This window comes from Rhinoraja longicauda, chromosome 5, assembly GCF_053455715.1.
Source record: "Rhinoraja longicauda isolate Sanriku21f chromosome 5, sRhiLon1.1, whole genome shotgun sequence".
In the NCBI taxonomy this organism is placed as follows: domain Eukaryota; kingdom Metazoa; phylum Chordata; class Chondrichthyes; order Rajiformes; family Arhynchobatidae; genus Rhinoraja; species Rhinoraja longicauda.
The window spans coordinates 78250754-78322842 of record NC_135957.1 but is presented as its reverse complement, the minus strand read 5'-3'; the positions used below and the strand labels follow the sequence as shown (position 1 = coordinate 78322842).

The 72089-nt window shown below is 44.3% G+C and overlaps 1 protein-coding gene across 1 annotated transcript; it reads right to left on the bottom strand.

Annotated features, from left to right (window-relative positions):
• Positions 1 to 27586: 27586 nt before the first annotated feature.
• Positions 27587 to 66300, bottom strand: LOC144594065 (hormonally up-regulated neu tumor-associated kinase homolog A). Its single transcript, XM_078400245.1, has 10 exons — positions 66046 to 66300; positions 60055 to 60347; positions 57062 to 57117; positions 54048 to 54180; positions 41131 to 41258; positions 39009 to 39144; positions 34564 to 34741; positions 34325 to 34417; positions 31908 to 32142; positions 27587 to 28335 (listed from the first exon to the last, which is right to left on the bottom strand). Exons 1-10 carry the CDS (start codon positions 66298 to 66300, stop codon positions 27587 to 27589), a joined length of 2256 nt encoding a protein of 751 aa, XP_078256371.1.
• Positions 66301 to 72089: the final 5789 nt, after the last annotated feature.

The window sequence follows — 72089 nt, the reverse complement described above, 5'->3', positions numbered from 1 at the left end:
ATCACTTTGACTTTGCTCATGGTTGAGAATGGACTGGGAAGTAATTAGCTTTTCGTGGACAGAATTAAAAGTTAGCAAACAAGGTACAATGTGGTTAAAAGTGAAGTGCTTCACATTTACCCACAATATATCCTGTTTGCCAACCCGTGAACTCATCAGCTTCTCAATAGAATGTTTGTATCCTGATCACCCCTTTCCTTCCCCCCACCCCCATTCTGCATCAAATGCAAATTTTTCTGTAGTACATTCAGGTCTTCCTATCCTGAATATGGGTGCTTTTTGTACGGAGTTTGTGCGTTCTCCCTGTAACCGCGTGGGCTTTCTCCGGGTGTCCCAGTTTCCTTCCACACTCCAAAGACATGCAGATTTGTGGGTTGATTGACCTGTGTAAATTGTCCCTAGTGTGCAGGATAGAACTAGTGCACATGTGATTGTTGGTCAGTGCAAACTCTGGGTTGAAGAGCCTGTTTCCACATTGCATTTCTCAACTAAACTAAACTTATTTGGTCTCTTCTCCGTAGGTTTTCAGTTCTGGGATGCTGTCAGATCATACATCCTTTGCTCTGTTAAGTGTTCTCAGTCTTTTCTTGACACCAAGTGGGCTGCATCAACTGTGCTCTGAGATAGTGTGGATTTCACACCATGTATTATGTGCTTGACACTTCTGGTTGAATGTGGCTGATATAGCTTCAGGCACGATATTAACATTCATATTCTGGGTCCCACCATCATTGAGGATCCTCCACCTATTAGGTTTTTTTGTTTAGTTTAGAGACACAGCACGGAAACAGGCCCTTCGGCCCATCGAGTCCACTCCAACCAGCGATCCCCGTTCACTCATACTATCCTACACACTGTAAGGACAATTTACACTTATACCAAGCCAATTAACCTACAAACCTGTACGCAGTTGGAATGTGGGAGGAAACTGGAGCTTTCTTTCAGGAGTAAACCCTCGTGATCACGGGGAGAACGTACAAACTCCGTACAGAGAGCATCCGTGGTCAGGATCAAACCCGGGTATCTGGCACTCTAAGGCAGCAACTCTACCGATGCGCCACTGTGCCGCTGAGTGGATGCAAGGATATTGAAATAGTACTGTGACATTTTACAGATGCTCATAGACTTGACCAATTTTTGTAGCATTTTCTTTTCTTTAATATTTATTTTATTTAATCTATTTTGCATTTTTTAATGTATAAATTTCCATATTACATCAAACATTTGCCAGAAATGGAGATACAAGGAACTGCAGGTGCTGGTTTACCAAAAAAGACACAAAGTGCAGGAGTCATCCAGCGGGTCAGACAACATCTCTGGAGAACATGGATAAGTGATGTTTCGGGTCAGGACCCTTCTTCAGTGTCTAATTTTCCATTACCATGCACAACTGGATATGGCAGGGGTGCAGATTTTTGATCTGATGTTCATCATCTAACCCTGCGTGTTGTATGGCGTTCATTATTATTTGGCTGAGTTGTTGTCCCATGCAGCACATAGGGGCCTTGATGTAATAGAAAGGTAACAGACAGCATCATCAAGCCCCTACACCACCCTGGCCACACTCTCATTTCACTCCTGACATCGAGAAGAAGGTATAGAGTTTGACAATCGTGACCTCCTGGTTCAGGAACAGCTTCTTCTCAACAACCATCAGGCGCTTGAATACTACAAACACCAATTAAACTATCTTGGTTGCACTAAGGACTTTGCTTATTTGCACAAATAGTGGGTTTTTTCATTTAACGATATTTTTTGTTTATTATCTATGAGCATTGTGTTTACAGACCTGTTGTGCTGCTGCAAGTAAGAATGTCATTGTTCAATTTTTGGTACAGTAGCCAATTAAACACACTGACTCTTGACGATGGAATCAACTTCTATTTTTTTCTGATTGCACGCGCAACTAAAAAAATATGTTATTGCCAATAAAGTACCGCAAGAGGACAAGATGATTTAATCAATAAATGCTGATTCTTCTCCTGCTATTCTTCTAAAACATTTAAAGAGGTCTGTTTTATGTTTCAAGTTATTTTTCCTTGCAAAGACATTGTCTGGCCCACTCCCTCTATTCATTACCTGAGAAGATAAATGGCCTCACGCTTAAACTGTCTGCACTCCCTTCATGTGTCCTGCAGAGAAAGCAATGAATTATCAATGAGTGTTGTGAATATCAGAAACTTGATGAACGACATTAGTCTGCAGTTATTATTAAACTGTGAAATATGAGTCAGGCTTGTTTTTGAATTTGTGACGGATTCCTCGTCAGTAAGTGTCAAGTTGCTCACTGAGACCTGGTCAGCCTAAACACACAGAGAGTTCATGTGCCTGCTTCTGTTACAGGTGATGTTGACAGATCAATGAACAGACATAGATGCACGCTTAACCAATTAGTGTTTAGGAGGCAGTGTTAATAACAAGCAGCCTGAATTATTTATACATTAAATAGCTGCGAGATAATTATTTATCATTAATAATCATTTATAATGCCAATGAGATGGATGTGGTATCACGTTTGGATTGGTTTGTTTGGAGATACGACATGGAAACAGGCCCTTCGGTCCATCAAGTCCATGCCGACCAACGATCACCCTTACTCTCAAACATTAATTCTTAAACACTAAGAAGTGCTAGCACACCTAAACACTGGGGACAATTTACAAAAGCCAATTCACCTCTTTAAACCTGATTCAATGATTCAATAATACTTTATTCACGTGTATCTAGGTACAGTGAAATGCTTTGAAATGCAGTAAAATCCGCTAAAATCATGTAGCAGACCTCACCTAGGCAGTACACAAGTGTCACCACGGTCCTGACACTGACAAAGTTACAAACCTGCATGTCTTTGGGATGTGGGAGGAAACCGGACCACCCGGAGAAATCCCATATGGTCACAGGGAGAATGTACAAACTCCATACAGACAGCACCCGCAGTCTGGATCGAACCTGGGTCTCCGGTGTTAAAAAAGGAACAACCATATTAGATGTAGACAGCAATTGCTGAAAGCATTCTACTTTCTAAGGAAACCAGCATCTGTGGAAAGAGAAGTAAGGTTATTATTTCAGTGAGGATTTCATGGAAATGTTCCGTTTTTATCTCAGACTTCGAGCATCTGCACATTTTCTTTGTTCTTTTTTTGATTGGTTGATAAATGCAGCATGGAAACAGGCCCTGCAGTCCAATCATCAATCACCCAATTCACACTAGTTCTAGGCTATCCAACTTTAGCGCTCACTTCTCTACACAATTTACAGACGTCGATTAACCTGCAAGCCCTTACGTCTTTGGAATGTGGGAGAAAACCTGAGCACCCGGAGGAAACCCACGCGATTACAATGGACAATAGACAATAGGTGCAGGAGTAGGCCATTCGGCCCTTCGAGCCAGCACCGCCATTCAATGTGATCATGGCTGATCATTCACAATCAGTACCCCGTTCCTGCCTTCTCCCCATACCCCCATACAGGGAGAACCTACAAACTTCACGCAGGCAGCACCTGAGGTTAGGATTGAACTTGGACCTCTGGTGCTGTAAGGCTGCAGCTCTACCAGCTAAGCACTTAAGGGTTTTTTGTACTCTTATTATGGTTGTTGATTTAATTAATTTTTGTTAATTATATATTATCTGAGTGTATGGTGTTTTCAGGCCAGTTATACTGCTGCAAGTAACAATTTCATTGTTCTGTTACTGGTACATATGCCAATTAAACCCTCCGGTGTCTTGACTTGATCTTTGCTGATCTTTTCTACAGGTCTCCAATTCATACTGAACTCATCTGAACTCCTCTTATTCTAAACATCTCTCTCTGAACTTGCAGCTCTCAATTCTCTTTGCTCTACCTTGACTTTGTCGACAAACCTCCCAGTAGGGTAAGATTCTGGACATATTCGTTGTGTCATTATCTTCTGTTAATATTCTGCTAATGTCATTTTTATCATTTAATCACAAGTTCCATTTTCTCTGTGCCAGAATCCTTTGTTTTCTTTGCCACCTGCATACTTTAATCATGGCTCTACAGTTGTTTATGAATAATTACATTTCTAAATACTTGCAATCTTGTTGCATAGAATTTCTGGTCAGATTGGCTGCACATTAGGTTCAGGGCTACTACCCAGTGTTCGTTAAAATGCATGAGAAGTTGGTACTGCAGAAGGCAGCCAACAATACTAGATTGCTGCATCCATTAAAATACTTAATCGCATCACACAAAACCTACTGTGCTCCCATCTTGTTCCATAACTGGATACGTATCCACTTCCTTCTTGTTGAGAGACAATGGGACAACCTCTATGCTAATTTACACCTTTCAATTTGCAAGACGCACATACAACCAGATCATGAAAATGAAATCAGATTCTATTTAATAGTGTTGATGTACAGAGTGAGGCCATGCACAAATAAGAGGAACAGCCCTTTATATTCCAACTTGGTACCTTACATTCCAACAGTAGGGTGAATTTGTGGAATTCTCTGCCTCAGAAGGAAGTGGATGCCGATTCACTGGATGCATTCAAAAGAGAGTTAGATAGAACTCTTAGGTCCAGTGGGGGGGAGTGGGGGGGGGGGGGGGGAAGGGGGGAGGAGAGGGTGCTGCACCAATGCAGGAGAGGTTTGGACCCAACGGGTCCACTTGGTCTATTGTGATTAATTCTCTGATGTGCAAAATAATGACTGGATATTTGTCACATTGTGGAATCTCAGTGAAAATAAAATTAAACAATGGATTAATATTAGTTCAAATAAAATAAAAGGAGAAAATGCTGGAAAAAAAAAGAGATGTTGAAAATAGTCATAGTACAGATACTTTGGAGAGAGGAACAGAATTAATTTTACATGTCAATGAATTTTCTGTTTGTATTTGACACTTCCAGTATCTGGATTGTTCTCATTTTGTTTCTCATCCTTATCTTTAGACTTAAGACTTTAGAGATACAAAGCGGTAACAGGCCATTCGGCCCACCGAGTTCGCGCTGACCTGCGATCACATTGTAGATTAACACTATCCCACAGACTAGAGACAATTTACTATTTTACCAAAGCTACAAAATTAACTTACAAACCTGCATGTCTTTGGAGTGCGGGAGGAAACCGGACCATGAGGAGAAAACCAAGGTGGACACAGGGAGAATGTACAGATCCCATATAGACAGCACACCTTGGTCAGGATCAAACCTGAGTCCCTGATCTTGTAAGGCAGCAACTGTACCGCTGCGCCACCGTGCTGCCCTGTGTCTATTCTGCATACATGTGGGAACTGTTTGGCATCAAAACCATTGTTTTCCTGCACAATAAAGAGTAAGACTTGATACTTTTTACAATGTAATATTTGTTTGTGAGCAAAGTGGTGAAATCACAATGTGTCGGAAGGAACTACAGAATACTCGATTGCAATCATTTTACAATCTTTCCAGTCTTTCCGCTGACTGGTTAGCACGCAGCAAAAGCTTTTCACTGTACCTCAATACACGTGACAATAAACTAAACTCAACTCAAATGCTGGTTTTTACCGAAGAAAGACACAAAGTGCTGGAGTAACTCGGTGGGTCAAACAGCATCTCTGGAGATAAAGGATGGGCAATGTTTTGGGTTGGATCCCTTCTTCAGACTCCTTCATTCTGAAGAAGGGGTACGATTGGAAATATCACCCATCCTTTCTTTCCCCAGAGATGCTGCCAGACCTGCTGAGTTACTCCAGCACTATGAGTCTTTCTTCAGAGAAATCACAATTTGGGGCTAACTGATTTTGACTTAGATGTCATAACAGTAGTCAGTGGAGAGCATATTATTGTCTATCTGCAGATTAATGTGATGCTTTCTCTTTTGTTTCTCTTCTTCCAGCCTTATGGCCATGATGGTGTTGACCGGTTCTTGAAAGTCTTAACTAAATTGATCTCTATTCATAAATATTTAAAGGCGGCTTTAGTCGGTGATGCTAGCTGCCACTATTCAGGTTTGTTTGAAAATTAGCCCAAGGGCAGGTGGATCTCCAGCGACAGGTTCACAGTTATTTCCTCACAATTTTCATTTCACAATCCCAATGGAATGAGAAATAGCAAGAATATAATCTGCCCCTTGCTACTCCCAAAACTTGGAATCACTCCCTTTAATGACAAGGCCATAAAAGATCAAGAAATACCAAATTCTACAAATGTAATTTAAATTGCCATCTTTTGGAGAATGGTTCAATATTCATCATTGTGAAAGTTAAAGTCACAACTAGGGGAGGCACAGTGGTGCAGTGGTAAAATTACTGCCTGACAGCGCCAGAGGCCCGGGTTTGATCGTGACAATGGGTGATGTCTGTACGGAGTCTGTATGTTCTCCCTGTGACCGCCTGGGTTTTCTCCGAGTGCTCTGGTTTCCTCCCACACTCCAAAGATGTACAGGTTTGTAAGTTAATTGGCTTCAGTAAGAAGTGTAAATTGTCCCCAGTGTGTATGACAATGATAGTATACGGGGGGTCACTGGTTGGCGCAGATTCGGTGGGTTGAAGGGCCTGTTTTCGTGCTCTATCTCTAAACCAAACAAGTCTAGTTTAATTTCCCACAGCATGTAGCAGGGTCCTGACCTGAGAGGTCGCTTGTCGTTCTTCCCCCAAATGCTGTCTCACCCGCTGAGTTCCTTCAGCACTTTGTGTTTTTGCTCTATATTCCAGTGACTGTGGTCTCTTGTGTCTTTAGTTTAATTTCCAACTTTTGTTTTTGAGTAATATTTAATCTGGAGCTAACTTAATGGTCACACATTTACTTCTATCATGTCAAGACTTGTTGAGTAGATTAACTTGTGTAGCGTAAGGTTGCCTCAAAAGAATGGAAAGCCTTGAACTTGCCCTTATTTCTAAATCGTCACTTTGATTTGATTGTCGTACAATTTAGAGTTATGCTATTAATAGTGAAAACGTTCTAATTCTGTCATTTATAGTATTTCACTGCAACTTTAAAGCAATGTGAAGAATGCCCAATGTGGGAAGCTAAAGAGATTTCTGAGTACACTTCGCTAATGTTTGCATGTTAATAGGCTGGCATCAAATCAGCATTATAAAAGGACAGATGCAAAGTTCTGGATTAACTCAACGGGTCAGACAGCATCTCTGGAGAAAACAGATGGGTGACATTTTGGGTCGGGACAACTGGTTGACATTGTATAAAGCAGGGATCGGGACTTGAACTCAAAATTCTGGACTGGCACTGCAGTGAATTCTGTTCACTGACTGTTGACTGTTGTCAGTGCTGTTCTTCAGATGAGATATTAAATTGTCTCCGGGTGTTCCGATTTCCTCCCACACTCCAAAGACCTACAGGTTTGTAGGTTTCGGTAAAGATTGTAAATCGTCCCTGGTGTGTGTAGGATAGTGCTAGTGTACGGAGTGATCACTAGTTGGCGCGGACTCGGTGGGCCAAAGGGCCTGTTTCCACGCTGTATCTCTAAACTAAAGTAAAACAGCTTTCTATTTCTTTAAGGATGTTTCCTGACATAAAGCAAAGTTTTAGATGCAGAAAATTGTGAAACTCAAACCAATAAAGAACGCAGACCCAAGAGGCCGCAGATGCTGAACTCTTGAGAAAACATAAAATGTTGGAGGAACTCAGTGGGTTGGGTAGCATCTGGGGAGGGTATAGACAGGTGACATTCTGGGTTCCTTCGTAAGACTGAAGAAGGGTCCTGACCTGAAACTTCACCTATCTATCCCTCCCCAGTTGCTACCTGACCCATTGAGTTCCTCTGTCACTGTGTGCTTTGAATAATGAATGCAGTACAGTTTTTCAGACTGTTACACTCCACTGATTTACTTTAATGGCAAATGACACAGTCATTAATCTTTCCTCACCATTTCACGCCATTTCTATACCTCAGCTAAACTTTGTGTGGCATAGGAATTGTTTCCATTCATAAACTATCATTAGGATATGCCTGTAGTAGATTTACTTTATACCTGGAACGATCATCGATCAACAAGTATGTTTCCCGAGGGTGTAACACGAAAAATAAATTTGAATAGATCATGAACATATTTTAATTTTGTTAATTCTTCAGATTATATGGAAAACAATACCAGTTATAAATTGGATGCAAGAATAATATCCTTACTGGTGTATCTTGTACTTTTTTTCCATATCTCCCTTTTCTTTGTTAACATAAGGAGATGGTTTTGCTGGACTGTTGGAATATTTTACCTATTCCTAAATACCCTCTGAAATGAGCAGCTGGTCATTGAGTCATGGAGTAATACAGCGTGGAAACAGGCCCTTCAGCCCAACACCGACCAACATGTCCCAGCTACACTAGTCCCACCTGCCTGCGTTTGGCCCATATCCCTCCAAACCTGTGAAAAAGGTACCCCTCAAATTCCTATTAAATCTTTCCCCCCTCACCTTAAACCTATGTCCTCTGGTCCTCAATTCCCCTACTCTGGGGAAGAGACTCTGTGTGTCTCCCCTTATCTGTAAAAAACCCCACCTGATTTCCTATCAAGTCAGGTTGGACAATTAAATCATTGTGCATTGTAATGAAGCAACCCGATTTATTTCTCGCATGTAGGAAAGAACTGCAGATGCTGGTTTAAATCAAAGGTAGACCCAAAATGCTGGAGTAACTCAGCAGGCCGGCAGCATCTCTGGAGAGAATGAACGGGTGACGTTTCGAGTCAAGACCCTTATTCCTCACGTGATTTTATACACCTCGATACGATCATTCCTCATCCTCCTGCGCTCCAAGGAGTAGAGTCCTAGCCTGCTCAGCCTCTCCCTGTAGCTCAGACCCTCAGGTACTGGCATCATACTTGTAAATCTTCTCTGTACCCTTGCATGGAGCTGAACTATGAGTGTACTGTATTAGATGATCTGATTGCATGTTGGCTATGCCAAGTAAAGATGGTAGATTACCTTTCTAAAGGGCACTATAGAAACTGCTGAGTTCTTCTGGCAGTTTGGCAGTTTCACAGACACCAATACTAATACTAGTTTACTTTATTCCAGATTAATTCAGTTCAATAAATTCAAATTCCCTTGTTGCCGTGGTGTGACTGAAACTCATATTTCCAGATCTATAGTCCACGTCTCCAAAGAATAAAGTCCTAACCTGCCCAACCTCTTCCACTAACTCAGGCCCTTGAGTCCTGGCAACATTCTGTGCACCCTGTCCAGCTTAATGCCATTGTTTCTTCGACAGCGTGACCAAAACGGAACACAATACTGCAAAGTGCGGCCTCACCAATGTCTTATACGACTGTAACATAATGACCCAACTTCTAACATAACCTATACTCGAGATAGACTCCTACAATCATGCAGCACAGAAACAGACCCTTTGGCCCAGTCTCGTCCATGCGAACCAAAACGCCCGTCTAAACTTGGCCCACTACCTGCGTTTCTCCATATTTCTCATAATTCTCTAAATGTCTCCTATCCTAGACCTGTCCAAATGACTTTTAAATTTTGTTATTGTACCTGCCTGTACTACTTGCTCTGGCATATACCCAACACCCTCTGTCTGAAAAAGTTCCTATTTCTAAGTTCCTCAGGGTGGCACGGTGGTGCAGCGGTAGAGTTACTGCCTTACAGCGCTTGCAGCGCTAGAGACCTGGTTCGATCCCGACTACAGGTGATGTCTGCACGGAGTTTGTATGTTCTCCCCATGACCTGCGTGTGTTTTCACCAAGATCTTCGGTTTCCTCCCACATTCCAAAGAAGTACAGGTTTGTAGGTTAATTGGCTTGATCTAAATGTAAATTGTCCCTAGGGTGTGTCAATGTGCGGAGATCATTGGTCGGCACGGACTCAGTGGGCCGAAGGACCTGTTTCCACGCTGTATCTCTAAACCAAAATAAACTAAACTATTAAATCTTTCTATTGAACCCTCCAGTTCCTATTAAATCTTTCCCTCCTCACCTTAAACTCTTCTTCTTGATACTCTTTCTTGGGCTAAAGAATCTGTGCATTGACCCTATCTATTCTTATGATTTTATACACCTCTATAAGAGCACCCTTCAACCTCCTGCACTCCTAGAAATAAAGTCCTAACCTGCTCAGCCTCTCCCTATACCCCAGGCCCTCGTGTCATGGCAAATCCTCGTAAATCTTCTCTGCATTCTTCCCAGCTACATGAAATTCTTCCAATGGCAGGGTGACCAAAACTGAACACAATACCCCAGGTGTGGCATCACCAATATCTTGTACAACGGCAACACAACTTCTCAACTTCCATACTCAATACTCTATCTAATGAAGGCCACTATGACAGAGTCTGAAGAAGGGTCTCGACCTGAAACGTCACCCATTCCTTCTATCCTGAGCTGCCGCCTGTCCCGCTGAGTTACTCCAGCATTTTGTGTCTGTCTTCGGTTTAAACCAGCACCTGCAGTTCCTTCCTACACATCTCTAGCTGTCTATCCTATTTATTGTCCTGAGATTGAGCTCGATTCCAACTCGCTCAGACTTCTTCACCTGTGCCTGCTGCCAGAAAAAAAAAAAATTGCAAAGGTCAACATTAATATTTTAGTTGCAGGATAAAGCCATAATAGTGAGATTGATTGTTTGATCAGCTAATGCAGTGCAGCAGTAAATAGTTCCCTGTGCGAGTTGATGAAAACACTGACAAGATTGAACGGTCGACTAACTTGTAAAAAGCATTAACGTTTTTGCCCTGAAATGCAGGGGATTGGTGCTGGTATTAATTAACGTTAAACTAAGATTCCTTCTGAAAAAATGTTTCAGTGCATCCGGCTGAGTTGCAGAAAGTGGTCCATTGATGAAGAAGGACGTCAATTTGTTGCTTTAGCGTGTGTGGGGTGGGTTTGTGTATTTAGATAGTGTGTGTGTGGTCAGGTTTGCTTGTGGAGGAATATGATGGGACCTCAGGGACTCCCTTTAATGCTCCTGGCATGAGACTCCCCTGGGTGCCACACATAATATTCTAATTGAAAACACTGCTGTTTGAAAGCAATGGTGGACAAGCAGAGGTTGCTAATCCTTTGTTAATATTCCAAGGAAACAGGAGCCAAACATGTTTTATTACATTATAGAAGCTCGAGCGTAACATTTCATTTCTTTCTTAAAAATAAATTTTAATGAGTGCCTGCCCCTAATTAAGCGATGCGCATGCGAGCGTGTGTGCCAGAAGAATATATGACCATCACACTCAGGATAGAGTTATTTATGACCCACCCTAACAAATGCCTTAACTCCATGACAACCGCACGCCTTGGCTGCACTTTATTGATTTTACTTCCCCATTTCTCACTCTAAGTGTATTTTCAAATTCATTGAGTGAAAATTAAAATTTAGTGCCATTTGACAGGGAATTATGAGCAGATCGGCAATGGAATTTTCCTTTTAACCACCTCTAAGGTGTCTGGGGGCACAAAGGCATAACTAGTAGAGACACTATTGTGCAGTGCCGGAGACTTGGGTTCAATACTCACCTCGGGTGCTGTCTGCGTGGAGTTTTCACATAGAAACATAGAAACTAGGTGCAGGAATAGGCCATTCGGCCCTTTGAGCCAGCACCGCCATTCAATATGATCATGGCGGATCATCCAGAATCAGTACCCCGTTCCTACTTTCTCCCCATATCCCTTGATTCTGTTAGCCCTAAGAGCTAAATCTAACTCTCTCTTGAATTCACTTTGTCACAGTGACCCCGTGGGTTTCCTCTGGGTGCCCCAGTTTCTTCCCACATCCCAAAGACATGTAGGTTGGTAGGATAATTGGCCTCTGTAAATTGCCCTTAGTGTGTATGTGAATGGTAGAATATCTCTCTCTCTCTCTCTCTCTCTCTCTCTCTCTCTCTCTCTCTCTCTCTCTCTCTCTCTCTCTCTCTCTCTCTCTCTCTCCTCCTCCTCCTCCTCCTCCTCCTCCTCCTCCTCCTCCTCCTCCTCCTCCTCCTCCTCCTCCTCCTCCTCCTCCTCCTCCTCCTCCTCCTCCTCCTCCTCCTCCTCCTCCTCCTCCTCCTCCTCCTCCTCCTCCTCCTCCTCCTCCTCCTCCTCCTCCTCCTCCTCCTCCTCCCCCTCCTCCCCTCCTCCCCCTCCTCCCCCTCCTCCTCCTCCTCCTCCTCCCCCCCCCCCTCTCTCCCCCCCTGGGTAAGGTTCTCCCTCTCCCCAAAGGTGAAGTTCACTCTCTCCACAAAGGAGAAGTTCCACTCTTATGGTGGAAGCGTACACTATTTCACAACTCCATCTCCGAGAACAACAGGAGAATATGTGTCAAAACAATCTATCCTCCTTGGTACCATAATGGCAAGGGTTATGTGTCCCGTTAGACGCCAAGCTAGTCTCGGATGTCTCCAGGAAGGCAAAGCTTATCTTAGTTTCCGTTTCAGTTTAGCTTATTGTCACGTGTACAATGAAAACCTTTTGTTGCGTGCTAACCAGTCAGCGGAAAGACAATACATGATTACAATCAATCCGTCCACAGTCACCTCGCAGGTGGTCTCATAGTTTGCAGGTCCCTTCAATTTAGCCTAAGCATTCTTCGAAAACATCTACTTGTTCTTCCAAGCAGAGTTTGAAATGTGATGCTGCTAATTTAGCTGACAACTCCATTTTAGCTGACATAGTCTGTTTAACCCTTTCATTATAACAGGTCCTACGGCCCAACTCGGACTTGTCGATCAAGACGCCTATGTAAGCTAATCCAAATTGCCCCTGTACTTGGCCCATAAACTTAGAAACATAGAAACATAGAAAATATGATCATGGCTGATCATCCAGCTCAGTAACCTGTACCGGCCTTCTCTCCATACCCCCTGATCCCTTTAGCCACAAGGGCCACATCTAACTCCCTCTTAAATATAGCCAATGAACTGGCCTCAACTACCTTCTTTGGCAGAGAATTCCACAGACTCACCACTCTCTGTGTGAAGAAATGTTTTCTCATCTCGGTCCTAAAAGACTTCCCCCTTATCCTTAAGCTGTGACCCCAGTTCTGGACTTCCCCAACATCGGGAACAATCTTCCCGCATCTAGCCTCTCCAAACCCTTAAGAATTTTATATGTTTCTATAAGATCCCCCCTCAGTCTTCTAAATTCCAGCGAGTATAAGCCTAGTCTATCCAGTCTTTCTTCATATGAAAGTCCTGCCATCCCAGGGATCAATCTGGTGAACCTTCTCTGTACTCCCTCTAAGGCTAGAATGTCTTTCCTCAGATTAGGAGACCAAAACTGTACACAATACTCCAGGTGCGGTCTCACCAAGGCCCTGTACAACTGCAGCAGAACCTCCCTGCTTCTATACTCAAATCCTCTTGCTATGAACTTCTCGATCTTTCCTATCCATGTGCCTGTCCGATTTAAATGTTGTAAATGTTATTGCTTCTAGTATCTCCTCAGCAGCTCTTTCCATATATGCACCGCCCTCTTTGTGAACAGCTTGCCCTTCAGATCCCCTTTAACTCTTTCTCCTCTTGACATACACCTGTACTCTCTAGTTTTAGATCCCCCTACCCTGGTGAAAGAACTGTGCCTATCTCCCTTACCTATGCCCTCTTAATTTTTATTGTCGTAAACACTCTACAATGAGCTGATGCAGTTAATGGGTGCACATAATGGGAGTTACTCTTGTGCAGTGCCGGAGATCCGGTTCAATACCGACCTCGGTTGTTTGTGTGGAGTTTTCATGTTGTCACAGTGACCCTGTGCATCTCTGCCGGGTGCTCCGGTTTCAAAGACGTGTAGGTCTTTGGGATGCGGGAAGAAATATGGATAATCGGCCTCTGTAAATTGCTCTCAGTGTGTCTGTGAGTGGCGATTTTAGGGGTCGTTGATGAAAACGCAGGGTGATTAAAACCAGGCATTAATGTAGGATCAGTGTAAATGGATGCTCGATGGTCAGCATGAATACGATGGGCTGAACGGCCTGCCTCCTTGCAGTATCACTCCGTGACCTACCACATGTAGTAACATTGAAATTGATCTCACAGGCACATGGAAAATTTCAATGGTCCCATGGCATGTGGTAAAAAAGTATGTTTGAACATTTATCCTTCAGCCAACGCCACCTGTCGAAGTACAGGAAACCTTTCTACATGTAAACAGATTTCTATGCTTGTCCATGATAATAATAGTGTGTTGAAGGCACCTGATTATTGGAGTATGAAAGGCACCGTAGAAACATATTATCTTTCTTTTATTCAAATGGGCCAATAATTTTAGTTCCAAATCAAAACATTTAATGAACGATAGCAATGTCAACCATGTAACCAGTAAATTATTAATGTAATGTACCTAGTACTTAATAATAATAATAAAAAAAGATTTAATCATCTGACAAAGCGCAGTCTACATTGAACACAAAATATAATGTAGATGCCAGTTTGCTCAATTGTTTCAGCATTAGACTCTGAAGTGGATGTTAAATGGCCAAACAATGCAGTGAGAGGTCAATTCTTCCAAAGAGTTGTCCTCACCTCTGGTTAGGCTCTATAGTATAGTACAGCTTTCGGTTGTTATGTAGCTAGAGGGCGGCACAGTGGGGCAAAGGTAGAGTTGCTGCCTTACAGTGCCAGAGACCCGGGTTTGATCCTGACGACGGGCGCAGTCTGACCTGCGTGGGTTTTCTCCGGATGCTCTGGTTTCCTCCCACACCTCAAAGACGTACAGGTTTGTAGATTAATTGGCTTCGGAAAAAATTGTAAATTGTCCCTAGTGTGCAGGATAGTGGTCGTGTCTGGGGATTGCTGGTCGGCGCGGACTCGGTGGGCGGTAGGGCCTGTTTACACGCTGTATCTCTAAACTAAACAAATGTAGGAAGGAACTGCAGATGCTGGTTTACACCGAAGATAGACATAAAATGCTGGAGTAACTCAGCGGGACAGGCAGCATCTCTGGAGAGCAGGAATAGGTGACATCTGAAAAAGGGTCTCAACCCGAAATGTCACCCATTCCTTCAACCCCGAGATGCCGCCTGTCCTGCAGAGTTACTCCAGCATTCGTATCTATCTTCAGTGTTAGTGCATCTCAGTTCAATAGTTCCAAATACATAGCTTTGTCCTACATTTCTAGAGATCTACAGGGTATCTCAATCTTCTCTATGATTGATGCTCCATCAAGGTCACATTTACTTCATAATTTTCAGTCACTGTTTGATGTTTGAGGATGATTTTGTTCACCACTGTAACATGAAGCTACTGCATACAAGCACTCTTTAGTTCAATCTCTTTTCATCAGTCTATCAGGCTCAGATACCTCCAGAGGAACGGTTATCCAATACGATAGTTTGGTGTTAATTATTTACAGGGCTTTCTGCATTTCTGCCAAGCTCTATTTTGCTTTTAAAATATTCATACAAATGGTCTTTATTGTGTTGAAAGAACAAATGCACGATATAAATCTGAGACAACATTACAATGCCTTCTATCTTTGGCATGTTTTTCATTTTCCATTTTGTGTGACCACATCAACTGAACACCTTGTGAAGTCATTCAGTGGATGTTACTGCACAAACAAGCAAATATTTTTGTTACTTCCTCATGCTATTTTGAAGCACTAAATTCCTCTCTTCTTTCTGTCTCCCAAAACGATCTTCTCTTGTTTGTATTTTTATGAATGAAAAAAAAATAAAAAAATAAAAAAATATATATATATATATGTGATTTATTTTTCTAATTTCAAGTTCCTACATCCACACCATGGGCAGCACAGTTGTGCAGTGGTAGAGTTGCTGCCTTACAACGCCAGAGATCCAGGTTTGATCCGGGCAATGGGTGCTGTCTGTATGGAGTTTCGGTTCTTCCTGTGACCGCGTGGCGCTTTTTTCTGGGTGCTCCGGTTTCCTCCCACATCCCAAAGATGTGCAGATTTGCACGTTAATTGGCTTCTGTAAGATTGTCCCTGTGTGTGTGTATGATAAAACTAGTGTACAGGGTGATCGCTGATCGGCGTGGACTCGGTGGGCCGAAGGACAATGTATCTTTAAACTAAGCTAAACTAAACTAAACTAATCAATTACAAATTTTAAAATATGTATATGAAACTTATTTTTCCAATTTCAAGTTCCTACATCCACACTTGTTCTGAATTTTGGCAAGGCTAACTCAATATTCTGGAGGCTTATTTTTGGAAACTACTCAGTTCATTAGGTACTAAAATTTATGATAACTAAATAAAGCTTCAAGGAAAATTACAGCAAAACAGAAAACACGTGTTGGCATAGTGTAGCACTTACAACTGGAGCTGGTTTTAATCAAAGCTTTGGGCAAACCATACTCCACAATGCTACACAATGTGCAAGACATTGTCTGGATTTGAATCTCCGGGCATGAGCTATGCTTCAGTAATATTTTCACATACTATGCAGTAAAACTAAGGATGTCTATGAAACATATCCTTGAATTCATAGAGAACCAAGGAGCTGCAGAAGCTGGAATCTTGAGCATAACAGAAAGTGCTGGAGTAACTTAGAAGGGTCTTGATCTGAAACATCACCTATCCATGTCCACCAGAAATGCTGCCTGACCCATTGAGTTACTCCAGCACTTTGCGTTTTCCTCTTTCAGTCCACAGATGTCAGGACTTTATTGGACACCTGTTGGGTGTGATGTTAACTACTGTTTACCCCTCTGTTTGTTTGACTGTTTAGTTTAGTTTAGCTTAGTATAGTTTAGTTTAGAGAAACAGCGTGGAAACAGGCCCATTGGCCCACCGAGTCCACGCCGACCAGCGATCACCCCATACATTAACACAATCCTACTCACCAGGGCCATTGGCAGAAGCCAATTAACCTACAAACCTGCATGTCTTTGGAACGTGGGAGGAAACCGGAGAGCCCAGAGAAAACTCACATGGTCACGGGGAGAGCATGCAAACTCCGTACAGACAGCACCCGTAGTCAGGATCAAACCCAGATCTCTAGCGTTCCTCTATGGCAACAACTTCAATGGAAAGTAACCATTGCTGGGGTTGTTACCACTGAAAGAATTCTGGGACAGGAAGAACAGTGCAGGCAAACAAAGAGAGAGCGAGACAGCTGCTCCCATCACGAAAACAGGAGATGATGAGGGAAACGCTGTTTGATTCAAGCATTCTGTCAACGTGCCACCGTTCCCCGATAATGCCTCATCTGATTGCCACATCACAGTGCTGAGCAGTTGCACCACTTTTCCCGACCCATTCAACACTGGCCCTGCAGGCAGCCTTTCCACTCCGAGCTCTGGGGTATTTTGGAAAGCTTAGCATCCGGGCTGATGAGTCTGCATTGAAAAAAATCAGAACAAGCGTATCTTTGGGAAGTTACAGTGGGAAAAAAAAATGATACCAAAATGTTCACAAAAAAACGAAAACAAGTAGATCAGTTTTGGTAGACAGGGAGAACAGCAGAATTTAGTTCTTCAGTACATTGAGCAAGATACAGTGGCACAGAGGTAGAGTCGGTGCCTGACATCGACAGAGACCCGGGTTCCACCCTGACTACGTGTGCTGTCTGTACGAAGTTTACACGTTTAGATTTTTTTTAGATTTAGGTTTAGAGATACAGCGCAGAAACAGGCCCTTCGGCCCACCGAGTCCGTGCCGCCCAGCGATCCCCGCACATTAACACTATCCTACACACACTAGGGACAATTTTTACATATTACCAGTCAATTAACCTACTTGCCTATACGTCTTTGGAGTGTGGGAGGAAACCGAAGATCTCGGAGAAAACCCACGCAGGTCACGGGGAGAACGTACAAACTCCGTACAGACGGCGCCCGTAGTCAGGATCGAACCTGAGTCTCCGGCGCTGCATTCGCTGTAAGGCAGCGACTCTACCGCTGCGCCACCGTGCCACCCCTTGACCCTTGACTGCGTGGGTTTTCTCTGGGTGCTCCAGTTTCCTCCCACATCCCAAAGATGTGTAGGCTTGTAGGTTAATGTGGTTCTGTAAATTGTTCTGAACTTGTTCTGGTCAAGATAAGTGGGCAAGCGTATCAGGGAGAATCTCTGGCCTATTCTGTGTCACTGACCATAATTTGACCCCAAAGTCATTGAACAATATGACTAGAATCCACTAAAATAGATGAATAATCTCAGCCTTTTTGTAGTTTATTATAAGCATATTTGCATACCTAAATATCACTTAAGGGTGTGTCTGAGTGAGCTATATCCCTTTGAACCTTTGCTGCTTTCAATCAGGTTTGGATTCCTTATTCAACAAGGAACACTTGCTTCAATTGAATGTCTTTTATTATGTCAATGTATTTCAGATTATATATGGCTTTATATCCATGACGGAGTCCTTTACACATTATTGCAGGTCAATTTTCTCAGTGATGACTTGTTGCAGGATTTTTTTGATGAAATGTTGATAAATTTTGTGATGAGGAAAGTGTGGAGAGTATTAAAATAGTTTTCTATGATCTAGCATTAAAGACTTGCGTAAAAGTCAGTGGTTGTAGTGTGACATATTGCCCCATGTTTCATTCATCTTATTTGACCTCGTTGAAGAATTGCTCCCATATTGCTCAATGTCTCTCAATGGCTCTACGGTTCTCCATTGTCACGGATGCACAGCACAGTGAAATTCTTTTGCACAATCACAGTTGCACAGTAACACAGCGGTAGAGTTGCTGCCTTGTAGTGCCAGAGACCCGGGTTCGATCCTGACCACGGGTGCTGTCTGGGCAGAGTTTGTACGTTCTCCCTGTGACAGCGCGGGTTTTCTCCGGGAAGCTCCAGTTCCCTCCCACACTCCAAAGACGTACAGGTTTGTTGGCAAATTGGCTTTTGTAAAATTGTAAATTGTCCCTCGTGTGTAGGACAGTGTTAGTGTGAGGGGATCGCCGGTCGGCGCGGACTCGGTGGGCCGAAGGACTTGTTTCCGCGCTGTATCTCTAAACTAAACTGAACCACAAAATGCAGTCACCACAATTATGGCGCCGTTTAAAAAAATAAATAAAATAACAGGAAGCTTGGGGAGCACTAGCACTGCACCTGTGCAGAAGGGGAGCTACCTGTGACCAGCGATCCCCATACACCAACACGATCCGACACAAACTAGGGAGAATTTACAATCTTTACCAGAGCCAATCAACCTACTAACCTGTACGTCTTTGGAGTGTGGGAGGAAACCGGAGCACCCGGTACTGGTGTGGACTTGCATGTAGGGCACCATGTAAACCAGCATCTGTAGTTCCTTGTTTCTACTTTCTAAAATAATCTTTTACTTGTGAGCTCCATTGTGATATAATTGTTTCCCTCTATTTATTTCCTTCCAACCTCGGATCATTCAAATGTCAATGATATTTTCAAGCAAACTCAATAACCTTGAACAATCAACTGACTGGTAACAAGAGAATGAATCATGCAATTGTCATAACAATTGCATATTGGATTGAAAGATTTATGTTCCAGAGTTAACAAAGGTAAGTTCAGGTGGCTGTTAATAGTTATCTGTTTGCACAATAACTTAATGGGGTCTTAGTGGTTGTTTCCATTGTAGTTCATTGATTTTCGGTGGAATGAATTGGATGGAGTTTAATCTGAGCCAATGTGTGGTGTTGAATGTAAGGGGGTAAATGTACAACTAATAACGTGATACTTCGCATCATTGATTTACAGAGCAGTTTAGCAGCATTGATATACAGAGGGATCTTGGAGACCAAGTCCATAACTCCCTGCAACACAAGTAGATAGAATGATAAACAAGTATATGGTATGCTTGTCTTTATTTGGTTGTTGAATGTTGAGGCATTGGGGAAGGTGGGACATCTACAGGCCCCAACAGGACAAGAACCGATGTGCTTGCGGGGAAATTTGTTGATGGGAGTGATAATATTTATTAAAGAAATACATATATCTACAAGAAGGGATTGTATCTTAGAAGGATCAATAAATGACGCTCTAGGGATTGAAGTCAACAAATAAATCGGGGGATATCGCCATTGGAAGTGCATTATAAACCTCCAAACTGCCCAAAAAGAGTCAGAAGAGCAAATGTATAGGTCAGTTCAGTTTAGTTTATTGTCACGTGTACCAAGCTAAAGTGAAAAGCTTTTGTTGCGTGCTAACCAGTCAGCGGAAAGACAATACATGATTACAATCGATTCATTTGCAGTGTATAGATACATGATAAAGGAATAACCCTTAGTGCAAGGTAAAGCCAGCAAAGTCCGATCACGAATAGTCAGAGGGTCATCAAAGAGGTAGACAGTAGTTCAGCACTGCTCTCTGGTTGTGGTAGGATGATTCAGTTCCCTGATAACAGCTGGGAAGAAACTGTGCCTGAATCTGGTGGTGTGCGTTTTCACACTTCTGTACCTTTAGCCCGATGGGAGAGGGGAAAAGAGAGAGTGGCCAGGGTGCGACTTCTCCTTGACTATGCTGCTGGCCTTGCCGAGGCAGCATGAGGTATAAATGGAGTCAATAGAAGGGAGGTTGGTTTGTGTGATGGTACATTCTTTATAAATGCAAAACATGGATCAGCGATGAAGGTGATTTCAATTGACCTGATATTAACGGCAAAACAGTCAGTGGTAAAAATATGCACGGGTCAGAATTCCTGATGTAGACTTAGGAAAACTGTTTCAAACCAGTTGTGAAGCAAGCCCAATAAATAAGAAAGGTGGTGGGGGTGTAAGAGGGGTGAAAAATCAAGATTGAGGCAATAGGGGCAGTTTTGAACTTAGTTGCAAGAAATAAAGCTGCACAGATAATCAAGGTTTCATTGGGAGAGTAGTTTTATGGAATAAATGACAGTGCAGTTATATTTGGGAATGTTATAGAAAGGGAGAAAGATAATCTGAGAGTAATTGGAGTCATAGGATCGTACAGCGTGGAAACAGGCCTTTCGGCCCAACATACCCATACTGACCAACATGTCCCATCTATACTAATCCCATCTCTCTGATTTTGGCCCATATCTCTCTAAACCTGTCCCATCCATATACCTGTCTAATTCTTAAACGTTGCGACAGTCTCTACCTCAACTACCTCCTCTGGCAGCTCGTTCCATACACCCACTGCCCTTTGGGTGAAAAAGTTACTCCTCAGATTCCTATTAAATCTTTCACCCCTCACCTTAAACCTATGTCCTCTGGTTCTTGATTTCCCTACTCTGAGCATAAGACTCTGTGCGTCTACCCAATCTATTCATCTCATGATTTTATACACCTCTAAAAGTTGGCGGCACGGTAGCGCAGCAGTAGAGTTGCTGCTTTACAGCGAATGCAGCGCCGGAGACTCAGGTTCGATCCTGACTACGGGTGCTGCACTGTAAGGAGTTTGTACGTTCTCCCCGTGACCTGCGTGGGTTTTCTCCGAGATCTTCGGTTTCCTCCTACACTCCAAAGACGTACGGGTATGTAGGTTAATTGGCTGGGTAAATGTAAAATGTAAAAATTGTCCCTAGTGGGTGTAGGATAGTGTTAATGTACGGGGATCACTGGGCGGCACGGACTTGGAGGGCCGAAAAGGCCTGTTTCCGGCTGTATATATATGATATGATATGATATGAAGATCACCCCCTCATCCTCCTGTGCTCCAAGGAATAGAGCTTATACATAGGAATCTCTGTATGCACACAGCACAGTGAAATTCTTTTGCACAACCTTTCCCCAGAGATCTGGCCCTCGAGACCTGGCAACATCATTATAAAAAAAAATGTTTTGACCACCCTATCTACCTGTAATGCCACCTTCAAGGAACTATGAACCTGTACTCCTAGATCCCCTCTGTTGTACAACACTCCCCAGAGCCCCACCATTCACTGTGTGGGGCCTGCCAATGTTAGACTCCCCAAACCCCAACACCTCACATTTCTCTGTATTAAATTCCATCAACTAACCGATCAAGATCCTGCTGCAATTTTTGACAACCATCTTCACTATCTGCAAAACCACCTACTTTTGTATCATCTGCAAACTTGCTAATCTTGCCATGTACGTTCTCATCCAAATCATTGATATAGATGACAAACAGTAACAGGCCCAGCACCGAACCCTGAGGCACATCAATAGTGGCAACACATGTAGATGGAGTGATAAAGAAGGCATGTGGTATGCTTGCCTCCATTGGTCAGGGCATTGAGTATTAGAATCAGGAAGGCATAATGCAGCTTTATAGGATTTTGGTTAAGCTGTATTTTGAGCACTGCGTTAATTCTGGCACCCCATTACAATACAATACAATACAATATATCTTTATTGTCATTGTACAGGAGATTGTACAATGAGATTGGGAATGCGCCTTCCATATGATGCAATAAATTAATTAACTAAATTTATACAACCCAGTGAAACAAAATTAGAAACAGTTTTAAAACAGTATAAAGTTCAAGTAGGTCTGTGCCGGTTCACTGTGCGATGTGACCATCCGGCTCAGCAGGACCGGTTCATAGCAGCTATGGCCCTGGGGATGAAGCTGTTCCTGAGTCTGGAGGTGCGGGCGTAGAAGGCCTTGTATCGTCTGCCCGATGGTAGAAGTTCGAACAGACTGTTGCTGGGGTGTGAGGAGTCTTTGTGGATGCTGGTGGCTTTTCTGAGGCATTGTGTGTTGTAGATGCCCTCCAAGGTTGGTAGCTGTGTTCCGATAGTCTTCTGAGCTCTATGGACTGTGGCAGGGCGTGGAGGAGATGTACCAGAATGCTGCCTGGATGCGGGGGTATTAGCTAAAAGAAGAGGTTGGATAGGCTTGGATTATTTTCCCTGGAATGCTGGAGGTTGTAGGGAGACTTGATGTGGTAGTGAGTGCCTGGAACTCGCACTGCCAAGGGTGGTGATTGGCACAATAGTGGCATTAAAGAGACTTTTGGATATGTGCAGGCAGATAAGAGTTGATCTTGGCATCATGTTTGGCACAGACATTGTGGGCCGAAGAGCCTGTTCCTGTGTTGTACTGTTCTATGTTCTCTGCTCTATGTCCTATGATTTATTTAAACTTTATATTTAAAAAAACTTCCAAAATGTATTGTCATGATTAGAAATGTAATTTAACTTAGGACAGGAATACATGGCATTTTCTTACCATTTTTATTACAAAATTACTAAACAGTGGAGATAGGAGCAATTCATGATATCTTTACATGTTTAGTCTGCAAAGTATACTCTGCATTTTTTTTAACCTGAGATAAACACTGCAATAGATCAAAAAAATTAATACAAATATCTGAACCATTTGGAGGAATAGAAAAATGTTCCATCAAATACTGAGCAAACAGGAAAGGAATTATATTAAGTACATAGAAAACTCCACTCAGTATTGCAAAATACTTTTAACACTGTTTACAGATTGCAGAACAAAGAATTAATTTTGCTAAAATATACACAGATTGATTTATTAAAAAAGCTATATTTATTATACTTGTAAAAGGCCAAAAATAGATATGTTTCTTTGGCACCCTGTTGAGTGATTAAATCATAGCAGAATATAGACGATAATAAATATTCATGACTACAAAAAGTGCTTGAGTATAATAATAGTCATGTCACAGTGGAGCAGTAATCTAATAGTTCAATCGAATGACCTTGACATAAAAGCATTTTTCTGTATGGTTAGCCTTTCTTGCATAACGATTTTTCTAATCTCTATCAGTCTCTCAACTAATGAGACTGGTACTTCTTATAATGGTACCTCTGCCATTTGTGAGTTTATATCGTATAACATCTTTAGACTTTAGATACAGCACAGAAACAGGCCCTTCGGCCCAGTGTGCCTGTGCCGACCAGCAATCACCCCGTACACTAATACGATCATAGAGTCATAGATAGAGTCATAGAGTGATACAGTGTGGAAACAGGCCCTTCGGCCCAACTTGCCCACACCAGCCAACAATGTCCCAGCTACACCAGTCTCACTTGCCTGCGCTTGGCCCATATCCCTCCAAACCTGTCCTATCCATATACCTGTCCAACTATTTCTTAAACAATGGGATAGTCCCAGCCTCAACCACCCCCTCTGGCAGCTTGTTCCATGCACCCAACACCCTTTGTGTGAAAAAGTTACCCCTCGGATTCTTATTAAACCTACACACTAGGGACAATTTACAATTTTACCAAAGCCAATTAGCCTGCAAACCTGTACGCCTTTGGAGTGTGGGAGGAAACCTTGTGAGAAAACCCACACGGTCACAGGGAGAACGTACAAACTCCGTACAGATAAGCACCCACAGCCAGGATCGAACCCAGGTCTCTGGCACTGTGAGGCAGCAGGTCAACCGCTGCACCACTGAGCCGCCTGAATAGTTGACATTTGAAATGCAAACCAGCTATGTATTGGTCTGATATCTAGCACACTTTACACCATGACTTAGAGGGGAAAATATACCAGCACCAAAAATATCTGATGGGTGACATTGGGCTGCAAAGTCCAAGGATACTGGCTTTTACTGAGATTCATTGGAATAGGTCCCATGAGTAAATGGTTTTTGGTTACTCAACAAGAAGGCTTGTAATTAAAAGCTGCCCAGGTTGAGGTTATGCAGTGAAGATTCACTTGGTTCCAGCAATGGCACGTTTCCTGAATTGAGTAGGCTGGGATTGTACAGAAGGCTCTGGAGGCCAAGTCAATGGATAATTTTAAGGCAGAGAAAGATAGATTCTTGATTAGTACGGGTGTCAGGGGTTATGGGGAGGAGAATGGGGATAAGAGGGAAAGATAGATGAGCCATGATTGAAAGGCGGAGTAGCATTGATGGGCCGAATGGCCTAATACTACTCCTATAGAAACATAGAAACATAGAAAATAGGTGCAGGAGGAGGCCATTCAGCCCTTCGAGCCAGCACCGCCATTCATTGTGATAATGGCTAATCGTCCACAGTCAATAACCCATGCCTGCCTTCTCCCCATATCCCTTGATTCCACTAGCCCCTAGAGCTCTACCCAACTCTCTCTTAAATCCATCCAGTGATTTGGCCTCCACTGCCCTCTGTGGCAGAGAATTCCACAAATTCACAACTCTGGGTGAAAAAGTTCTTTCTCACCTCAGTTTTAAATGGCCTCCCCTTTATTCTAAGACTGTGGCCCCTGGTTCTGGACTTGCCCAACATTGGGAACATTTTTCCTACATCTAGCTTGTCCAGTCCTTTTATAATTTTATATGTTTCTATAAGATCCCCTCTCATCCTTCTAAACTCCAGTGAATACAAGCCTAGTCTTTCCTCATATGACAGTCCCGCATCCCCAGGGATCAATCTCGTGAACCTACGCTGCACTGCCTCAATTACAAGGATGTCCTTCCTCAAATTAGGAGACCAAAACTGTACACAATACTCCAGATGTGGTATTACCAGGGCCCTATACAACTGCAAAAGAACCTATACTGAAATCCTCTCGTTATGAAGGCCAACATGCCAACTATCATTTATGAACTTATTCTCTAGAGTTTTAAAGAATGAAGGAGATTTTATCAACACTTACAAAATTCTTAAAGGCTTCTCAGGCTAAATGCAGGGAAGGATAGTTCCCCAAACAGAGGAGTCTCGTGCCAAGGGGCACTGTTTGAGGATAACGAATAGTCAGCGTGTTCTGCCAAGGCTTGGTGGAAAACTTGACATCTTGTCTCTGTTTACAAGGCTGTTTGGGACCGAGATAAGAAAAATGTTGCACAAGGAACTGCAGATGCAAGTTTACCGAGGAAAGGCTGGAATAAATCAGCGGGTCAAATAGCATTCGTGGAGAACATGGATAGGTGAAGTATCAGTTCGGGATCATTCTTTAAACTCCTCAAATGAAGGAAATTTTCAGTACAAATTCCTTTTTTTTAAAAAGGACTGTATTTCAATGGCCATTATTTTATGTTCATAAGTTCATAAGCCATTCGGCCCATCAAGTCTACTCTGCCACACAATCATGGCTGATTTATGTTTCCCCAGTGTTGCACTGCTAATTGTTTAGGTGCCGGAGCTGTCACTGGTGCCAGAGAGGCCGCTGTTAAATTCCTCGCTAGTTAAAGTTCCCTGCTGTTTATTTTGGCTTTTTTTTACAGAGGTGCCGGAGCGGCGCTCCGGTGAGCGGCGCTCCGGCGAGCGGCGCTCCGGCGAGCGGCGCTCCGGCGAGCGGCGCTCCGGCGAGCGGCGCTCCGGTGAGCGGCGCTCCGGTGAGCTCCGCCAGCTCTGCACCCCTGTCTTTCCCTCTTAAATACATTCTCCTGCCTTTTCCCCATAACCCCTGACAAATATGCTTAGAATGACCATTGTAGAAAGTCTGAAGTAAGCTATTGACCTGAAACGTTACCTGGCCATGTTCTCAATAGACAATAGGTGCAGGAGGAGGCCATTCGGCCCTTCGAGCCAGCACCACCATTCAATGTGATCATGGCTGATCATTCTCAATCAGTACCCCGTTCCTGTCTTCTCCCCATACCCCCTGACTCCGCTATCCTTAAGAGCTCTATCTAGCTCTCGAATGCATTCAGATAATTGGCCTGCACTGCCTTCTGAGGCAGAGAATTCCACAGATTTACAACTCTCTGACTGAGAAAGTTTTTCCTCATCTCCGTTCTAAATGGCCTACCCCTTATTCTTAAACTATGGCCCCTGGTTCTGGACTCCCCCAACATTGGGAACATGTTTCCTGCCTCTAACGTGTCCAACGTCTCCAGGGATGCTGCCTGACTGGCTGAGTTATTCCAGCACTTTGTGTCTTTCCAATGTTCTTCACTCAAAGAGCTTTGGATCTTTCAACCCCAGATGTCTGTGGTAGCTCAGTCGTGTTCATACAAACAGACATTAATGTAGGTCTGCATATTAAGAGAATCAAATGATATAGTGAAGGATGATGGCACTGAGGTGGAAAATGAGCCATAATCGATGGATAGCAGAGCAGAGCATGCACACAGGGATGGATAGTCTACTCTTATTTCTTGTGTTCTTATGTTTCAGTAAGGGAGGTACGGCAAGATCCCTGATTTCTGCAGCACTGTTTAGAGTCATAGAGTCATACACATGGAAACAGGCCCTTCAGCCCAACTAGCCACTCCAAAGACGTACAGGTATATAGGTTAATTGACTGGGTAAAATGTAAAAATTGTCCCTAGTGTGTGTAGGATAGTGTTAATGTGCGGGGATCGCTGGGCGGCGTGGACTCGATGGGCCGAAGGGCCTGTTTCCGCGCTGTATCTCTAAATCTAAATCTAGCCCACACCAGCCAACATGTCCCAGCTACACTAGTCCCACATGCCTGTGTTTGGCCCACATCTCTCCATGTGAATGGCTTGAATACAGTCAGGACAGTAGTTTAGTTTAGTTTAGCTTAATTTAGTTTAGTTTAGTAGTGCTTTAGTTCAATTTTCTTTCACCTTTTCAGACTCCCAATAGTCCGATGTAGACCCACCTGCAGATAGCCGCGCCAAGTTTACTTTTATCAGTCAGTGTCTTAAGACATTTAAATCAATATTTCCTCAATGTAGCATCTTAATTACTGGATCATCTTTATCCCTAAGTACCAGGAAACAGAGTTATGGTCCGCATTTCTAAAATAGATGTACGTGGAAGGGGTCAGGGGAGGGGGGGTGGAAGAGGAAAAGAGTGGTGGGATTGAGAAATAGAAATGCCATGAGTAGACTCGATGGACCGAATGGCCTAATTCTGCTCCTCCATCTTATGAGCTTGCGAACATTTACGATTTTATTACCATTAGCCAACAATGGAAATCTTCCCCCCCTATTTATCTTCCTGTATCACACAAAGTCCAGCTTTATAATTTCACCTTTTTTGTCTGACTTCGACTGAAACGCTGACGGCAGAACTAGTAGATTTAAGTCTGTGCGTTTGTGCGCCGCTTTGAGCTGAATGCAGTTCCTTCTGAACAGGTTGTTGGAAAGAGAGGTTTTTGTTTTCTCCTTTGACTGACGCAAGCTCTTGGCCACCAAGGCCTGCTGGCGTGAAGGTGTGAATAGTGGCTGCCTGGCGCCATTGACCAAGAAAGGTGAGGATCGATTTGTCCTGTGGCAGGGTGACGGGACCCAGCTGGTTTTGTTGCCAAAGGCATCTTTGAAAATGCCATGCTTGAGTTTTGGCAATTGGGAAGGCTGAGGAGATTTAATCACCACAAAGTTGTTCCCATCTTTCTCCTGACACCTCCAATGTGCTGGCGCTGATTGGTCTTCCATAGCTTGAAGAAGGTCTTTAAACTTGGTTTCATGATGGGCTGGTGGACTTTTGAAATATCCTTTGTTGTCCAACAAAAGTCTGGGTGTAGCTTTATCAGGGCTGACTAATGGTGATTTGCGATTCCTTTCAACCTCCTGTGGAGTTATTGGTTGCAAATGAGTCTCTTGTATATGTTCCTTCTGGTCTTGTCTCTTTGCAGCAACTGTCCATTGGGTGGCCTCTGGTTTATGTTGACTATCTGAACCATCCAGGTCGGATGGATGTCTCGATGGAGGAAGTTCCAAGTGCACGAGTTCCCTGTTTGCAAATTTAGAAACTGCAAATGACACAACATAATTTTTGTACTTAGATAGTAGTCAACTGAATCGATGTAGAGAGGTTAATCATCAGCTGAGCAACACACATCCCAGCGAGCAGCGAGTGAGGTGGGAGTATCCCGGGGAGCCGCGGCCCGTAGAACGAGGACCTGCCCGGAAGGTCCAGCTCACCCAGCGGAGACCGGGGACTTGGCCGGTAGGCCCAACACGCCCGCCGCCGCAGAGGACCCGCGTCGCAGATCGGAACCCGCCCGGAAGACCCGCGCCATGGACAGGAACCTAACCTGAAAGCCTCGCTCACACACTGCGGATCGAGGACCCACGGGAGCCTGCCTAGAGGGCCGGTAAGCAGGCCGGCTGTGGGAGGGAGTGCACGGCCTCGATGGGGGAGTGGGCCGCTGCAGGCCCCGCAACAGCCTGGGGCTCGGCCGGACCGGGCGCTGCTCCAGGACGCCGAACACGTGGACTGTACACACCCTACAGCGGTGGAGTAGCAGTGGAGGACACCACGGCTACGCTGGGCCACGCCCACCCTGCAACACTACCAGGACAACGGACCTTCATGGTCAGATCAAGATCCCTGCACTTACAACAACTGGGAGATGAAAATTGTGCCAAATTAGCAACTCTGTATACTGTCACTGTGTACTACTGCTAGACACTTGTACTGTATCTGAGATGCTTATTTAACATGTATCTAAGTGCTTATGTATAATGATACTTGTACTGAACTGCACACAAAAATGAAATTCACTGTACCTCGGTACATGTGACAAATAAAGTACCATACCATACTATATTTGTCACATGTGCCGAGGTACATGTACCATACCATAAAATGCCATACCGTACCATACCACGCCAATTAGTCGTGCAGACACAATATAAAATTCAACGACTAAAATAATGGCAAAATGGCTTGTGAGAATTGCGGCCCAACAGACGTCGGTGGAGCGTGTAGATCGGGCATGGCCTGTAGAAACTGCATGGGGCAGTGGCAGTGGATGGTACTGCCAACACTGTTCAGGCCTGATCGACCCCTTCATCACGACCCAGTATCGCTGCCAGCACAACAGGCCTTTGGATCGACTGGGCTTATATTCACTGGAATTTCGAAGGATGAGAGGGGATCTAATAGAAACATATGCAATTCTAAAGGGATTGGACAGGCTAGATGTAGGAAAAACGTACCTGATGTTGGGAGAGTCCAGAACCAGGGGTCAATAGACAATAGACAATAGGTGCAGGAGTAGGCCATTCAGCCCTTCGAGCCAGCACCACCATGCAATGCGATCATGGCTGATCACTCTCAATCATTACCCCGTTCCTGCCTTCTCCCCATACCCCCTCACTCCGCTATCCTTAAGAGCTCTATCCAGCTCTCTCTTGAAAGCATCCAACGAACTGGCCTCCACTGCCTTCTGAGGCAGAGAATTCCACACCTTCACCACTCTCTGACTGAAAAAGGTTCTTCCTCATCGCCGTTCTAAATGGCCTACCCCTTATTCTTAAACTGTGGCCCCTTGTTCTGGACTCCCCCAACATTGGGAACATGTTTCCTGCCTCTAATGTGTCCAATCCCCTAATTATCTTATATGTTTCAATAAGATCCCCCCTCATCCTTCTAAATTCCAGTGTATACAAGCCTAATTGCTCCAGCCTTTCAACATACGACAGTCACAGTTTAAGAATAAGAGGTAGGCCATTTAGGACTGAGATGCGGAAAAACTTTTTCACCCAGAGAGTTGTGAATCTGTGGAATTCTCTGCCACAGAAGGTAGTGGAGGCCAATGCACTGGATGTATTCAAGACAGAGTTGGATATTGCTGTTAGGGCTAAAGGAATCAAGGGATATGGGGAGAAAGCAGGAACGGGGTACTGATTCCAGATTATCAGCTATGATCATATTGAATGGCCTACTCTTGCACCTATTTTCTATGCTTTTATATTTCTATGTTTTTAAGGCCAAGATAAGACTCAATATTTTTAAGGACTTGATAGTTGAAAGCTACAAGTTGGCACAGGAGCTCATTGTGTACTGCCTCATAGAAACATAGAAAATAGGTGGTGGAAGAGGCCATTCGGCCCTTCGAGCCAGCACCGCCATTCATTGTGATCATGGCTGATCATCCACAATCAGTAACCCGTGCCTGCCTTCTTCCCATACCCCTTGATTCTGCTAGCCTCAAAAGAAATCTACCATTTATTTACACCACAATCATAGCACTCTTTTACATTATGCATCATTTTACTTGATTGTATGCAAAACAAAGTATTTCACTGCATCTAAGTACATGATTATAAAGTAACTATTGGACTACTGTTGAACTATTGATTGGGTCAGGAATGGATTATCCTTGTTCCAGGCCCTGATTGATTGATAATCTCATTGATAAATCCAGGTCCCCTTTTACTCGTAATAACAATTTAAGCAATAAGAATTAAAAACTACCGATGCTGAAATAATAACAGAAAATGTTGGAAATAGCTGGTCTGCAGTATCTTAGAGAAACAAGAGTTAATATTTCAGGTCATAGACTTCTCATCAGTTAGTGGTGCAGAATTAGGACATTCGGCCCATCAAGTCTACTCTGCCATTCAATCATGGCTGATCTATCTTTCCCTCTCAACCCCATTCTCCTGCCCGTAACCCCTGACACCCGGACTAATCGAGAATCCTGTCAATCTCCACCTTAAAAATATCCATTGACTTGGTCTCCACAGCCTTCTGTGGCAGTGAATTCCACAGAATCACCACCCTCTGACGAAAGAAAGTCCTTCTCACCTCCTTTCAAACAATTAACAATTGAAACAAACTATTTTGATTCATTCCTTGATTTAAAAATATAACCTTGCCAGCACTGGATGTGCAATTGTTATTTGATAAATGCTTCGCCACCTCAATCGCAATTCGAGCCAGAGAGTCACACAGCACGGCATCAAGCCTTTCAGCCCACTTAGTCCTCTCAAGCATCCATTTACACTAAATCTACACTAACCCCATGTTGGTAGGATGGTTCCGTTGCCTGTAAACAATTGGGAAGAACCTATCCTTGAATTTGGAGGTGTGCGTTTTCGCACTTCTATTCCTTTTGCCCGGTCGGAGAGGGGAGACGAGGGAGTGACCGAGGTGAGACTCCTGTCATTCCTACCAGGGGAATATATTTAGCTGCATTCTGCCTGCCTTCAATGTTCAACATCTTTGGATTGTTCGTACGTCACTAACTCAAATGTTATTCAAAATGTTGATGAGAAACACAATACGCATTCAAATAAAAATACTGAATTACCTGAAGATAGACACAAAATGCTGGAGTAACTCAGCGGGACAGGCAGCATCTCTGGATAGAAGGAATGGGTGACATTTCGGGTCGAGATACTACTTCAGACTGAGAGTCGGGGGAAAGGGAGACAGAGAGACTCTCAGTCCGAAGAAGGGTGTCGACCCAAAATGTCACCCATTCCTCCTCTCCAGAGATGCTGCCTGTCCCGCTGAGTTACTCCAGCACATTTTTGTCTATCTTCAGTGTAAACCAGCATCTGCAGTTCCTTCCTACAAGTACTGAGTTACCTTCTGGGAAACAGTTGACAGGTTTTTCTAAAGAAATTGCAATCTCCTCTTCTTTAATAATGTCTTTTGCTGTGGGGCTGTGCATCCACTGCCTCTTGCTTGTCTCCATGGTCCTCTGATTCTCCTGAAGGAAATGTTCAGTAGTTTTCCTACTTTCCAGGGAGTCAGACGGTAGGTTTTCATCTGGAATTCTTCCCTCCATCTCTTTGCTTTGTTTTGCTGTTTCATTTTCTCTCTATGAATTACCAAAGGGACATTTTTGTCAGGCAATATTCTAAATGTTCTAGTGTAGGAAGGAACTGCATATGCTGGTTTAAACCAGATAGAAACAAAAAGCTGGTCAGGCAACATCTCTGGAGAAAAGAAATAGGTGACGCTTTGGGTCGAGACCCTTCTTCAGACTGAGTAAGGGAAAGGAAAAAGAGAGATATAGACGATGATATAGAGAGATAGAGAACAAATTAATGAAAGTTAAGCAAAAAAGTAACAATGATAAAGGAAACAGGCCATTGTTAGCTGTGGGCTAGGTGAAAACGAGTTACAGACAATGAGACTCAACAAGATGCCTTTGAAACTGGTACAATGACTTGGGTGGGGGAGGAACGGAGCAAGAGGGGATGGAAGGGTTACTTAAGGTTCGAGAAATCAATATTCATGCCGCTGGGTTGTAAGCTGTCCAAGCGCTTACTTATGCTCCGATACCAAACATTCTTATTGGAAATAACAAACGTCTACAGATGCACCATAGAAAGCATACTGTCGGCTTGCATCACAGCTTGGTTTGGGAACAGCTCTGGCCAAGACCGCAATAAATTGCAAAGTTGTAGATCTAGACCAGAATTCCCACCATTGACTCCATCTACACTTCACACTGCCTTTGAAAGGCATCCAAAACAAACTCTTCTTACACTCTGGTCATCCCTTCTTCTCCCTGCCCCCATCCAGAAGCCGGGTCAGAAGACTGAAACACGCACCGCCAGTCTCAGGAAAAGCTTTCTCCCCTCTGTTATCAATCTTCTGAACGGTCCTTCTGAACAGTACTGTCCAATTCATCTCTGCCCCATTGCGGATATTGAACTTTGTCCATGGAACTGATGCAATACAATGCTGAGAATGATATTCTGCACTCTATATCTTCCACTTCGCTCTATCTATTGCACTTGGGTTTCACTTGATTGTTTTTACGTATAGTATTTTCTGATCTGAATGAGTCTAAAGAAAGGTCCTGTCCCGAGTTGTCACCTATCCATTTTCTCCAGAGATGCTGCCTGACCTGCTGAGTTACTCCAGCACTTTGTGTCTATCTTTGATCGACTATGGACTTTGTTTTGCTTGCACAACGTACTTTGGTTTTATACTATTATGGTCTGGTTACCAAATGTTCCTGGCTGTTAATTTGTTATATTATTGTTTATTGTATATTTATGTGTTGGGTTATTCCATTAATGAGCCTGTAAATCCGCAGCAAGTAAAATTTTCATTGTTCTGTTCCTGCTATGTAGGCCAATTGAACATTCCTGACTCTATTATCATCATATCATATCATATACATACAGCCGGAAACAGGCCTTTTCGGCCCTCCAAGTCCGTGCCGCCCAGTGATCCCCGTACATTAACACTATCCTACACCCACTAGGGACAATTTTTACATTTACCCAGCCAATTAACCTACATACCTGTACGTCTTTGGAGTGTGGGAGGAAACCGAAGATCTCGGAGTAAACCCACGCAGGTCACGGGGAGAACGTACAAACTCCTTACAGTGCAGCACCCGTAGTCAGGATCGAACCTGAGTCTCCGGCGCTGCATTCGCTGTAAAGCAGCAACTCTACCGCTGCGCTACCGTGCCGCCCTTATTCTTACCTGATAGACCAGATGAAGAGATTTAAAAGGCCTTGAGTCAATATATCACTCACTTTTGGAATAATACGTTCATGTGATAGGAGCAGAATTAAGCCATCAAGTCTACTCCACCATTCAATTATGGCTGATCTATCTTTCCCTCTCAACCCCATTCTCCTGCTTTCTCCCCATAACCCCTATATCCACACTAATCAAGAATTTGTCAATCTCCACCTTAAAAATATCCCATTGACTTGGCCTCCACAATTGACTGTGACAATGAATTCTACAGATTCACCACCCTCTGACTAAAGAAATTCCTCCTCATCTTTCTAAAGGTACGTCCTTTTGTTCTGAGGCTATGACCTCTAGTCCTAGACTCTGCCTCTAGTGGAAACATTCTCTCCACATCCACTCCATCCAGGCCTTTCACTATTCGGTATTCTGTGTAGTAGATGTTCTACCTCACACCTGCTGCCCAGGAATTAAAATTGATCTATAGAAATGTTGTAATGATACTGCATAGATCAGGACACCAAACCTATCGATTTAGAAGGTAACTAATATTGAAGTACCTGCTGTATTGGCCTTTTATTAAGGCAGTTGTTTTCTACTTGGTGAATTTGCAGACCCTCAGATGATAAGTTCCATTCACTTGGCTCAATTTTCTGGGTGATAAACCAAACAATATGGTTAAAAAAATTATATCCAGATTGGGGCGGAAAAAAATAATCAAATACTGTCTTTTAATAATACAGAGCAGATTAAAATTTTGGAAACAGCCATAAAATATCGAAGAACTAATATGAAGTACCTTCTTGTTTTTTATTTCTTTTTGGTACCGTGCCAATTTCTGCACTAATAAATAGTAAGTTGACATGCTTGGAGATGGCCTGTTATTGATTAATGTGTTAACAATCTCCGTCAACCCGAAACCTTTCTTCTCGGTCATAAAGTTCAAAACCACCGAGTTCAGTTCATCAGAACGAAGTCTACAAAATAAAGAAGTTATTATACGCGTTATTCCCACCATATCATTAAACGCAGTTCCTGGGAATCAAAGGCAAGTATTATCAGAAACAGGAAACCGTATGCATGCCTGCGCTGTTACCGGGTAAAGAAAATTAAACATTGAAACTATTTCCTTAAATTCATTAAGAAAGAAAATCTGACCGATTTGCCTGTCATTAAAATGCTGCATTTACAACGCGGAAATAACATTCATAACAGTATTCCTCGGAGAAAACAGAATATAGAAATTGGATACATATAAAATATATTCTGCTGGGACAAAGTAAGTCCAAAGGTTAAAAAAAAAACATCATGTAAGAAAAGACCTACACATATAATGACTTTCATAAACTCTCATAAAAGCTAAGGGATAAATATTGACTAGAGAATTGAGGATAACTCTCCAGGCCCCTCTTTGAAATAGCCCTTTAGAATATTTCACTTATTTTCCCTTTCCCCACCCCCTCCCCCGAGGATGGAAAAGCATAGTTTAGTTTAGTATAGAGATACAGCACAGAAACAGGCACTTCGGCCCATCGAGTCCACGATGACCAGCAATCCCTGTACAGTAACACTATCCTACACGCGAAGAAACAATTTACAATCTTTACTGCAGTCAATTAACCTACAAACCTGTACGTCTTTGGAGTGTGGAAGAAAACCGGAGCACCCGAAGAAAACCCTCGTGGTCACGGGGAGAACATAAAACTTTGTACAAACAGCATCCTTAAACAGGATTGAACCCGAATCTCTGGAACTGTAAGGCGGCACGGTGGCACAGCGGTACAGTTGCTGCCTTACAGCGAATGCAGCGCCGGAGACTCAGGTTCGATCCTGACTACGGGCGCCGTCTGTACGGAGTTTGTACGTTCTCCCCGTGACCTGCGTGGGTTTTCGCCGAGATCTTAGGTTTCCTCCCAAAGACGTACAGGTATGTAGGTTAATTGACTGGGTAAAAATGTGAAAATTGTCCCTAGTGTGTGTAGGATAGTGTTAGTGTGCGGGGATTGCTGGGCGGCGCTGACCCGGTGGGCCGAAGGGCCTGTTTCCGCACTGTATCTCTAAATCTAAATCTAAAATCTACTGCTGAGCCACTGTGCCACCCTTTTAAGATGAGAGTACCTTTTTCACCATTAAACATTTCAACATATAAAATTCTTAAAGGATTGGACAGGCTAGAAACAGGAAAAATGTTCCCGATGTTGGTGGAGTCCAGAACCAGGGGTCACAGATTAAGAATAAGGGGTAGGCCATTTAGGACGGAGATGAGGAAAAACATCTTCACCCAGAGAGTTGTGAATCTGTGGAATTATTTGCCACAGAAGGCAGTGGAGTCCAATTCATTGGATGTTTTCAAGAGAGAGTTACTGTAGATTTAGCTCTTAGGGCTAATGGAATCAAGGGATATGGGGAAAAAGCAGGAACAGGGTAGTGACTTTAGATGAACAGCCATGATCATATTGAATGGTGGTGCTGGCTTGAAGAGCTGAATGGACTACTCCTGCACTTACCTTTCTATGTTTCTATGTTACAATGAAACCTTAGCTTTGAGGTGAGAGGTGCAAAATGTGTGAGGCGAGTTTTTTTACAAACAATGCCTGGAACATGCGGCCTGGCTGGGGTAGTTGTCCCGGAATGGCGGGACTGTCATATGTTGAACGACTGGAGCGACTAGGCTTGTATACACTGGAATTTAGAAGGATGAGAGGGGATCTTATCGAAACGTATAAGATTATTAAGGGGCTGGACACGTTAGAGGCAGGAAACATGTTCCCAATCGATTTATTCACAAAATGCTGGAGTAACTCAGCAGATCAGGCAGCATCTCGGGAGAAAAGGAATGGGTGACGTTTCGGGTCGAGACCCTCTGAAGAAGGGTCTCGACCCGAAACGTCACCCATTCCTTCTCTCCCGAGATGCTGCCTGACCTGCTGAGTTACTCCAGCATTTTGTGAATAAATCGATTTGTACCAGCATCTGCAGTTATTTTCTTATACAACATGTTCCCAATGTTGGGGGAGTCCAGAACAAGGGACCACAGTTTAAGAATAAGGGGTAGGCCATTTAGAACTGAGATGAGGAAAAACTTTTTCAGTCAGAGAGTTGTGAACCTGTGGAATTCTCTGCCTCAGAAGGCAGTGGAGGCCAATTCTCTGAATGCATTCAAGAGAGAGCTAGATAGAGCTCTTAAGGATAGCAGAGTCAGGGGGTATGGGGAGAAGGCAGGAACGGGGTACTGATTGAGAATGATCAGCCATGATCACATTGAATGGCGGTGCTGGCTCGAAGGGCCGAATGGCCTCCTCCTGCACCTATTGTCTATTGTTGTGGAGGCAGATATGATATTGGCATTCAAGAGGCTTTTAGATGGGCACAGGGACATGCAGGGATTCAAAGGATGTGGATATAATGCAGGCAAGAGGGGATTTGTTCAACTTGCCATTATGCATTGTGGGCCAGAGGGCCTGTTTCTGTGGTGCACATTTCTATATACTTTGTTATGCAGTATAATCATTTATGAATCATATTTGGGGATTGGGACTTGGAGAATGTAGAGCGGCTGCAAGAAGATTAAAACGGGCTAAGTGGATGAGCAAGGGCATGGTCGATGGAATATGTGGGCAAGAATATGGGAGCATCTACTTTGGTCAGCAAAAATAGAAAGAGGGAGTATTTGTTAAATTGATAAAATGGTGTTTCACGGATCTGGGTGACTGTACACAAATCACTGAAATTTAATATTCACATTCAGCAGCCACTTGCTTTAGGCAGAATGAATCAGGACAATTAGCTGCCATTTTGCCTGCAAACATGGAACGATTGCCTCACCAAAGTCCTACCCAATTATTTGGGAGTACTAAACTTCCTTGACAGAGCAATAATTGAATTGTCCCTCCCTGATGCTTGTAGACACAAATCGAAATGAGCTCTTCAGCTGAATAAGAAAGTGAGAAATGGAAGCAGCAGTTTCCAAATGACTCCTTGAAGATACTCAATGAGATCTTGACTCAAAGTGGTCTGAAGAAGAAGGATCTCGACCCAAAAAGTCACCTGTTCCTTTTCTCCAAAGATGCTGCCTGACCCGCTGAGTTACTCCAGCATTTTATGTCTATCTTTGATGTAAACTAGCACCTGCAGATCCTTCCTACACTCAATGAGATCTTGGTTGACTTTTGACCTCATCCACTTCCTTCATCTGTTGAGATCGGGACCACTTTGAAAATTATCCAACCATCGCCCTACATAAATTTATTTCTAACACATTCTGAAACATTCCTTTTACAACATTTAAAAACAGATACCTATTTGATAATGTTAAATGTGCAATGTATGTGGGACACTGCCTCTGAAATGTATCCTATTGGTCTGTAGTGAACTTCCACAAAGCTCCAAGAATTGCCTTTCTACCGCTTGTTTTATGCTACTGACTAGGGATGAAGTTTTATGCAAATAGGTTTTACCTGACAGTCTGAAAAGATGTCCACAGTACACTAAAGTCCACAAAATGAGGAAGGGTCCCAACCCGAAACATCACCTATCCATATCCTCCAGAGAGGCAAGAGTCAAGAGTGTTCTCGAGCCTTCTCCCCATAACCTCTGACACCCGTACTAATCATGAATCTATCTTTCACTGCCTTAAAAATATCCATTGACTTGGCCTCCACAGCCTTCTGTGGCAATGAATTCCACAGATTCACCACCCTCTGACTAAAGAAATTCCTCCTCTTTCCTAAAGGAAGGTCCTTTTATTCTGAGGCTTGGTCGCGGGGCCTTTCATCGCCCGGCTCGGCCGCGAGACGTTTCAGCGCCCGGTGCGATTCGGACGCGGGGACTTCCATCCCCTTGCGGGGACTGTGCGGGTCGGTCGGGGACGAGCTGTCTGTCCGTGGGCGTGGGGAAGAGAGTGGAAGTTTTGTTGCCTCCATCACAGTGAGGAGGTGTTTGGAGTCACTGTGATGGACGTTTGTGTTGGGGTCATGTGTCTTGTGTTCTTTTTTTTATGACTGCTATGTAGTTTCGTTCGGTACCTCGGTACCGAATGACAAATAAAGCTCTGTTATACTGTTATACTGTTATCACCACTAGCCCTAGACTCTCCCACTGGTGGAAACATCCTCTCCACAGCCACTCTATCCAAGCCTTTCACTATCCAGTAAGTTTTAATGGGGTCCCCGCTCATCCTTCTAAACTCTTAGTGCGCCTATCCACAGTTTTATGTCTGTCGGCAGTTCACTATTAGTTGGGTACCTATTTTTGTAGACAACTGAATTCAGCGGTTTTCGAACAAACCCTTCGTTTAACCATTTCGCCTCCATTGCTTCTCTGATGGAGGGTCGCTTGGCTGGGTCGGGTTCGAGTAAAGAAAGCATGAAGTGCACAGCTCCTGAGGAATAAACATATTCTTATCAGCATGGCTTTAGTTTAAGGATCTCAACCCGAAACGTCACCTCTTCATAGAAACATAGAAACATAGAAACATAGAAAATAGGTGCAGGAGTAGGCCATTCGGCCCTTCGAGCCTGCACCGCCATTCAATATGATCATGGCTGATCATCCAGCTCAGTAACCTGTACCTGCCTTCTCTCCATACCCCCTGATCCCTTTAGCAAAAAGGGCCACATCTAACTCCCTCTTAAATATAGCCAATGAACTGGCCTCAACTACCTTCTGTGGCAGAGAATTCCACAGACTCACCACTCTCTGTGTGAAGAAATGTTTTCTCATCTCGGTCCTAAAAGACTTCCCCCTTATCCTTAAGCTGTGACCCCTGGTTCTGGACTCCCCCAACATCGGGAACAATCTTCCCGCATCTAGCCTCTCCAACCCCTTAAGAATTTTATATGTTTCTATAAGATCCCCCCTCAGTCTTCTAAATTCCAGCGAGTACAAGCCCAGTCTATCTAGTCTTTCCTCCTATGTAAGTCCCGCCATCCCAGGGATCAATCTGGTGAACCTTCTCTGTACTCCCTCTAAGGCAAGAACGTCTTTCCTCAGGTTAGGAGACCAAAACTGCACACAATACTCCAGGTGCGGTCTCACCAAGGCCCTGTACAACTGCAGCAGAACCTCCCTGCTCCTAAACTCAAATCCTCTTGCTATGAATGTCAACATACCATTCGCTTTCTTCACTGCCTGCTGCACCTGCACGCTTGCTTTCAATGACTGGTGCACCATGACACCCAGGTCACGTTGCATCTCCCCTTCTCCCAATCGGTCACCATTCAGGTAATACTCATTTTCACCAGAGATGCTGTCTGACCCGCTGAGTTATTCCGGCACTTTGTGTCTATGTTCGGTTTATTTGATCGGGGACAGTCAGACTGGTTGGACAGCTAGGAAGGGGGAGGGGATGAAATGAAAGGGAAAGCAAAGGTTACTTGAAGTTTGAGAAGTCAATGTTCATACCGCTGGGGTGTAAGCTGCCCAAGCGGAATATGAGGTGCTGTTCCTCCAATTTGTGCTGGGCCTCACTCTGACAATGGAGGAGGCCCAGGACAGAAAAGCCAGTGTGGGAATGGGAGGGGGAGTTAAAGTATTTAGCAACAGGGAGATCAGGTAAGCTTAGGCGGACTGAGCAGAGGTGTTCATAGCTCTCTAGAGATGAAAGCACAAGTACATAGGCAGGTAAAGAAGACGTATGGTCTGCTAGCCTTCATTGCTAGGGGCATTGAGTACAAGAGTCAGAAATTCATGACGCAGGACTTTGGTTCGGCCACATTTGGAATATTGCGAGCAGTTCTGGTCGCCCCGTTACAATAGGAGAGATGTTGAAGCTTTGGAGAGGTTTACCAGAATGCTGCCTAGATTTGAGGGTTTCAGCTACAGGCACAGGTTGGATAGACTTGGATGGTTTTCTCTAGAACATCGGAGGTTAACGGGAGACTTGATGGAAGTAGATAGAATTATGAGAGGCATAGATAGGGTAGACAGTCAGAACCTTTTTCCCAGGGTAGAAATGTCCAACACTCGAGGGCATAGCTATAATGCCGGAGGGGGAAATTTAATGGAGATGTGCAGGGAAAGTTTTTTACACAGATTTGTGGGGGTCAGGGACACATTGCCACTGTGTGGTGGAGAGTGATACGATTGTGGTGTTTAAGAGGATTTTGGACAGGCAAAGTCCTAGCCTGCCCAACCTCAAGGCCTCGTCATGGCAACATCCTCCTAAATCCTCTCTGCACTCTTTCCAGCTTAACAACATCCCTCCCATACTCGTGTGACCAAACAATACTCCAAAGGACATAAAGTGCCGTAGTAACACAGCAGTTCCGGCAGAAACTCTGGAGAACATGGATTGGTGACGTTCTGGGTCGAGACTTTCTTGCAGTACGTTTCAAACGATCAATTCAATTCAATAAATATCTGGTACCTGAGGAGATTTCCAATGGGATGGAACTCATGTCTCCGTTTACCATCTTCTGATGCAGTTGTTTGATGTTGAAGGGCTCGACGGTGAATGGTAATGTGCCAGTGAACATTGCAAACATACTGACCCCACTGTGAAGACAAGCCACGGAGACTGTGAGAAACATTGCATTCAGAAACACTGGATCCAGCTCTGCATGACAATAAAATATCAGCAAAGAAACATGATCTAAACTGCCTCAGGGTTAGGAAATATCAGTGGCAACCTTTTGGACTTCATGTGGAACTGCTCAAGATCAGAGAGAATTCCACAAACTGCTCAATCAGAAATATCAAACAAAAACGTAAAAAGCTTTGGCAACACTTTAGATTTAGGTTTATTAGAGTAGAATAGTTAGGGTGGAAGCTTTTTTTGAGGTGCAAATTTTCACAGCAGAACAATATTTAGAAAGGAAAAAAAGACAGAATAAAAGACACAAACGCATACATGCATGCCTGCGCATGTACATGTATAATGCATGCATGCACACACATGCATGCACGCACGCACATGTATTCACAAACACACACATACGCATGAATGTACGCGCACGCACACACACACATGCATGCATACATGCACACATATTCACACACACATACATACATACATACATACATACATATGCATGCACGCACACACACATATTCACAAACAGACATAAATGCAGACACACATACACACACTGACAAACATGCATGCACAACACAGACACACGCACACACACATGCATGCACGCACACACACATATATACAGACATACATAAATAGACACGCACACATAAAACCACGCACACACACACACACATCCAAAGAATGATCTGTAAAGGTAGCGATGTTAAAACAGACAGATGAGTGTAAAAGGTGATGTGGGCAGATGATGCATAGTTGAAAGTATAGAAAATAAAATAGTGTGTGAATGGACTGAACCCTGAATAAATAGAAAGGGAAGATTAAAGCAAACTCATAAACAAGCAGGGTCTGGAAAGCTGAGGTAAGAACATGTGCAGGTTGACATGCCGGATACATACAGCTGGTTCTCAGATGTTCCTATCCCAACCAACAACCCATTCCTCCCTCACTCCTCATCAACTTTGATGACCACCATCACTTTGATGCTTTATTTAAATTGGATCTTCTGGTGAGTGTTGTTTTCACATCGTCACGGTCTTTCCTTGGAGAATATTGTGAAGCAGTGAATAGGTTTCTGACAGGAGGCAATGTAAAAGCTCCTTGTCTGACATTGACCCTCTCCGAACATGATTTTCCCTATACATACAGAGAATTGTCCTTCACAGCAGAAGCATATTGTGGACTCACACTCACATGAAGTTAGTGAGATATAGCGTTTATGTCGATTAGTCAAATAAGGAGGGAATTTGAATACTAATTTGGGTTTGACCACCTGCATTTCACTCATATCAAGGTCATCACAAAGCAAATATTACTTAAGCAGTTTAAATTTCTTTAAACTATTTCACAAAAACATTTTATTTAGGGAAGGTTAAAAAGAAAGTAATCAATATTTCTCATTATCCCTGTGTTTCATATGAGTCACCCTCCATGGCCTTTAATCTAACGCTATCAACACGACCGAGAGAGCAAGGTTACCGTGGCTCTGAGTATCTTATTTATGGCTATATCTATTGTAGGGATTGGGAATGTGGGTCTACTCGGATAGAAACATAGAAAATAGGTGTAGGCGGAGGCCATTTGGCCCTTCGAGCCAGCACCATCATTCATTGTGATCATGGCTGATCATCCACAATCAGTAACCTGTGCTTGCCTTCTCCCCATATCTCTTGATTCCACTAGCCCCGAGAGCTCTATCTAACTCTCTTTTAAACTCATCCAGCGAATTGGCCTCCACTGCCTTCTGTGGCAGAGAAATCCACAAATTCACAACTCTCTGGGTGAAAAAGTTTCTTCTCACCTCAGTTTTAAATGGCCTCCCCTTATTCTTAGACAGTGGCCCCTGGTTCTGGACTCCCCCAACGTTGGAAACATTTTTCCTGCATCTAGCTTGTCCAGTCCTTTTATAATTTTATACGTCGCTATAAGATCCCCTCTCATCCTTCTAAATTTAGGTGAATGCAAGCCTAGAAAACCCATGCAGTCACAGGGAGAGCATACAAACTCCGTGCAGTCAGCGCCTGTAGTCAGGATCGAACCTGGGTCTTGTTACTGGGCGATCGCTGGACGGAGCGAACTTAGTGGGCCGCAGGACCTGTTTCTGCACTGTATCTCTAAAGTCTAATGTCTAAAGAATTTCTTTAGGCAGAAGGTGGTGAACCTGTGGTATTCATTGCCACAGACGGCTGTTTAGTCCCATTGGGTGTTTTTAAAGCCAAGATTGCTAGGTTCTTCTTTAGTAAGGGTGTCAAAGTCATGGGGAGAAGGCAGGAGAATGGGTCTGAGAGGGAAAAATAGATCAGCCATGATTGAATGGCGGAGCAGCCTTGATGGGCCGAATGACTGCTTGGAAAGAGATAAAGAACAGCAATAGCAGTGGGAAATGCTAATAGAGAAAGAAAATAATGTGTATTTTAATAACTTTGCGGCATAGTGGCACAGCGGTAGAATTGCTGCCTTACAGTGCCAGAGACCCGGGTTCAATCCTGACCATGGGTACTATCTGTACGGAGTTTGTACGTTCTCCCTGTGACCTGCGTGGGTTTCCACTGTGTGCTCCGGTTTCCTCCCACACTCCAAAAGAAGTACAAGTTTGTAGGTTAATTGGCTTCTTCTGTAAATGGTCCCCAGAGTGTAGGATCGTGCTGGTGTACAGGGTGATTGTCGGTCGGCGTGGACTCAGTGGGCCGAAGGGCCTGTTTCCACGTTGCTTCTCTACACTAAACTAAACTAAAAATAATGAATGGTAATACGGTGGCTAGAATAATGAAAGGAAAAATAATCCACGCAAAATATGTAAACTTTCTGCACCAGTGCAGCCAAGATCACATGTTTGGCAGAGATCATTTTAAGGTGAGGCCCTCTCTTCAAAACTTCTAAGAACATTACGTTCTTATGCTAGACAATCCAAGCATAAGATTTCTACCAAGATCACTCTTTGCATCCTCTATAACTTTGATGGAAGGGCTGCAGATACCAGCATATTTCATTTTTCCAGGAATTCTGCTGCAAGTAATCTAATTTTCCAGGATTTCTGCTGCCTGTAATCATCCTCCAAACTAAAAAGTTAAATAATATTTTTGGAAACTGGCGACCTGGGCTCGATCCCGACTATGAGTGCTGTTCGTGCAGAGTTCGTACGTTCTCCCCGTGACCCTGTGGGTTTTCTCCGAGATCTTTGGTTTCCTCCCACACTCCAAAGATGTACAGGTTTGTAGGCTAATTGGCTTGGTATCAATGTGAAATTGTCCCTCGTGTGTGTAGGATGGCGTTAGTGTGCGGGGATCGCTGGTCGGTGCGGGCTCAGTGGGCCTAAGGGCCTGTTTCCTCGCAGTATCTCTAAACTAAACAGAAACTAAACAAAACTCGTGCTTCTCCATATTGGGCCAGGGTTATTCCAAAAGGACCCTGACATTATTCCAAAATGTCTGGGAATGTAGACATTTTGTTTTTGATTTCCCCAAACATTTGATTAGTGGGTAACTTCTACTTTAGTTTAGTTTAGAGATGCAATGTGGAATCAGATCCTTCGGCCCACTGTGCCGGCGCCGACCAGCGATCCCAACAACCTAACACTATCCTACACACACTAGGGACAATTTACAATGTTATCTTGCCAATGAACCTACAAACCTGTACATCTTTGGAGTGTGGAGCACCTGGAGAAAACCAAAGCAGGTCACAGGGAGAACGTACAAGCTCCATAGAGACAGCACCCGTAGTCAGGATCGAACCTGGGTCTCTGGCACTGTAAGGCAGCAACTCCACCGCTGCGCTACAGTGCGGCCCATTAATGTTCTCCCACCACAACCAATGTTGTGCTCTTGACAGGAAATTTCATCTGGCATGATCGGGTTGTGGTAAATTTGAAAGCATCCAATGGTTGAAAAATGATGTGTAACTTCTACTTGATATCTCAGTAAATATCACTGGGGGGGGGAAAAATGTGTTATCATGAATATATAGTCAGGACTTTATCCTGCAGGATTTTGCTCCATTGAAGTGTGATACAAGTCTGATTTTCCAACACCCTTGGTCCTAGAGCGTTTCTGGATTATCCGTTTTGCCGGACCAACAATAGAGCTCTTAAGGATAGCGGAGTCAGGGCGTATGGGGAGAAGGCAGGAACGGGGTACTGAATGAGAATGATCAGCCATGATCACATTGAATGGTGGTGCTGACTCGAAGGGCCGAATGGCCTCCTCCTGCACCTATTGTCTATTGTCTATTAACAGAGGTTACGGTCTCTGGGAGGAGTCCAACAATAGTGGAACTGACTGCCTAGGCCACCGTGGGTCAAGATAGACAATAGACAATAGACAATAGGTGCACGAGTAGGCCATTTGGCCCTTCGAGCCAGCACCGCCATTCAACGTGATCATGGCTAATCACATTGATCCCGGCCCGCAAAGTCGGACTCGGAAATCGGCTGTGGGAAGGGTTCTGCCGGCTCCGACAAGGCCAAAGTTCCAGAGCCCCGGCCACTGGAGGGCAATTTCAACCTGCGGATTGGCATGGAAGTTCCCATGAGATCGGCCACCTCACCCGGCCTCAGCGCCACATTTTCACAGGGACTTCCAGGGGGGATTTCAAGTGCGTCCTTGGAATTTTCTCTGGATTGAAGGAGGTGTCGGACCACCACCAGTTGCCAGAAAATCAAAATGGTGGACTGTTCGTCTAATCCCTAAAGCTCTTTCATGACCATGGCAAACATCAAGGTCGTATATTTTTAAGGCATTCCACAATGCCCAATGGCATGTTTCAGCAGTTAGGATTATAAAATATTGCAAGAGGATCAGTCAGAAAATATTTACTCACAGTCTATGTCTAGCCAGTTTAAAATGGGAAGAAACCATCTATTGCAATATTAGAACATCATTTGCAGCACAGTGGTGCAGCTGGTAGAGCTGTTGCCTCATAACGTGTGGCACGGTGGCGCAACGGTAAATTTGCTGCCTTACTGCGCAAGAATCCTGGGTTCTATCTTGACTGCGGGTGCTGTCTGTACAGAGTTTGTGGGTTCTGCCCGTGACCGTGTGGGTTTTCTCTGGGTGCTCCGGTTTCCTCCCACACTCCAAAGACGTAAATTTGTAGGTTAATTGTCTTTGGTAAAAAATTGTAAATTGTCCCTAGTATGTTGGATCGGGCTAGTATGCGGGGTCGATCGCTGGTTGGCTTGGACTCAGTGGGCCAAAGGGCCTTTTCAGCAGTGTATCTTTGGAGTCTAAAGTCTAAAGATCGTGGTTCGAAACCTGATCTCGGGTGCTGTCTGTGTGGAGTTTGCACGTTCCCCATGTGACTGCGTGGGTTTCCTCAGGCTGCCCAGGTTTCCACCATATCCCAAAGACTTGCAGGTTTGTAGGTTAATTGGCCCCTGTAAAATTTCCCCCAGTGTGCCAGAAATGGATGTGAGAGTGGGATAACATGGAACTAGTGTGAACGGCTGATCGACGGTCGGCTTGGGCCGAAGGGCCTGTTCCCAAACTGTATCTTGCAATGAATCAAACAAGTTTCATTATATAGGGAACATTTTTCTGTTTAGCAGCCATGGGGCTATGCTTTTACAAATAGAAAGTATGAATCATTTTACATGCTTTGTAGGGGGTAAAACAGTTGACTGGCCAGTTAAAACTAATGATCCTCAAAGTCTCATCTTACTCAACAGCATTGTAGACGTCAGCTCTTATCCACCCATTAAATCTTCACCACATGATTCATAGCTCTTGGTTACAGCAGTAAAATTAAAGGAAAGCAATATGAACCCGATCAGCATATTCTGTGTAGAATGAACAACGCCATTCATTTTGGGCTACGGCAGGCTCAGTTATTGGAGTGGGTTTGCTTAGAAGGAAAAATCACAGAATCCTTGGATCTTAAAGGATGCTTAGGGTGGCAGGGTGGTGCTGCGGTACTTCTACTGCCTTACGGTGCCAGAGACCCGGGTCCGTTCCTGACTATGGGTGCTGTCTGTACGGAGTTTGTATGTTCTCCCCGTGACCAGCGTGGGTTTTCTCCGAGGTCTTCGGTTTCCTCCCACCCTCCAAAGACGCACTGGTTCGTGTGTTAATTGGCGTGGTATAAATGTAAATTGTCCCTAATGTGTGTAAGGCAGTGTTAGTGTGTGGGGATCGCTGGTCAGTGTGGACTCAGTGGGCCAAAGAGCCTGTTTCCTCGCTGTATCTCTTAACTAAAATAAACTAAACTAAAAAATATATATCACTATTACCTGGAACCAGAAGGTGACTTTTTTATATTAATATTAATTTAAATATATATATTACTTAACAGTATGCGATATACTTTTCAAAGGGGGTTCTAATGCACAATAGAACATAGAACAGTACAGCATAAGGACAGGCCCCTCGGCCCACAATGTCTGTGCTGAACATGATGCCAAGACCATCTCTTACCATATCCCTCCATTCCCTGCATATCCATATGGCGATCTAAAAGTCTCTTAAATGCCTCTATTGTATCTGCTTTGATCACCAAACCCTGCAGTGTGACCCAGGCATCCTCCGTGCTCTGTGTAAAAAAAAGTTGACCTGCCCATCTCTTTAAAACTTTGCCCCTCTCACCTTAAGGCTATGGCCTCTTGCATTTGATTTTTCCATCATGAGAAATTGGTTCTGTCAACCCCATCTATGCCTCCCATAGTTTTATATACTTCCGTCAGATCTCCCCGCAACCTCCGACGTACCAGAGAATGCATATAATGCCAGCCAGAGCCGTAAAAGTTTCCAGAATCCAGGCAGCATCAATGGAAAGAGATGTGTCGGGAGGAACTGCCGATGCTGGTTTGAACCAAAGATAGACACAAAAAGCTGGAGTAACTCAATGGAACAGGCAGCATCTCCGGAGAGAAGGAATGGGTGACGTTTCGGGTCGAGACCCTTCCCCAGACCAAGAAGGGTCTCGAACGAAACGTCACACATTCCCTCTCTTCAGAGATGCTGCCTGTCCCGCTGAGTTACTACAGCTTTTAGTGGAAAGAGAATCACAGTTAATGTTTCAGGTCAAAGATCATTCAACGGAACTGGGAAAGAGGAAGAAGATAGACACAAAAATGCTGGAGTAACTCAGCAGGACAGGCAGCATCTCTGGAGAGAAGGAATGGTTGACGTTTCGGGTCGAGACCTTTCGAGAGGAAGAAAATGTCTGAGCAAGAGTCTAGACACTAAACGTTGCCCGGCCATTCCCTCCACAATGCTGCTTGCCCTGCTGAGTTCATCCAGCACTTTCTGTTTTGTTCAAGATTCCAGCATCTGCAGTTCCTTGTTTCTCCATGGATTCAAAGAAACAGTGGCACAGTGGCACCATTGGTAGAGCTACTCACTGCCTCATGGTACTAGAGACTTAGATTTGATCCTGACCTCGGATGCTGACTGTACGGAGCTTGCACGTTCTCCCTATGACTGCATGGTTTTCCTCCGGGTGCTCCGGTTTCCTCTCACATTCCAAAGTTGTGCAGGTTTGTGGGCGAATTGGCCCTCTGTAAATTGCCCTTGGTGTGTGGGGATGAGAAAGTGGGATCACACGGAACTAGTGTGAACGGGTGAGGGATGGTCAGCGTAGATTCAGTTGGGCCGAAGGGCCTGTTTCCACATTTCATGTATGAACTAAATGAACTTACAGAGAAGGTGGGGGGGGGAGGATGGATAGATCAAAGGGAATATCTCCCATAGGCTGAGGCCAGGATTTATTTGGGATCGTTTCCCACTTCCTGAGTTATGTAAAACACAGATGGTGGAATCATTCTGAAACAAGGCTGGCAGAGTTGCAATAACATCCTCAAACATAATGCAATGAATATTGAAAATCTGAAATAAAAAGAAGGTGCTGAAAGCACTCAGCTGCCTCTCTGATCTGTGGCGTCTTTCTGGTTTTTATTTGTAACTTTTGAATTTCTTCAGTTATTGCAGGATGGATCCATCTCATAAGTTCATAAGTTCATAAGTTATCGGAGCAGAATGAGGCCATTCGGCCCATCGAGCCCACTCCGCCATTCAATCATGGCTGATCTATCTTTCCTTCTCAACCCCATTCTCCTGCCTTCACTCCATAACCAATGACACCCGCACTAATCACGAATCTATCTACCTCTGCCTTAAAAATATCCATTAACTTGGCCTTCACAACCTTCAGTGGCAATGAGTTCCACAGATTCACCACCCTCTGACTAAAGAAATTCCTCCTCATCTCCTTCCTAAAGGTACGTCCATTTATTTTGAGGCTGTGCCCTCTGGTCCTAGACTCTCCCACTAGTGTAAACATCCTCGCCCCATCCACTCTATTCAGGCCTTTCACTATTCGGTAAGTTTCAACAAGGCCCCCCCCTCATCCTTCTAAACTTCAGCGAGTACAGGCCCAGTGCCGATAAACGCTCATCATAGGTTAACCTACTCATTCCTGGGATCATTCTCCTCGGGTAAACCTCCTCAGGACCCTCTCCAGTGCCAGCACATCCTTCCTCGGATATGAGGCCCAAAATTGCTCACAATACTCCAAATATTGTCTTATTTATTTCTTGAACTGTCTTAACTTTGGAACACTGGAGATTGAGGAGAGACTTGATACAAGGGCATAAGATTATGAGAGGCATAGATAGGTTAGGCAGTCAGATATCTTATCCCAGAGTGGAAATATCAGAAACTAGAGGGCAGTAGCTCGAAGGTGAAGGGGGCAAAGTTAAAGAAGATGTGCGGAGTAAGCCTTTCTACACAGAGGGTGGTGGGTGCGTGGAACACGCTGCTGGGGGTGGGGGTAATGGTGGAGGCAGATATGATAGTCCATTTAAGAGGGTTTTAGATAGGCACAGGAATATGCAGAGAATTGAAGGAAACAGTTGGACAGGTACATGGATAGGACAGGTTTGTAGGGTTATGGACCAAACGCAGGCAAGTGGGACCAGGGTATCTGGGACATTGTTGGCTGGTGCGAGAGAGTTGGGCTGAAGGGCCTGTTTCCAACTGTGTTACTCTATGACTATGACTCTATATGGATCATGTGCTGGCAGCTGAGATTACAGGCCAAAGGGACTGTTCCTGTGCTGTTATATGAATCCAAGAAAATACTCACCAGAAGGGAAAATCGGAAGTGTCAGTATTACAGTATAGCAAAGGGGATTACAGAGGCATGAGGCAGGAGCTGGCCAAAATTGACTGGAAGGAGGCCCTAGCAGGGAAGACGGTAGAACAGCAATGGCAGGTATTCCTGGGAATAATGCAGAGGTTGCAGGATCAATATATTCCAAAGAGGTGGAAAGACTCTAAGGGGAGTAAGAGACACCTGTGGCTGACAAGGGAAGTCAGGGACAGCATAAAAATTAAGGAGAGGAAGTATAACATAGCAAAGAAGAGTGGGAAGACAGAGGATTGGGACTCTTTTAAAGAGCAACAAAAGTTAACTAAAAAGGCAATATGGGGAGAAAAGATGAGGTACGAGGGTAAACTAGCCAATAATATAAAGGAGGATAGCAAAAGTTTTTTTAGGTACGTGAAGAGGAAAAAAATAGTCAAGGCAAATGTGGGTCCCTTGAAGACAGAAGCAGGGGAATTTATTATGGGGAACAAAGAAATGGCAGACGAGTTAAACCGTTACTTTGGATCTGTCTTCACTGAGGAAGATACACACAATCTCCCAAATGTTCTAGGGGCCGGAGAACCTAGGGTGATGGAGGAACTGAAGGAAATCCACATTAGGCAGGAAATGGTTTTGGGTAGACTGATGGGACTGAAGGCTGATAAATCCCCAGGGCCTGATGGTCTGCATCCCAGGGTACTTAAGGAGGTGGCTCTAGAAATAGTGGAAGCATTGGAGATCATTTTTCAATGTTCTATAGATTCAGGATCAGTTCCTGTGGATTGGAGGATAGCAAATGTTATCCCACTTTTTAAGAAAGGAGGGAGAGAGAAAACGGGTAATTATAGACCAGTTAGTCTGACATCAGTGGTGGGGAAGATGCTGGAGTCAATTATAAAAGACGAAATTGCTGAGCATTTGGATAGCAGTAACAGGATCATTCCGAGTCAGCATGGATTTACGAAGGGGAAATCATGCTTGACAAATCTACTGGAATTTTTTGAGGATGTAACTAGGAAAATTGACAGGGGAGAGTCAGTGGATGTGGTGTACCTCGACTTTCAGAAAGCCTTCGACAAGGTCCCACATAGGAGATTAGTGGGCAAAATTAGGGCACATGGTATTGGGGGTAGGGTACTGACATGGATAGAAAATTGGTTGACAGACAGAAAGCAAAGAGTGGGGATAAATGGGTCCCTTTCGGAATGGCAGGCAGTGACCAGTGGGATACCGCAAGGTTCGGTGCTGGGACCCCAGCTATTTACGATATACATTAATGACTTAGACGAAGGGATTAAAAGTACCATTAGCAAATTTGCAGATGATACTAAGCTGGGGGGTAGTGTGAATTGTGAGGAAGATGCAATAAGGCTGCAGGGTGACTTGGACAGGTTGTGTGAGTGGGCGGATACATGGCAGATGCAGTTTAATGTAGATAAGTGTGAGGTTATTCACTTTGGAAGTAAGAATAGAAAGGCAGATTATTATCTGAATGGTGTCAAGTTAGGAGGAGGGGGAGTTCAACGAGATCTGGGTGTCCTAGTGCATCAGTCAATGAAAGGAAGCATGCAGGTACAGCAAGCAGTGAAAAAAGCCAATGGAATGTTGGCCTTCATAACAAGAGGAGTTGAGTATAGGAGCAAAGAGGTCCTTCTACAGTTGTACCGGGCCCTGGTGAGACCGCACCTGGAGGACTGTGTGCGATTGGGCTTGTATACACTGGAATTTAGAAGGATGAGGGGGGATCTTATTGAAACATATAAGATAATTAGGGGATTGGACACATTAGAGGCAGGAAACATGTTCCCAATGTTGGGGGAGTCCAGAACAAGGGGCCACAGTTTAAGAATAAGGGGTAGGCCATTTAGAACGGAGATGAGGAAGAACTTTTTCAGTCAGAGAGTGGTGAAGGTGTGGAATTCTCTGCCTCAGAAGGCAGTGGAGGCCAGTTCGTTGGATGTTTTCAAGAGAGAGCTGGATAGAGCTCTTAAGGATAGCGGAGTGAGGGGGTATGGGGAGAAGGCAGGAACGGGGTACTGATTGAGAGTGATCAGCCATGATCGCATTGAATGGTGGTGCTGGCTCGAAGAGCTGAATGGCCTACTCCTGCACCTATTGTCTATTGTCTATTGTCTATTGTCTATTGTAACCAACAAGCCTCATTTCTTAATTTAGTTTAGTTTAGTTTAGTTTAGAGTTACAACATGGAAACAGGCTATTCAGTGCTGCCATTGTATCATGCTTGCAAGGACTTAAAGGGATGACTAATGGATCTGGGGAGTTGGGTGGGGGTGGGGGGTGTGGAGGAGGGGGTGGAGGAGGGGGTGGAGGGAGGAGGGCAGGTGAATCTGATCTCGGTTGCAAGCACCAGGCAATGACCACCATAGGTGAGGGCTAATCATCTATGATCTCCATAACGAGTGAGGTCGAATCCAGTGGAGGTTTACCAGAATGATCCCAGGAATGAGTAGGTTAACCCGCTGTATGATGAGCGTTTATAGGCACTGGGCCTGTACTCGCTGGAGTTTAGAAGGATGACGGAGGACCTCGTTGAAACTTACCGTAAAGAGAAAGGCCTGGATGGAGTGGATGTGGATGTGGAGAGGATGTTTCCACTAGTGGGAGAGCCTAGCACCAGATGCCATAGGCAGCCAAGGCGGATCATTCTCCTCAGGTAAAAGGAGGAGAAGGACCAAGGTGACTCCGGACTGTCAAAGCAGCCACAGCCAGACATAAAAACAGCTTTGTTCCACGAGTAGTAGTTCTACTCAATAACCAAAGTCTGTAGTCTCTTTTTTGCTCTGGTTTATTTTCACCCACATGTTTAGACCGTAATGTTGTATCCTTATTGTTTTGATGTGTTTATGCTTTATTCATAATTGTTAACTGTATGTTTGTGTTGTCATTTGTGAGCGGAGCACCAGGGCACATTCCTTGTATATGCACATACTTGGCCAATAAACTTATTCATTCATTCATTCATTCATTCATTCATTCATAGCCTCAGAATAAAAGGACGTACCTTTAGAAAGGAGATGAGGAGGAATTTCTTTAGTCAGAGGGTGGTGAATCTGTGGAATTCGCTGCTGCAGAAGGCTTTGGAGGTCAAGTCAATGGATATTTTCAAAGCAGAGATTGACAGATTCTTGATTAGTATGGGTTTAAGGGTTATGGGGGGAAGGCAGGAGAATGGGGTTAGGGGGGATCGATAGATCAGCCATAATTGAATGGCGTAGTAGGCTTGATGGGCCGAATGGCCTGTTTATGCTCATAGAATGTATGAATTTATGAACCTTTTCATCTTGACATTTATTGGCACCGCCATTTCCCCCTCCATTAATGTGGGAGAGTCGCCACAGCAGAGACCTCTACAGACCGAATGCCCAAATATTGTAAATTTCAGCCAATCTGAATGTAACAACCTACACTGCTGTATTGTGCCTTCAGCATATAATACTCAAAGAAAACTAAACTCAAACATTTCTGCACCAAGATTCAGGAAAAAAAACATGTGCACGTTGTGAAAATACATAGCAGATCATGTAACATTTAAACGAGGAAGTGTTACGTTGTTCTTGGCAGTGAGATAGCACCAATTGGCAACAGTAGTATACATCGCTATTCTCTTCCAAGAGACAGATTAATTTCCCATGCAACCCAGTACCTACATTGACCAGACATCAACCTTGGGACCATATTTCTTATGGGCGAGGAGCTCAGGGGCAGCATAGGCCGGACTCCCGCACTGTGTATTCAACATCTCCTGACTGTCATTCTTCAGGATGTTACTTAATCCAAAATCTACATCAAAGAGAATATACAACAACAATTGAGTATCAAATAAAAGACCAAAGAACTCAAAGCTGTTTTATTTATTAATATCTGTCAGTTTGTGTCCCTCTTAGAGTCATAGAGTCATGCAGCTTCGGCGCAACTTGCCCGCACCGGCCAACATGTCCCACATATACTAGTCCCACCTGCCTGCGTTTGGCCCATATCCCTCTAAATCTATCCTATCCCTGTACTTGTCTAATTGCTTCATAAATGTTGTGATAGTCCCTGCCTCAACTGCCTCCTCCGGCGGCTCATCCCATACATCCACTGCCTTTGGCATGAAAACGTTACTCCTCAGGTACCTATTAAATCTTTCCCCCCTCACCTTAAACTGATGTCCTCTGGCTTTTGATACCTCTACTCTGGGCAAAACACTGTGCATTCACCCGATCTATTCCTCTCAAGTTGGGCCGAAGGGCCTGTTTCCACCCTGTATGAATATAACTCTCACAATTCTAGATAGAGCTCTTAAGGATAGCGGAGTCAGGGGGTATGGGGAGAAGGCAGGAACGGGGTACTGATTGAGAATGATCAGCCATGATCACATTGAATGGCGGTGCTGGCTCGAAGGGCTGAATGGCCTCCTCCTGCACCTATTGTCCATTGTCCAATTTTGTACATCACTATAAGATCACCTGTGCTCCAAGGTATATAGACCTAGCCTGTTCAACCACTCCTTTCAGCTCTGGCCCTCGAGTCCTGGGAACATCCTTTTAATTCTTCTCTGCACCCTTTCCAGCTCTTTCTCTTGAATATTTGGCTTTTTTTGGCTGATGTCTTCAACTGTTGATAGCCGCCATGCTGTAAATTGCAAGGATCGTGCCCGCTTTCCAATTTATGATTGTAGACAGTGTCTACAAATCCTCCAACAACCTACTCAATAAAGTGAGAAGATCTGACTGATTGAGTTAATCTCACATGCTTTTGTGTTAACCCTAAGTAGGAATTATCCTTATATAGAAACAAAGGAACTGCAGATGCTGGTTAATATGAAAAAAGGACAATAGATAATAATAATAATAATAATAATAATACATTACATTTATATAGCGCTTTTCATATACTCAAAGACGCTTTACAGGGATTTAGAGAACATAGGGAAGTGAATAAATAGATAAATAAGTAAACGAACAGAGAAAGGAGACAGAAGGTGAGGTGACCTTCAGTGGTTGAAGGCAGTACTGAACAGGTGAGACTTCAGTGATGTTTTGAATGTGGTGAGTGTGGAGGAGTCTCTGACGGTTTGAGGTAGTGAGTTCCATAGGGTGGGAGCAGCGATGGAGAAAGCCTTGTCCCCCCCAGGATCTGAGTTTGGTCCGGATGTGGGGGGATAGGAGATTGGCAGCAGCAGAGCGGAGGGTGCAGGTGGGAGTGTGCCTGTGGAGGAGGTCGGTCAGGTAGGATGGGGCCAGGTTATGGAGGGCTTTGTAGGTCATGAGGAGGATTTTGTACTGGATTCTCTGGGGGATGGGGAGCCAGTGGAGTTTGTAAAGGACGGGGGTGATATGGTCACGGATCGGGGTGTGGGTGAGTAGACGGGCAGCGGAGTTTTGAATGTATTGAAGTTTACTGATGATTTTTGAGGGTGCATTTTTAAATGAAACTCTTTCTTCATAATTTAGTCATACATTTTAGACAATAGGTGCAGGAGTAGGTCATTCGGCCCTTCGAGCCAGCACCGCCATTCAATATGATCATGGCTGATCATTCTCAATCAGTACCCCTGTCCTGGAGTAACTGGAGTAATCTCCAAGGACGTGCAGGTTTGCAGGTTAATTGGCATCTGTAAATTGCACCTAGTATGTAGGATGCGAAACTGGAATTATATAGAACTAGTGTATGGGCAATCGTTGGTCGGCATGGACTCACTCAACTGAAGGACCGCTTTCCACGCTGTATCTCGAAACTAAATTAAACTCAGCAGGTAGTCTGAAGAAGGCTCCCGGCCTGAAACATCACCGATCCATGTTCTCCAGAGATGCTGCCTGACCTGTGGGGTTACTCCAGCATTCCAGCACCATACCTCACGCTGCCTCGGCAAGGCCAGCAGCATAATCAAGGATGAGTCACACCCTGGCCACTCCCTCTTCTCCCCTCTCCCATCAGGCAATAGGTATAGAAGTGTCAAAACACACACCTCCAGGTCCAGGGACAGTTTCTTCCCAGCTGTTATCAGGCAATTTATCCTACCTCAACCAGAGAGCAGTCCTGAACTACTATCTACTTCTTTGGTGATGCTCGGACAATCTTTGATCAGACTTTGCTGTCTTTACCTTGCACTAAACGTTATTCCCTTATCATGTATCTGTGCACTGTAAATGGATCGATTGTAATCGTGTATTGTCTTTCCGCTGACTGGTTAGCACGCAACAAAAGCTTTTCACTGTACCTCAGTACACGTGACAGTAAAGTAAACTGAATTGAACTGAACTTGTGTCAGGAATTATCCTTATTCTGTTGGATTAAATTCCTTTTACTGCTACTTGATTGCACTGTACACTGCCTCGACCGTATTGTAATTGTTTTGTCTATATTGTATTAGAGGTCAGTTTGTTTAATTCAGTAGATTAGGTTTAGCTTGTTATGGATAAAGGTTTATCCTTTGTACTGTCTGCTGTGTGTGATTGCATCATCTGGACTGCTTTAATTTCGCTGTACTTTGTGTAGTGACAATAAAGGTTTTTACAATTTACAATTTACAATTTACTTGAGATGATGGTTAGCCATTTTATTTGAAGTGGGCAACAAATGGTCTCCTGCTCTCGGAGCGACATTTGACACCATTGTTTCCCAACTTAACACCTCTATTACTTTAGTTCCTCATTATTTCATATTGTGCTACACTTACCTACAATTTTGATGTTGTTATTTTCATCAAGGAGAAAGTTTTCTATTTTCAGATCCCTTGGGGGGGAAAAAAAAGTCCAGAGAACATGATATGTTTAAATACATCCTTAAAACCAACAACTATTTTATATTTAAAATGTTTGTGATTGAGCTGTTGACCTTCCTTCTCATATAGTTGAAAAGGAATTTGAAGCTAGACACAAAATGCTGGAGTAAATCATAGGAACTAATCCTGAATCTATTGAACATTGGAAAATGATCACCAATGCGTCCAAGATTTCTAAAGCCACCTCCTTGAGTACCCTGGGATGCAGACCATCAGGCCCTGGGGCTTTATCAGCCTTCAGTCCCATCAGTCTACCCAATACTATTTCTCGCCTACAAATTTCTTTCAGCTCGTCTGTCTCCCTAGATCCTCTGTCCTCTGGTACATCTGGGAGATTGTTTGTGTCTTCCTAAGTGACCCTTCTTCAGACTGAGAATCAGGGGAAAGAGAAGCGTGAGATATAGATGGTGATACAGAGAGGTACAGAACAAATGAATGAAAGATATGCAAAAAAGGAACAATATCTACTCCACAAGGTTTAGAGGGATATGGGCCAGACACAGGCAGGTGGGACTAGTGTAGAAGGGGCATCTTGGTTGGCATGGGAAAGTTGTGTTGAAGGTCCTGTTTACGTGCTGTATGACTCTATGCCTCTGTAATAAACAGCCCAAACTATTCACATGAGATAGCGTCAGGCCACTGTGACCCTTTGTGTGAAGGTCGCAAAAGAAGATTTACTAACATCCAATGTAATCTCTCCACCCTTTTATTCCGCTCTTTGCTCTATCTGTTGTACGTGTGAATGGCTTGATTGTAGTCATGTATGGTATTATCTTTCGTTTAATTTAGTTTAGAGATACAGTGCGGTAACAGGCCCTTCAGCCCACCGAGTCCATGCCGACCAGCAATCCCCACACACTAACACTATCCTACGCACACAAGGGACAATTTACAATTTTACCGAAGCCACATAACCTAAAAACCTGTACGTCCTCAGAGTGTGGGGGGAAACCAGAGCACCTGGAGAAAACCCACACAGGTCGCGGGGAGAATGTACAAACTCCGTACAGATAGCACCCGTGGTTGGGATCAAACCCGGGTCTCTGGTGCTGTAAGGCAGCAACTCTATCGCTGCGCCACCGTGAAGCCCTGATCTGATTTAATTGGATAGCACACAAACAAAAGCTTTACATTGTATAAACCAAGACCAATGCCAAACAGACCAGAATGTCTACAATCTTGGTGTCATAGAAACATAGAAACATAGAAAATAGGTGCAGGAGTAGGCCATTCGGCCCTTCGAGCCTGCACCGCCATTCAATATGATCATGGCTGATCATCCAACTCAGTATCCCGTACCTGCCTTCTCTCCATACCCCCTGATCCCTTTAGCCACAAGGGCCACATCTAACTCCCTCTTAAATATAGCCAATGAACTGGCCTCAACTACCTTCTGTGGCAGAGAATTCCACAGATTCACCACTCTCTGTGTGAAAAAAAACTTTCTCATCTCGGTCCTAAAAGACTTCCCCCTTATCCTTAAACTATGACCCCTTGTTCTGGACTTCCCCAACATCGGGAACAATCTTCCTGCATCTAGCCTGTTCAACCCCTTAAGAATTTTGTAAGTTTCTATAAGATCCCCCCTTCAATCTTCTAAATTCCAGCGAGTACAATCCGAGTCTATCCAGTCAATGGTAGAATGTGCCCTGCTCAGGCTTAGCAACTTTTCTTATCTATATGTTTCTGATAGATGGCAGAGGCACCTTGGAAAGTTACCATTTCTGAAATGCAAGGGGTGGTGCCATAGGAAAGCTGTTCTGCACTGTGATGGTGCAAACTTTACCGCTGCACCACTGTGCCGCTCCAATCATAAACTAAGCTTAACAGCAACGATAACTAACCCAGCCTCTTCAGCCTTTCTCCATAATTAAAATGTTCCATCCTAGGCAACATCTAAGGACAGCACGGTGGCGCAGCGGTAGAGTTGCTGCCTTACAGCGCCAGAGAGCCGGGTTCGATCCTGACTACGGGTGTTGTCTGCACGGAGTGTGTACGTTCTCCCTGTGACCGCTTGGGTTTCCTCCGGGTGCTCCGGTTTCCTCCCACACTCCAAAGATGTACAGGTTTGCAGGTTAATTGCCTTCGGTAAATTGCGAATTATTCCTGGTGTGTAGGATAGTACTAGTATACTAGTATACTCCTTGCAGACAGCACTCTTAGTCAGGATCGAACCCGGGTCCCTGGAGTTGCAAGGCAGCAACCCTAATGCTGCGCCACCGTGCCGCCCTCTCGCCTGTATTTACCTACGAGCTGCCACACTTTATCCTGCCCCTCCACTCTTCCAGCTTTCTTCACCCCCCCCCCCCCCCCAATTCCCACCTGCAATCAGTCCGAAGAAGGCTCCCGACCTGGAACGTCACCTATCCATGTTCTCCAGGGATGCTGCCTGACTCATAGAAACATAGAACATAGAAAAATAGGTGCAGGGGTTGGCCATTCGGCCCTTTGAGCCAGCACCACCATTCAATATGATCATCTAAAATCAGTAGGAAAATAACTGCAGATGCTGGTACAAATCGAAGGTATCACAAGATGTTGGAATAACTCCGCAGGTCAGGCAGCATCTAGGAGAGAGGGAATGGGTGACGTTTCGGGTCGAGACCCTTCTTCAGTCTGAAGAAGGGTCTCGACCCGAAACGTCACCCATTCCCTCTCTCCTAGATGCTGCCTGACCTGCTGAGTTACTCCAGCATCTTGTGATACCATCTAAAATCAGTACCTCGTTTCTGCTTTTTCCCCTTATCCCTTGATTCCGCCAGCCCTAAGAGCTAAAACTAACTCTCTCTTGAAAACATCCAGTGAATTGGCCTCCATTGCCTTCTGTGGCAGAGAATTCCACAGATTCACTCCAGCACTTTGTGGCTTAGCAGGGTCCTCGCTCGTACCTGTGCACGATGGCATGGCGATGGAGGTGTTCCACCGCGGACAGGATCTGCCGGGTATATTTCCGCACTTCTCTTTCTTCAAGCTTCATCTTCTCGCAGATTCTGTCCATCAGGTCGCCCCCCTGGCACAGTTCCATCGCCATGTAGTAGGAGTTCTCAGTCTCCAGCGTTTCAAAGAGCTGCACGATGTTGGGGTGCTTGATCATTTGGTGAATGCGGGGTTCTCTCTTCATGTTTTTCTGGATGTAAGTGTCCTGCTTGGCTTTCTTCTTGTCGATCACCTTGATGGCCACCTGGGTGAACACATCGACCAAAACCAGTTTTGTTTAGTTTTACAAGATACAGCGGGGAAACAGGTGCTTCGGCCCACCAGGTCCGCGCCCATCGCCGATCCCCACGCACTCACACTAGCCTACACACACTAGGGAACAATTTACAATTACACCAAGTCATTGATTTATCACAATGATGTACAGATTTGTAGGTTAATAGAAACATAGAAAATAGGTGCAGGAGTAGGCCATTCGGCCCTTCGAGCCCTCGGCCCTCGCTGGAATTTAGAAGACTGAGGGGGGATCTTGTAGAAACATATAAAATTCTTAACGGGTTGGAGAGGCTAGATGCGGGAAGATTGTTCCCGATGTTGGGGGAGTCCAGAACCAGGGGTCACAGCTTAAGGATAAGGGGGAAGTCTTTTAGGACCGAGATGAGAAAACATTTCTTCACACAGAGAGTGGTGAGTCTGTGGAATTCTCTGCCACAGAAGGTAGTTGAGGCCAGTTCATTGGCTATATTTAAGAGGGAGTTAGATGTGGCCCTTTTTGCTAAAGGGATCAGGGGGTATGGAGAGAAGGCAGGTACAGGCTACTGAGCTGGATGATCAGCCATGATCATATTGAATGGCGGTGCAGGCTTGAAGGGCCGAATGGCCTACTCCTGCACCTATTTTCTATGTTTCTATGTTTCTATTAACCTACAAACCTGTACATCATTGTGATAAATCAAGTTCTTTACCTTTACTGAATTTAATGCTTTTATTGTTGGACTGTGGGTGACTGAATTTCGTCCAAAAATCCGTTTTTTTTTGGATGACAAATAAAGCTATCTTGAATCTTGAATCTCTTGAATCTTGAATCTTCAGTCTGAATAATCACACGAATTACTGGATGGGCACATCAGATTTATTCCACCATGGGGTTCTTCCCATGAGGATGTCCAGACACAATACTAGTGTCTGAAGAGATCTCAACTCAGGAGAGGGGAAGAACAACTTTTCCACGATTGTTTACTTTTTTATACAGAAAGGAAAAAGGGGTGTAACAGATAAAATCAAGGACCAATTACAATTCTAATACAATTTCCATGGTTACAGAGAAAACAAAATCATTAATACAGGTCACATGCTCAGAAACCAAACCATCAATATAAATCACATGCTTTCGGGGAAACGCATCAATTTACCTAGAGTGGATTCGAAACTTTTCCTACTTTCACACGCACACATATAAGGAGCTGTTATTGAGAAAGAAGCTTATCTCTATACACGAGCAATCTCGCAGCTGCACGACCTTGCTTTACTGTTTCAATACACAGGGCTCATACAGTTAGTCAAGGGAGTAGGGGAGTAATTTAAGAACAAGAAACCCCTACTCCTCTGTATACTCCTTATCATTCATAAAGGGACAAACACATTCCATTCCCAAGGATAACATTTCTGCCACAAGCATCCATCTTACTGCTTTCTACTGAAAATAAGCATTCATTTTATATTAGCTAAAACACCATCTCAACTACAACAAAATATCAATATCTCTAATGAACTATATCAGCTAATAGCATAGATTCTCATTTGGAGTGTGGGAGGAAACCGGAGCACCCGGAGAAAACCCACGCGGTCAGGGGGAGAACGTACAAACTCCATACAGACAGCACCCGTAGTCAGGATCGGTCCCGGGCCTCTGGCGCTGTAAGGAGGCAACTCTACCAGTGCGCCACCGTGCCGCCAGGTTGGGTGTTTGCAAATGTGGGTTGCGAAACTCAAGTGTCAAGAGAGACAAGAGTGTTTAATTGCTATATATACCGACAACAGAACAAATAAATTCTTACTTGCAGCAGCAAACAAGGTACTCATAGATAACATAATCAATTAAAAAATGCAATAAAGCAAAAACCCAAATATTAATACAACTTGATTGTGATTCCTAGTCTACTCCATTATAGTCTAATCACTCTACTTTCAGTTTGAAGACTGGTTCTGTCCTGAAACGTCACCCATCCTTTTTCCCCAGAGATGCTGCCTGACCTGCTGAATTACTCCACTACTTTGTGTCTATCTTCGGTATAAACCAACTTCTGCAGGTCTTTCCTACACTCATTTTGAATCAGGTCTTTTTTTAGGCATAAAGTGGTGTCCAGGGGTGCAGAGTGCCAGGAACTGAAAGATAAATGGGCCTTTAAGGCCTCTTTAAGACTCGATATTTTTAAGAACTTTGAAACTTGGGTACAAGATGGTGCCAGAAACGTGGCAATTCTTGTCTATTGCCTCAGTGTAATCTACTATTCTTACATATTCTTACACTCTTGTCCTTCAAAGTTTCATAAATTATAGGAGCAGAATTAGGCCATTTGGCCCATTGAGTCTACTCCACCATTCAATCATGGCTGATCTATCTTTCCCTCCCAACCCCATTCTCCTGCCTCCTCCCCATAACCCCTGACACCCTTACCAATCAAGTATCTGTCAATCTCCACCTTAAAAATATACATTGACTTGGGCTCCAGAGCCGTCTGTGGCAAACAATTCCGCAGATTCACCACCCCCTGACTAAAGACAGTCCTCCTCGTCTCCTTTCTAAAGGTACGTCCTTATATTCTGAGGCTACGTCCTCTGGTCGTGGACTCTCCCACTACTGGAAACATCCTCTCCACATCCACTCTATTCAAATCTTTCACTATTCGGTAAGTATGAGCAGGAAGAAACTGCAGTTGAAATGTATATGAAGGAACTGCAGATGCTGGTCTAAACCAAAGATAGACACGAAAAGCTGGAGTAACTCAGCGGGCCAGGCAGCATCTCTGGAGAGAAGGAATGGATGACATTTCGGGTCGAGACGCTTCTTTAGTCTGAGAGTCAGGGAAGAGGGAGTCTAGAGATATGGAAGGGTAAGGTGTGAAAACGACAGATCGCTGCGGACTTTGCTAAGGAAATCTAGAACGGTACATTGTTAGCAGAGGGGAAGGTGATAAAGAGGCATACAGTCAGTAAAATGAATCAGAAGGACAGTGAAACTAGTAGGTGAACTAGGGTGTGGGAGGATTGGAGAGAGAGGGAAAGTAAGGGTTACTTAAAGTTAGAGAAATCAATATTCATACCACTGGGTTGTAAGCTGCCGAAGCGAAATATAAGGTGCTGTTCCTCCAATTTGCATTAGGCCTCACTCTGACAGTGACTCTCTGACAGTCTCCACCCAAAACATCACCCATTCCTTCTCTCCAGCGATGCTGCCTGTCCCACTGCATTACTGCGGCATTTTGTGTGTATCTTCGGTAGGTATGATTGCACTTAAGTATGGTCATACTTTTGGTAAGATTTTTACTGAATTGTTGCAAAAAAGGTAATTATAGACAATAGACAACAGACAATAGGTGCAGGAGGAGGCCATTCGGCCCTTCGAGCCAGCACCGCCATTCGATGTGATCATGGCTGATCATTCTCGATCAGTACCCCGTTCCTGCCTTCTCCCCATACCCCCTGACTCCGCTATCCTTAAGAGCTCTATCTAGCTCTCTCTTGAATGCTTTCAGAGAATTGGCCTCCACTGCCTTCTGAGGCAGAGAATTCCACAGATTCACAACTCTCTGAAAACGTTTTTCCTCATCTCAGTTCTAAATGGCCTACCCCTTATTCTTAAACTGTGGTCCCTTGTTCTGGACTCCCCCAACATTGGGAACATGTTTCCTGCCTCTAACGTGTCCAACCCTTTAATAATCATATACGTTTCGATAAGATCCCCTCTCATCCTTAATTAACTGTACATGTGGCAATAAAGCACCATTGCCCAGTCTATTAAGTTAGATCGAGCCACAGTACCACTGACAAATGCACGAGCCACTTACCAGTTACCTCCATTTCAACAGTTAAAGAGGAGAAAATATTTTTCTCCAAAGTCCTGATTTGGCCTCATAAAATCTGAGCTGGGGAACCATTAAATAAGAATGGCACGGTGGGTGGCACAGCGGTAGAACCACTGCCTTACAGCACCAGAGACCCGGGTTCTAACCTGACTACGAGTGCTGTCTGTACGGAGTTTGTACGTTCTCCCCGCGGCCTGTGTGGGTTTTCTCCGAGATCTGTGGTTTCCTCCCACACTCCAAAGATATACAGGTTTTTTGTAGGTTAATTGGCTTGGTATAAGTGTAATTTGTCCCTTGTGTGTGTAGGATAGTGTTAATGTGCGGGGATCACTGGTCAGTGCGGACCCGATGGGCCGAAGGGCCTGTTTCCAATAGACAATAGACAATAGGTGCAGGAGTAGGCCATTCGGCCCTTCAAGCCAGCACCGCCATTCAATGTGATCATGGCTGATCATCCACAATCAGTACCCTGCACCTGCCTCTCCCCATACCCCTGACTCTGCTATCAATAAGAGCTCTATCTAACTCTCTCTTGAAAGCATCCAGAGAATTTCCACGCTGAATCTCTAAACTGTAGAAAAACTAAACTGCAGGAGCTGTAAAACACTACAGAGGCTAACAGTCTAAATTAAAAGCAGAAAATGCTGGAACACTCAGAAAGTCAGGCAGGATCTGTGGTGAGATTATGGGAAGAAATATAAATGCAACTAGTAGGATTAGTATAAATGGGCAATTGATGGTCAGTATGGACTGGGCGGACTGAAGGGCCTGGTTCTGGGTTGTGTCTGCAATTCTATGATCTCGACAGTAGCTGCTTCTGCGACAACATTAATGTCTGTTGCAAATGGAATATGAGAACGTGGAAATAATACAAGGAAACACAGAGGAAAGCACATTTAGTCATGAGAAATATTCACGATGGTCAATCCAAGGAAGTTTTTGTAAGAATCAAGTACCGAGATTGAGGTATATTGTAATAATACATATTCATAGACTTCATTAATTTTGTTCTTGCAAAGTAAATACTTATTTAGTTTAGTTTAGAGATGCAGCGTGGAAAAAGGCCCTTCGGCCCACTGAGTCCATGCGGACTAGCGATCCCTGGTACACTATCCTACACACACCAGACACAATTTCCAATTTTACCAAGCCAAATAACCTACAAACTTGTACGTCTTTGGAGTGTGGGAGGAAACCGGAGCACCGGGAGAAATCCCTCACGGTCACGTGGGGGGACGTACAAACTCCGTACAGACAGCACCCATAATCAGGATTGAACCCCCGGTCTCTGGTGCTCGTAAGGCAGCAACTCTACCGCTGCGCCACCGCGCCGCCACATCTCCACAGTAGCTGATTCTGCAACACCGTTAATGTCTATTGCAAATGGAACATAAGAAAGTGGAAATAATGCCCGAAAACACACACGAATGAACAGAATATTGTCCGGCTAATTCAATTCAAGAAAGTTTTTGTTAAGAATCAGGAACAGATTCAGGTAAACTGCAACAATACACTCTCACATACTTGATTAAATTTGTTCTTGCAAAATAGACACTGGCAGCTTTTCTCATGTTTTCTGTCTAAAATGCCTTTGTTTCTGAACATCAATGTCTTATCTTTTCGAACATGAATCAATATAAGACTGGGATTCCTTAATGTACTTCTCACTTGGCATCGTATAAGCTGGAAAAGAGGTTCGATAATCACGCTTTTACCTAAGATAGACACACAAAAAAAGCTGCAGTAACTCAGCGGGACAGGCAGCATCTCTGGGGAGAAGGAATGGGTGGAGGAGACCCCTTCTTCGGTCTAAACCAGCATCTGCAGTTCTCCCCCTCTCTTCTCACACTCTTTTACCTTCTCTCCTGTCGGGATGTGGAGCCCCTCCATCACCTTGGCGAAGGAGCCTTTGTTGATCATCTTGCCCACCAGGTAATTCCCCACCCGCTTCGTGTGGGAGAAGCTCTTCGCTACATCCTGGGGCCATGAGACGAAGCACTCGGGCATTTCAGAGTGCTTGGTCGCCCCCTCCTCCCACGCTGGCAGAGCCCGTCCCGAGGTGCTTGCCCCGGCGAGGATGTGGTCCAGGGCGGATCGGACCTCTGCCGGCATCGCCGAGGCGGGCACGGTGAATGGAGCCTGGGGCTAGCTAGCTCTGGGTTTCACTCGCATCACCCCCCCCGAATGAGCACACAGCCCATTATCACCGGAGTCTTCTCTGAAGAAGGATTGCCTCCCAGTTAATGATTTGCCTGGATGATTACTGGCCCGTCCAGCCATAATGATGGCATAGATAATTAACCAGGCATGTCAGTCAATACAGGACATTCAATCCCAGCGCAGAGCAGAGCACACACGAGAGGCGTGTTGTCACCGACACTGAGGAATATTGTCCGGCTTAAACCCAGTGGTCAAGTGTGTAGCAGAAAACGTGCAGAAATGGCGAGTCAATAAGTCATTCCTTGTAATCGTGAGTGCTCGACAATAAGTGGATTGCAGGATGAAAACGAAAGATTGATTCATTAGTATCTAATCCCAAAGAGCACAACACTCAAAGTTATAAAGTCATAGAGATATAAAGCATGGAAAACAGGCCGTTCAGTCTCATTTGCCTGCATTTTGATCCATATTCTATGGAAACATAGAAACATAGAAAATAGGTGCACGAGGGGGCCATTCGGCCCTTCGAAGCCAGCACCGCCATTCATTGTGATCATGGCTGATCATCCACAATCAGTAATCCGTGCCTGCCTTCTCCCCATATCCCTTGATTCCGCTAGCACCTAGAGCTCTATCTAACTCTCTTTTAAATTCATCCAGTGAATTGGCCTCCACTGCCCTCTGTGGCAGAGAATTCCACAAATTCACAACTCTCTGGGTGAAAAAGTTTCTTCTCACCTCAGTTTTAAATGGCCTCCCCTTTATTCTGAGACTGGGGCCCCTGGTTCTGGACTTCCCCCAACATTGGGAACATTTTTCCTGCATCTAAGAATTCCACGCAACCTTTTCTAACCATGTACCATGTACCTGTCCAAATGTCTTTTAAACAATCTAATTCTACCCGTCTCTACCACTTCCTGTAGAAGCTCATTCTATTTCCTCACCACCCTTTGAGTGAAAAAAAATTGTCCCTCAGGTTCCTTTTAAATATTTCCCTTCCCACTTTAAATTGTTTAGAAGGATGAGGGGGAACGGCAAAGAAACTTGCTGAATAGTGAAAGGCTTGGATAGAGTGGATGCGGAGAGGATGTTTCCACTAGTGGGAGAGTCTAGGAACAGAGACCGTAGCCTCAGAATAAAAGGACAGACTTTTAAAAAGGAGATGAGGAGGAATTTCTTTAGAGGGAGGCGAATCTGTGGAATTCATTGCCACAGATGGCTGTGAAGGCCAAGTCAGTGGGTATTTTTAAGGTGGAGATGGACAGATATCTGAATCTCTAAACTAAATTAACCTTCCCCTCCCCTGGGTAAAAGACAGCGCATTCACCCTACCTATTCCCCTCGTGATTTTATGTAACCGTCACGATGTGTGATTCATGCTGTATGATTCTATGATTCCATGACTTTCCGATCAGCCTCAGTCCATGGGAAACAGAGAGTTACACCCAGTGTCAAGGTTGTGCAGAAAAAGGATTTCCAGGAAGATTAACTGGTGCAGCAAAATAATGGGAAAAGCAATCAAGGTATTGTCTTGTCACTGTGCAGAACTACTGGACTGGTTGCTAACTGCAGGCTCACTCTACTGTTGGCGTGATATTTGACTCTGCATTAAAGTTTGACAAGCAAGTCAAGGCTGTGGTAAAAGCCAGCTTCGTACCATAGCTAAAATCAAACCATTCCTCCAATTTGACGACATTGAAAAAATCATCCACTCATTCATTTCCTCCCGCCTAGACTACTGCAACTCCCTATACACTGGGATCAGCCAATCATCCCTGTCCCGCCTGCAATTGGTCCAAAACACCGCAGTGAGACTCCTGACGGGTACCCGTAAAAGGGATCACATCACCCTGATTCTGGCCTCTCTCCACTGGCTCCCAGTACAGTACAGAATCAACTTCAAGCTCCTCCTATTCACATACAAAGCCCTAAATGGGCTTGCCACCCCCCCCCCCTCCCCCCCCATATCAAAAATCTTCTAACCCACTACTCTATCTCCAGGTCCCTCAGGTCGGCCGATTTGGGGCTACTCACTATCCCGCGGTCTAGGCTTAAGCTCAGGGGTGACCGCGCTTTTGCGGTTGCAGCTCCTAGACTGTGGAACAGCATCCCTCTCCCCATCAGAACTGCCCCCTCCATCGATTCCTTTAAGTCCAGGCTCAAAACCTATTTCTACTCCCTAGCGTTTGAGGCCCTCTGAGGGGGCGCTGTGAACTGTTTATGTATGTGCTGTTATGTTTGTGTGCCATTGTATGTTCGTTTCTTAGTACCTAAACTGATGTACAGCACTTTGGTCAACGTGGGTTGTTTTTAAATGTGCTATACAAATAAAATTGACTTGACGTGACTTGACTGTTGACCTTGTGCCTTTTATACTTGATCTTTTGAAAATAAAATCTAGAAAGTACTTCCTTCTTGAGCTAAATTTGGATAAGTCCTCAGGATAAGTCCCTTTCTGATGTGCTCCTTTACTGCGGCTTTGATCTCCTTTCCTATTTTCTGCACCATTGGTAGGTCAGCTTGGTCACCATTCATTCCCCAGGAGATCTGTGAGCACTGATCAAAGGCGCTTTCTGCTGCTCGAAGTGTTTGCAGGGGAAGCGAATGCGGTTCACTGCAACATGAGTAGCTTCTTGGCACCACTTAACAACTGTGAAGTTGGAGGCAGCCACCGGAACACGCGTTCCTTCCTGGATCACTCGCTGCTGATTCCATCGCCCAATGTTGCATTTCAAAGGCAGCAGCCCATCTCGTTATATTATCCTTTGTTTAAGAAGTGCAACAGCGGCAAAAGTCAGCGTCAAAATAAAAGCAGGAGGAACGATTCCAAGCCTTTCACAGATGCGGCACGGTGGCGCAGCGGTAGAGTTGCTGCCTTACAGCGCCAGAGACCCGGGTTCGATCCATGTCACGGGGAGAACGTACAAACTCCGTACGGACAGCACTCATAGTCAGGATCAAACCCAGGTGTCTAGCGCTGTAAAACAGCAACTCTACCGCTGCGCCACCATGCCGTCCTTCAAATAGTAAAGAGATAAATGATGTGGGGTTAGAATCAATAAGGCTAGGGCGGTGTTTAACATGCTCAGGAAGATCTGGAGCTCAAAATGCATCTCAATCAACACCAAAATACGCATCTTTAAACTCAAAGGTGAAGCAGGTAATGCTGTATGGATCAGAGACAGGGAAAACAACAAAACACAGCAAACAGGCTGCAAACATTCATTAACACCTGCCTCAGGAGAATACTAAACATCTGGAGGGGAGACAAAGTAAGCAATGTGACCCTGCGGAAAAGAACAAGCCAGGATCCCATTGACTTACAAATTCGAAGGAGGAAATGGAGTTGGATTGGACATACCCTCAGAAAACCTGCCACAAACATCACCCGGCAAGCCCTGAAATGGAACCCCCAAGAAAAAAGGAAAAGAGGTCACCCCAGGAACAGCTGGAGAAGAGGTGTCCAGGCAGAAATGTCTGAGAGTGGGCTCAACTGGGGAGATCTCGAAAGAACCACCAACAACCGAGTGAGGTGGAGGACATTTGTCAATGGCCTATGCTCCCTAGAGGAGCAAAGGGCTTAAGAAGAAGAAGAAAATAAATGATGTGGCACCTTTAGGGTTAAGACTGGTTTGTTGAAAGGAATAACCCAGATTTGATCATGTTATTCTGGTGCATATCCATTGCCAGAGACAAGTCCGTTAGGATGACACCCAGATGGAGTTTATATGGTGATGATTGTTATCTGAAAAGATTGATGTCACCTGGGAACTGTTGGCTTTGTTCTGAGGCAAAAAAGAAATCTGAAATCATGAGCTGAATGAACTTGGTGAATTAATAAAAATATAATGGAGAAAAAAGGATGAACAAAGCAAGTAAGTGACAAGGATATGAGAAGGACATAGTCATAGAGTCCTAGAGCATGGAAACAGGCCCTTGGCACAACTTGCCCAATCAGCCAACATGTCCCATCTACACCAGTCCCACCTGCCTGCATTTGGCTCATATCCCTCTACACCTGTCCTATCCATGTACCGGTCTAAATGTTTCATAAACGTTACGATAGTCCCTGCCTCAACTACCTCCTCCGGCAGCTCGTTAGATACACCCACCACCCTTTGTGTGAAAAAGTTAGCCCTCAGGTTCCTATAAAATCTTTCCCCCCTCACCTTAAGCACATGTGCTCTGGTTCTCGATTCCAATACTCTGGGCATGAGACAGGAGATGAGAAGGGTATGAGGGCAGCAGGGTGGCGCAGCGGTAGAGTTGCTGCCTTACATAGAAACATAGAAAATAGGTGCAGGAGTAGGCCATTCGGCCCTTCGAGCCTGCACCGCCATTCAATATGATCATGGCTGATCATCCAACTCAGTATCCTGCCTTCTCTCCATACCCCCTGATCCCTTTAGCCACAAGGGCCACATCTAACTCCCTCTTAAATATAGCCAATGAACTGGCCTCAACTACCCTCTGTGGCAGAGAATTCCACAGATTCACCACTCTCTGTGTGAAAAAAAACTTTCTCATCTCGGTCCTAAAAGACTTCCCCCTTATCCTTAAACTGTGACCCCTTGTTCTGGATTTCCCCAACATTTGGGAACAATCTTCCTGCATCTAGCCTGTCAAACCCCTTAAGAATTTTGTAAGTTTCTATAAGATCCCCCCTCAATCTTCTAAATTCCAGCGAGTACAAGTCGAGTCTAACCAGTCTTTCTTCATATGAAAGTCCTGCCATCCCAGGAATCAATCTGGTGAACCTTCTCTGTACTCCCTCTATGGCAAGTATGTCTTTCCTCAGATTAGGAGACCAAAACTGCGCCAGAGACCCAGGTTCTTACAGCGCCAGTGACCCGGGTTCGATCCTGAACATGGGTGCTGTCTGTACGGAGTTTGTACGTTCTCCCCCAGACTGCATGGATTTTCCCCGGGTGCTCCGGTTTCCTCCCACACTCCAAAGACGTACAGCTTTGTTGGTTAATTGGCTTTGGTAAAAATGGGAACCTGTAGGATAGTGCTCACTTGTGGGGTCACCACTGGTCGGTGTGGACTCAGTGGGCTGAAGGTTCTGTTTCCACGCTGAATGTCTAAACTAAACTAAACTAACAAAAAGGTCATTGGAGATCCAAAGACTAAAATGTAAAGGAAGCTAAGAAACTAACCAAGAAAATCACAATGGACTGGTATAGACTCAGAAGAATAAAAATGAAAATGTTTAAATGACATTGAATTATGTAGAAAATGCACCACATAAATAAGCTATGTGGCCCAAGTTGACCATGCCAGAAAGACACTGGAGCCTGGTGTGCTAGAGTAACTCAGCGAATCAGGCAGCATCTCTGGAGGCGGCACGGTGGCGCAGCGGTAGGGTTGCTGCCTTACAGCGAATGCAGCGCCGGAGACTCAGGTTCGATCCTGACTACAGGCGCCGTCTGTACGGAGTTTGTACGTTCTCCCCGTGTCCTGCGTGGGTTTTCTCCGAGATCTTCTGTTTCCTCCCACACTACAAAGACGTACAGGTATGTAGGTTAATTGGCTGGGCAAATGATAAAAAAAATTGTCCTTAGTGTGTGTAGGATGGTGTTAATGTGCGGGGATCGCTGGGCGGTGCGGACCCAGTGGGTTTCCGTGCTGTATCTCAAAATCAAAAAAAAAATCAAATCAAGAACATGGACGGGTCCAATCGTCGAAATGGGAAGAAAGAAAACTGGGAAAGAGAAGGTAGACACAAAATGCTGCAGTAA

Coding starts and splice junctions, on each gene's coding strand:
- LOC144594065 (XM_078400245.1), bottom strand. CDS start 66,300: ATGCCGGCAGAGGTCCGATCCGCCCTGGACCACATCCTCGCCGGGGCA. Junction 60,348..66,045: donor ACATCCCGACAGGAGAGAAG/GTAAAAGAGTGT, acceptor GTGTTCACCCAG/GTGGCCATCAAGGTGATCGA. Junction 54,181..57,061: donor TAACAACATCAAAATTGTAG/GTAAGTGTAGCA, acceptor TCTTTGATGTAG/ATTTTGGATTAAGTAACATC.